Source organism: Taudactylus pleione, unplaced genomic scaffold (genome assembly GCF_031769625.1).
Source record: "Taudactylus pleione unplaced genomic scaffold, aTauple2 ptg000329l, whole genome shotgun sequence".
Classification (NCBI taxonomy): Eukaryota; Metazoa; Chordata; class Amphibia; order Anura; family Myobatrachidae; genus Taudactylus; species Taudactylus pleione.
The window spans coordinates 4,543,554-4,615,642 of record NW_028284730.1 but is presented as its reverse complement, the minus strand read 5'-3'; the positions used below and the strand labels follow the sequence as shown (position 1 = coordinate 4,615,642).

Here is a 72,089-nt window from a genome sequence, read left to right as displayed (position 1 = left end):
GAGGGACGCTCCTGTTGATAGCTCCCGCGTGGCCCAGACGGCACTGGTTCTCAGACCTTCAGGGTCTGTCCGTGGACAGTCCTCTGCGGTTGCCGCTACGACCGGACCTTCTGTCTCAGGGTCCTTGTCTTCACCCGGACCTGACTCGGCTGTCTTTGGCGGCGTGGCTGTTGAGACGGCCATGCTGAGGTCCTGGGGGTTTGCCAGCTCTATGCTGTGTACCATGTTACGAGCTCGGAAACCGTCTTCCGCGAGGATATACCATCGCGTGTGGCATACGTTCTTCCAGTGGTGTCGACCGAGAGGTTATGCACCGCGGGAGTTTCGTCTGTCTCGGATTCTCGCCTTCCTGCAAGCGGGACTAGATCATGGGCTTCGCCTTGCTTCTTTGAAGGTACAGGTTTCGGCCCTATCTGTCTGGTTTCACCGTAGGATTGCTACAATCCCGGATGTGCGCACCTTTATGCAAGGTGTTCTCCGTATTCAGCCGCCCTTTGTTCCACCTGTGGCGCCTTGGGATTTGGCTGTGGTCCTGAGGACTCTCCAAGGACCGCCGTTTGAACCACTGGGCTCAGTGGATATTAAATGGCTAACAGCTAAGACTGTTTTCCTTCTGGCCGTTGCTTCAGCCAGACGTGTTTCTGAGTTAGGGGCTCTTTCTTGTAGACCCCCTTTCTTGGTTTTTTCATGGGAACAGGGCAGTGCTCCGCACTCGGCCCGAGTTTCTCCCCAAAGTTGTTTCCCAGTTTCAGGTTAACGAGGAAATAGTTGTTCCGGCCTTTAACTCACCGGGTCTTTCCGTGGGTGAGGCCTCTTTGGATGTTGTGCGGGCCTTAAGGACTTATGTGGACCGCACTTCTTTGTTTAGGAAGTCGGACGCTTTGTTGTCCTCTATGGCTTCTGTAAAAAGGGTTGGCCTGCTTCAAAGCAAACTTTGGCAGCCTGGATCCGTATGGCTATTTCTGAAGCTTATCTTCATGAAGGCCTACCGGTCCCTCCTTCTCTGAAGGCTCATTCCACTAGGTCTGTGGGTCCTTCGTGGGCAGCTTGACGTGGTGCCTCGGCAGTTCAGATCTGCAAGGCTGCTACGTGGTCTTCTGTCCATACCTTCGTGAGGTATTACAGGTTTGACACCTTCGCCTCTCAGGATGCTTCCTTCGGGCGGCGGATTCTCCTTTCTGCACAGGAGCGTCCCCACCCTTAAAGGATACTGCTTTGGGACATCCCCAAGGTATCCTGTGGATACCCTATGGACCCTGAAGTAGAAAATATGAGATATGGTAAGAACTTACCCTTGTTATCTCTATTTCTACGAAGTCCATAGGGTTCCACAGGACTCCCGCCCTGTCGCACCTGTGCTGCAGATGGGCTTTGCTCTGGTCACCGGTTTTCCGTCTCCCTCTGGTGAGAATGTGATTCTTGTATGTGTCCAGATCTTTGTTCTCTCTCTTCCTTCTCCTCCTCCGGCCTATGGCTTGGTAACTAACTGAGGTGCCTTGGCCTGGGGGCGGGGTATAGGAGGGGGACCTAGTGCATCCTGGGAGGCTGAAAGCTTAACTCTTTGGTGCCCTGCGACTGACGTCACACCTATACCCAAGGTATCCTGTGGAACCCTATGGACTTCGTAGAAATAGAGATAACAAGGGTAAGTTCTTACCATATCTCATATTTTCGCAGCCTAATTGAATATGGCCCTATATGTGGTCACTGGAGCTGACGAGGGCTATTTTGTTGTAGAAAGAGGCAGCCTGATCAGACAGTGGTGTTGTCAAAGGGAATGTTGAAAACACCTAATCTGATAGAAGACAGGTCCAATAATAGAAAATAAGCGAGTCAAGCAGCAAAGGACTTGGAAACCAGACCTGTATAGACAGATCGTGTGGACCTCAAAAGGTTAAACGGAGGTCGTTGGGGGAATGACTCAATAGGTGCAGTATGGAGAAAGTAGGATTTCCTTTTTTCGGGTCTGGAGAGTAAGTGAGGGATAGTCCCCTGTAGGAGAGAGATGTAGTGTAATCCAGATTTATGTAATGGCGAGTTTGTTACAAACAGATCCAGAATGCACATGAAAGGGGGTAAGGCAGTGTATAAGGTTGGAGGCATTGGAAGTTTTGGGGTGGTACGATGAGCGTCAGGGGTACAACAGCCATGTGAAAGAGGACATGCAAGGGTGATTTTGGGATGTGAGATGTGCTTCTGCTCACATAGGCTGGTGATTGTAGTGGGGGCAAGAACCCTAACAGGCAGCACAGACGGTGTAATGGTTAGCATTACTGCCTCACAGCACTGAGGTCGTTGGTTCGATACCCACTACGTCCGTAAATGTGTGGAGTTTGTATATTCTCCCTGTGCTTGCGTGGGTTTCCTCCGGGTTTCTCCCACACTCCAAAAATATACTGGTAGGTTACTTGGCTCCTAACAAAAGTGTGTATGTGTGAGAGCATGTGATAGGGAATATAGAGTGTAAGCTCCACTGCGGCAGGGACTGATGTGAATGACCGAATATTGTCTGTAAAGCGCTGCAGAATATGTGTGCATTATATAAATAACTGGTAATAATAATAAGGTTATGGGTGCAGATTAGCAATGATGAAAGTAGTGGGGGGGGGTAATAAACTGGAGAGAGCAGTAGGGTTTGGAGAGAAGCCCGATGAAAACGAATAAGAGAAAGAGAGAAGGTACATTCATTATGTGCACTGTGGAGGGCTGTGTATGAATGTAGAGTAGCCAGGGTAGGTAATGAGAGAGTGGGGAGGAACAATTGATCCAAGTTGTGCAGTGCAAATGAGGAGGTGGAGGCTACTTGAGCTATAGAGTCTCTGCAGTTTGGACACATGGGTGGAAATATAATAATCTGGCAGTCATCGGCCTGATTCCGGCAAGTCTGTCTGATGTTTTAAAGCGGCAATAGATTAAAAGGCCAAACCAGGTTGGTTGTGCCGATGTCTGCATATTGCAGGCTATTAAATTTTCCCCATAGTCCAGGATGCTGATTTAGGTTTTAGTAGGGATGGCCATTGAATGGTTCACCATCAATGGTCTCCCTTGGAAACCATTGATGGGAAACCATTAATGGCCATCACTGTAGTGGATCTCAATGAGTAGGAGGTGGAACACGGTGGGCAAATCAGGAGCTGGGGGGGCATTGCTGTGCCTTCTGCCATCAATGGTGGAGTATCATTAGACCTGGACCATCAGTGGTAAACCATTGGTGGTTGCTAACCATCAATGAAAATCCCAAGCTTTTCAGTTGATGGGAATCCTCAGTGCCCCTGTGTCGTTTACCAACAGTATCCACAAATGTCCAATACTCTGAGGGTTGGCATAGAGCTGAGCTAATGTGCAGCTTACATATACCTACCAGTATTTGGGCTGAGACTACATTTTATCAACAACCGTATTGACAGCAAATTTTCCATTCGCCTATGAAAATAACTGTGAAGTTAGAAGCAGACACGGATACTGCATTTATATGTTTGTGATACTTTGTATGTGTGCCACTCCAAACCCTAGCAACTTTATTTACAAATGAAAGGCAAGCGCCCATGCTGAAAGGCAGCAGACGGCTGGAGGGAACAGCATGGTAGTTAGTTATAGCAGTCTGTGCTAGATATGCTCGAAAGTCATAATGATGGAGGGAAGCGCTATGGGGCTGGTGGGTGATGAGGTTGCAATAGTTACATTTGTTTTAAAGTTCACAAAATTCGCACTTGTTTGCCAAACTAATTAATTTGCAATTTTTGTCAATATATTATTATTTTTTTATTCTCCTTCCACAGTCATTTGCATGATGTACAATAATTAAATGAAGAAATACTCTTCTGGTGTGTCCCTGTCAAAACAATATACATATACACATATATAATCATCACATTGATTTATTAAAATTATTTTATAATACAGTACTATCAGATATGTTTTAAAATCCTATATAATCACCAGTATTCTGAGTACTACCAATACACCTGTTATTGCAACATATTAAATAAATGTTCAGTGGTAACTCAAATTGCAGCAATGTCCCATACAAATATAAAAGTAGCTATTCACAGATTAGTGGGGTGTGTATGCCGTGAATATGTTAATAGAATCCAGCACTTGATTTAAATCCAGAGAACAAGTTAGGCTAGGCTTATAAACTGGGTCATACCTCTCAAATATGATTTTAGTAGGTATATAATATTTAATCACAACCAGTCAATGGGATTGGGCCAATTTGCAGATGACCGATTAGTCCCCCGCAATGGTATCGTACCACAGTCTCCAGCCCAGATCTCAGTATGCGGCAACGCAGCCAAGCAGACCGTGGCTCAGTTTGGTGGCTATCTGTATCAGTCCCGCTCTCCCACTCCGCCAGCGGGGAAGGAGCAGACAGAGTCACCACAGCCGGCATTATGTATCAGCCAAATACCTCCGTAGTGTGAACCACAGCATCAGCCACACTAGCAATCAGCGTGTCCAGGTATGGAAAGCAGCCTCCAATCTCCGTGATAGAAGGAATGCGTTGGAACCGGAGGATGTCCGGATAACTTTGTATATCAAGGTGCTGGTTAGTAGATGCAAAGGAGAGTACCAGCAACGCGTTTCGGCAATGGCCTTTATCAAGCTGGATAACTCCTGGTGTCCTGGATCCGGTTTAAATAGGAAGGTACCTTCTTTCATTGGTTAATTGAAAATAACTCCTTCACGGGGGGCGTGGCCTAGCAGCAAACGGAGCTGGACGCGGGGTTTTAGAGCTCCGGAGGAAACCACCACAAATCTCTGCCATCTACCCACAAAAAGAGGGCTGAACACCTGAATCCCCCCCCTGTCACTAGCCCTAACTGGCGGCGAGGTTCACGGAGCCGGGCGACGTGAAATCACGCCGTTGCAGGCGGTGGCCTGTCACCAGGGACCAAGCCGGGGCCTCAATTTTGCCCCCCATAGCGCCTGACTGCCGCGGACGGGAGCGCAACGACAAGGGACCCGCAGCGGAGAACACCGGGTCCACTCCTCAGCAATCGCACCCCTTCACCTACCCGCTCTGACCCTTGGAGGAGCTCCGTCTGTCTCTGCAGCGTGACCTCCCTCTTACCAGTCGGCCGGGAACCGCTGATCTCTGGGGACTGAAGCGGGTGACGTCACAGCAGGAGATCAGTCCCGATCTGCGTTTTTGCTCAAACTCCCTGGAGACATAAGTGTGAGTACCGCAGGGGCAGCTGTGGTATCTCTGGATATCTCTCCATACAATACTACAGGGGGAAGAAAAGTCTTAAGGGGGGCATCCACTAGACGATTTTATCCCTGTCCAACCTCTTAACGATTTTCCCTTGAAGTTTCCCTTGAAATATGATCTTCCACTCTGAACAATTTGCAAAAGATTTGCAAAGGATTTGCAAAAGATCTAACAATAAACTATGTTGTTTTAATCTGTGATTGAGAGCTTTCAGCTATAGTGGGCAGACAGTGGTTCATCGTTTGATCGTTCAGCGTGAACGATGTGTAAACGGGGTGTAAACGATTTGTAAGCAATCAAGTGAAATTGACCTGCATGTTCAGTCGATTGAGGAGGAGACGATCAAACGACCAGCGGGAGCGCGCATCGTACATCGTTAGAAACAATTACTGCACGATTTGCAAACGGTGTTCAAATGATTATCGAACGATTTTATCATTATCGTTCAACTTTATCGTCTAGTGGATACCCCCCTTTACTTCTTCACTACTACTAGTGCTTTGGCTCCACCTTGTGGCAACTCAATCTCATTACACTTAATATCTTTGCTGCATTTCCTAGAAGTTTATATCTGGTGTTGAGAATTTCATTGAATATTATATAAAGCTCACTACTACGCTAAGTGGCGGGTAATAATCTCTCAACAAAAGCTCAGGTGTAGTGTGGATTAAAGCAAAGACACCCCCACCGCTCCTTGATGTTTTAATTTCATTAAATTATCGCTCTATGATCATTACCTATAACTGATACCAACTCTCCAGTGTTTAAAGAAAAAAGGGAGAATTGAAGTGGTAACGATGGCTCCCAAACGTCAGAAAGATCCTGCAAAGGTTCCGCCAGTGAGTTTCTTTAAATTGCCGTCTCCCGCACAAGGACCTAAACAGCACCCCATTGACAAGGACGTTAAACCGGCGTGTTCCACTGATCAGGTTACAAAACCCTCTGTATTGCCCTCCGGTTCTGGGGACTCATTGAGTGATGACGCCCCTCCAACAGTGGGATCCATGAAACTTCTCTTGGCGTCCTTTAAATCGGACATTTCCCTGGAATTTAAGTCTGCACTCCAGTCCTGCCAACAATCGGTGGATAGTCTAGGAGAACGAACAGATGATCTAGAGAATAAATTAGAAGAAGTTGTTAGGTCCCACAACGACCTGATAACTCTACATGAACAACTTCAATCTGAAGTGACTTCTCTGAGAGATAAAGTGGGCGACCTAGAGGACAGATCTCGACGTAACAATGTCAAAATCAGAGGTATCCCAGAGTCTGTTATAAATTCAGATCTCAAGCAATACGCCACCGATTTGTTTTCAAGGTTGCTCCCTACTACTACCATTACTGACTTTTTGATAGATCGGATCCACCGATTACCTAAATCCAGAAATGCCCCAGAGGGATCATCCAGAGATACACTCATGCGAATGCACTATTTTCATATAAAAGAAGCTGTACTACGCGCAGCTAGGTCCTCTAACACTGCAGGTCCTATTCTGGGCGACCTTCAAATTTATGGAGATTTATCAGCATCCACACTAGCTAAACGTAGATCCTTTTATCCGGTTACAAGAACTCTTCGACAAGCTAACATCTCTTATCGGTGGGGCTTTCCGACCAAATTGCTGATTGCTCGAAATGGATCAACCACAGCTGTATTCAGAGCCGGATTTAGACCTCATGGGGCCCTAGGCAAGATACCGGTTTAGAGGCCCCGTCTCTCAAACAATCCATAGCACTATTCTTTCATTCCTAATTCATGCTGCTGTGCAGCACCCTGGTGCGCCACGGCCTTGAAACGTTGGCTAGATGAATGAATAATATAAGTATTGTTTTTCATAAGACTCAGAGAATCGCCGTTATTTTCACCTGTGTGTGTGTGTATATATATATATATATATATAATATTTACACACACACACATACGTTCATATCATATATATATATATATATATATATATATAACACACACACACACACATATAGATATATATATATATATATATATCAATATTTATAGGAGACACATACTTACACATGTGTGTGTATATATATATATATATATATATATATTATATATACATACACACATATATATGTGTGTGTGTATATGTGTATATATATATATATATATATATATATGTAGACACACAAATATATATTATACATATATATATATATATATATATATATATATATATACATATATACACACACATACACAGTACATATACACATATAGCTTTAGGACCCCAGTGCCTTTAATTAATTACATCTTAATTGGTGAAAAAAAAAAATCTGTTTAACACTGCCTCTTACTTTTGTGATGCTGGCACACTGGCTCAGCCACAGCCGCCCTCAGCTGCATCACGGCCGGCATGTTACAGCTTCCACCCGCCTCTCTTCCTTGCAGCTGTGCGGTTGGGGCCCGCTCATTCTTCCCAAGTCACGCCCTCTTCTTCCATGCAGCCTGCGCGTCACCCAGTCACTGGGAGTCGCAGGCTGCAACTTGGTATTTGATTGGTCCACCGTCGGCCCGGCAACCCAGCACTGCTCTGCGGCGCCGACGGGGACTGGGGACTGTGCGGCTGCTACTACTGGGAGGGTTGGTTGCGGATCACGGGATTTAATATGCGGCGGGGGGACCGGGAAGACTTGCCCCCAACTCAAAACTATCGGCCAATAGCATTACTTAACTCAGATATCAAAATATACGCGAAACTTATTGCAAATAGGCTGTGTGTGTTTCTACCATCCTTGGTTCACCAAGATCAAGTGGGGTTTGTCCGGGGCCGCCAAGCCCCGGACAACACCAGACGAGTAATCAACTTGATTGATTTTCTGGTTCAGATGAGCCACTGGTGGTGCTCTCCCTGGACGCAGAGAAGGCTTTCGATAGACTTCATTGGGGATTTCTAGCAGCGGTGCTGCAACGTTTCGGAATAGGTGATAGAGCCCTTACCTCCATATTTGCTCTGTATTCCAACCCCTCAGCCAGAGTGTTCTCCAATGGTATGCTATCCAATGGATTAAATATTTCAAACGGCACCCGCCAGGGCTGCCCATTATCCCCACTAATATTTGCGCTGGCTATTGAGCCCTTAGCAGAATCTATCCGGTCCACATCGGACATTCACGGACCTATTATCGCAGGAGTACATAATAAAATCAGCTTATTTGCAGATGATGTGGTATTAACCCTTACTCATCCTATTCTTAGTTTCTCAAAACTACAAGCAGTGTTGGAGAGTTATTCGTATGTTTCATACTATAAATTGAACACATCCAAAACCGAAGCCCTCCCGATCAATGTCCATCCAACCATGCTTGCCTCTCTCAAAGCATCTTATTCATATGCGTGGAAAACAGCCTCAAATACCTCGGAATCCAAATTACCTCACAAATTTCTAATTTAATTTCAAGTAATTACATCCCTCTATTGAGCTCGATGTCTGTATTAGTGAAAGATTGGATGATGCAGGAGGTATCGTGGCTGGGACGTATTGCAGCACTGAAAATGATGCTTCTTCCTAAACTTTTGTACCTCTTTAGAACAATTCCGATACTGGTTCCCAAATATATATTAGATAAATTTCATACACTGTTTATAACATATGTTTGGAAGGGAAAGAGACCTAGAGTAGCTAGGAACATTTTATCTTTGTCAAAACGGGGAGGGGGATTGGCGTTTCCAAACCTACAAACATATCAATTGGCATGTTTGCTGAGTCAAGTGGGAGACTGGTTCGTATTGGATAAACCAAAAACATGGGTTATTCTGGAGAGAGATGTGGCCACTCCGCTACCTTTGGTAGATTTTCTATGGTTGCCTCAAATCAGTAACCTTAAAAGTATTAGAAGCCTGACAGCTACCTCATCTTCTAGAAAAGCATGGCTAGAAGTGGTTTCTAGATTAGATGTCTTTACCCTACCCACTACTAACCTATCTCTGGAAGGAATCGCATCCTTGATCCCAAACCTACGTTTTGATAACTGGATAGCTAATGAGGTGATTTCATTGGACGATGTAACGTCAGACGGCGTTCTGAGCTCTTTTGCTCAGATATGTGAGAAGTTCTTTATTCCAGGAAGGGATTTCTTTAAATTTCTTCAATTGCGTCATTGGTTGTTTAATGCAACACAGTCTCCTCATAAGGTCAGTAAGATTCCAAAATATTTGCAAGATAGAGTGGTGACAGCTACCTTCAAAGGTAACATAACCTGGTGGTATTCCCTTTTAATGGACTCTAAAAAAAACCCTAAATTCGCCTCGTTTTAAAATGGGAGTCAGATCTGTCCTGCTCGTTGACTGAAGAAGACTGGCAGGCAGTCTTCCACAATTGCTTTACACTTTCGAAATGTGTATCCCATGTAGAACAATTCTATAAACTTCTGCATAGATGGTACTTAACCCCAGAGAAACTGCACAAGATCTGGCCCTCAGTCTCTAATCAGTGTTGGCGACACTGTGGCCAGGTAGGCACCCTTCCACATATATTCTGGTCGTGCCCCTTGATACGTCCATTATGGTCACAAGTGTTTAATCTCATAGAACAGGTTTTGAAGATCTCTATAAACCCTGACCCTTTATTAGCAATTTTCCACATTTATCAAGGACCTATTTCCAAAAATGACTGCTATATAATGGGACATATACTTATTACCACTAAATTATTAATCGCCCAACAATGGAAATCCAAAATTATTCCAAATATACAAGCTATCAAAAATAAAATTCAGGCTCATTATGAATTCGAAACAGCAGATGTCCAATACTCGTCATCAGTTTCTAATCCTATGATCCGTTGGCTTGCTTGGTCCGATTATCGGACCCACAAAAATGTCCTTGGTAACTAAATTGGATGAATAAAACAATTACAATGCAATTCTTTTTTCAAAGCTGGATATGTTGTAATTTCTTTATAAGATCTTACAGTAATGTTGCCCATTGCATCGGACACTATAAGGAAACTATACAAGTAGGAAAATATAAATAAATTAATATACGATTTCAGTATTTATGCTATACTTCTTATTTTTGAATAATGTGTTTATTGTGATTTAACGATACTATAATACTGTATGTACCTTTTTATGTTTTTTTTTTTTGTTTTGTTTTCTGTTTTATTTTGTTTGTTTCCTTGTGGTAATTTTATTTTATTTTCTTTCCCATATTTGTGCACGCTTTTATTGTATGTTTATATTATGTATACTTTTTTGTGCCGGAAATTAATAAAAATTTAATATTGAAAAAAAAAGAAAATAACTCCTTCACAATATCTGGATCCTAATACATCAATGTGATGATTATAAATGTGTACAGGTTGAGTCTCCCATATCCAAATATTAGGAAATACAGAATTTTTTTGGCATGACTGAGATAATGAAACCTTTGATTTTTGATGGTTCAATGTACACAAACTTTGTCTAAGGCACAAATTATTAAAAATATTGTATAAAATTACCTTTAGGCTGTGTGTATAAGGTGTATATGAAAGATAAATGAATTTAATTTCTGTACAGAAACTTTGTTTGATCCACAAAATTATTGAAAATATTGTATAAAATGAGCTGCAGGCTGTGTGTATAAGGTGTAAATAACACATAAATGCTTTCTGTGTGTATATTTGGGTCCTATTCCCAAGATATTTCATTATGATATGCAAATATTCCAAAATACGGAATATTCCGTTATCCAAAATACCCCTGGTCCCAAGCATTTTGGATATGGGAGACTCAACCTGTATATGTATGTTGTTTTGACAGGGACACACCAGCGCAGTATTTCTTTATTTAATTTGTGTCATTTTGAGGTTGGCATACCTCTTTTTATACTGCTACAGGGTGCTCTAACCAAACAGATTCACATAGGTCCAGTATACACTTATGATCTACTGTAAATCAGTTTGCTGCTGTTTTTGTGCATTTCCATCATATTAATATTATTAATATAACACCTGCATATTGCATTGCACTTAAATGGTCAATATGTAATTATAGACATGTAAGACAGTAAATAATAGCGCATGTGAACACTTAGCTTGAGGCTCTACTACCCTTATCTGTTATTTCAGTGCATTTAATGAATGCATTTAATTTATTTGGCATGAAACCTGGTGCCAAATAAATAGGTCGTTGCCCATGACAACCAGTCACATTTTAATTAGGGATGTGCAGGCTCGGATAGGTTCGAGTTTGCACGTGGAGTTCGGATTTTTCCCTCCAAAAAAACGGAACTCAGAACGAGGCAAAACGTCATCTTACATGGACGAACATCATCATTCCTGGTCTTTTGTCCAGGAATGATGATGTTCGTCCATGTAAGATGACGTTTTGCCTCGTTCTGAGTTCCGTTTTTTTGGAGGGAAAAATCCGAACTCCACGTGCAAACTCGAACCTATCCGAGCCTGCACATCCCTAATTTTAATCATTTTATTTTAAATGCAGTTTAGAAAATGCTGTGGATAACACCACCTATTTACTTTTCCCCAGTTTTCATATGTCTGGCATTGTCTGCAGATGGTGGCTACAAGTGCTCCCATACCATGCGACTAGCTGCTCCAATACCATGCTCTATGTAGAAATACAGAAATAAATTTATACTCTCACTGTTACAATTTAGTATTTTAAATTTAGTGACCCAATAAATAATTATGGTAGCCCATCTTTAGTGATTCTGCCAATGAACAGTATATTTCTGTAGAAAAGAAACTACAGTGGTTTGGAAATTAACTGGGACAAAGCTTGTTTCTTTTGTGGTGTTATATATGTAATGAAAATGACCACTCTCATTTCTTCTTCTGTTTTGGTGACATATCTGATTGCACTGTTAGTTTAAGATGCCTTGTAACACCAGTAATATCACGAACAGTCCTTGATGAGTGATTTTTAGCAGATGCAGGGCCTGATTCAGAGCCAGACGCTCTTTAAGAGCACTCGCTCTGAATCAGGGCGTGGTTTTTTTGGGGGGGGTTGCGGCCTCCTAGCTGCTCGCTAAGCTGTGGGTGACCACCCACAGCTTTTGCGAGCGGTCAGATGATGGTTGAGACCATCGGGGCTTGCGACAAGACCCTTGTGGTAGGGTCTCGTCTGTCGCAAGCCCAGAGAGCTTCCTGCCTTAACAGAGCAGGAAGGTCTCCACTGACATTACTGGTGATGTCAGTGGTGCCTCCCACAAATGGCAGGCGTTCCTCCGTTTGTGTAGCCACCCCCCCTCCCCGCCTACAAAACGGGGTGAGCTGTCGATCAACATCGACAGCCGCCCCTTTTGTAGTGAGTCCCGGAGCGAGAGAATTTCTGTCTCGCTCCGGGGCATGCACATGCGTGCACCGCGCGTGTGCAGTACCCCACCATCGACCCGCTTGCGAGCGCTATGCACTCATGAGCGGGTCTGAATCAGACCCTCAGGCCCCCATTTACTAACGAGTTTCATCACCAAAATGAGTGATAAATTTCACTGTGTATGATAAATGGTGCTCCAGCCGATGAGCTGTATTTTTCTAACAGTTGACAGTTGGGAGCTGATTGGCTGGAGCACCATTTATCATACACAGTGACATTTATCACTCGGTTTGGTGATAAAACTCGTTAAAAAATGAGGCCCACAATTGAGCTTTTTCACTGGTGTAGGGGACTGGAGTGCAGAGCACGAGGATTAGACTCATCACTGATGTAGGGGACTGGAGTGCAGAGCACGAGGATAGGGCACATCACTGATGTAGAGGACTGGAGTGCAGAGCACGAGGATAGGGCACATCACTGATGTAGAGGACTGGAGTTCAGAGCACGAGGATAGGGCACATCACTGGTGTAGGGGACTGGAGTGCAGAGCACGAGGATTAGACTCATCACTGATGTAGGGGACTGGAGTGCAGAGCACGAGGATAGTGCACATCACTGATGTAGAGGACTGGAGTGCAGAGCACGAGGATAGGGCACATCACTGATGTAGAGGACTGGAGTGCAGAGCACGAGGATAGGGCACATCACTGATGTAGAGGACTGGAGTTCAGAGCACGAGGATAGGGCACATCACTGGTGTAGGGGACTGGAGTGCAGAGCACGAGGATTAGACTCATCACTGATGTAGGGGACTGGAGTGCAGAGCACGAGGATAGTGCACATCACTGATGTAGAGGACTGGAGTGCAGAGCACGAGGATAGGGCACATCACTGATGTAGAGGACTGGAGTTCAGAGCACGAGGATAGGGCACATCACTGATGTAGAGGACTGGAGTGCAGAGCACGAGGATAGGACACATCACTGATGTAGAGGACTGGAGTGCAGAGCACGAGGATAGGACACATCACTGGTGTAGGGGACTGGAGTGCAGAGCACGAGGATTAGACTCATCACTGATGTAGAGGACTGGAGTGCAGAGCACGAGGATAGGACATCACTGATGTAGAGGACTGGAGTGCAGAGCACGAGGATAGGACACATCACTGATGTAGAGGACTGGAGTGCAGAGCACGAGGATAGGGCACATCACTGATGTAGAGGACTGGAGTTCAGAGCACGAGGACAGGGCACATCACTGGTGTAGGGGACTGGAGTGCAGAGCACGAGGATAGGGCACATCACTGATGTAGAGGACTGGAGTTCAGAGCACGAGGATAGGGCACATCACTGGTGTAGGGGACTGGAGTGCAGAGCACGTGGATAGGACACATCACTGGTGTAGGGGACTGGAGTGCAGATCACGAGGATAAGACACATCACTGGTGTAGGGGACTGGAGTGCATCACTCTCAGACAAGGGCTCATACATACGGGAGCTTTCCCTCTGCTTGTGATGGCATTCATTCTGCATTCAAGTAAACATGGAACAGACATATGTACAAGACAATATGACCCATCCTGTTTACACTCTTATACCCCTTTTACACCAACCAAATAACCCGGGTTATTGCCGGGTCGATCCGGATCAGGCCTCAGTGTGAACGGCTCACAAAAAAATAAGCTGGGACGATTTTCACGGCAATCTTACTCGGGAAGAGAGCAGGGTTGAAAACTGGTTGGTCCCGGTCATGTGGAAGGGTAAACGGGTGCTAGCCGGATTATTTGACCTGGTTAGCACCGAAAAACACTGATTGGAGCTTCTGGGGCACTGGCAAATGATGTCATTTGTTAGTGCCCTGCAGAGAGAGACAGCACATGCAGCCATCGCTTGCCTGCCTAACCTCCTGCACCACAGCAGCCTGGCCAGCAGCCACAAAAGCAGGCAGGCACACAGCCTGCCACAGCCAGAACTGCAGCCTGACCAGCAGCTACAAACACAGGCTGATACACAGCCAGAACTGCAGCCTGACCATCAGCCACAAACGCAGGCTGATACACAGCCTGCCATAGCCAGAACTGCAGCCTGCACCACAGCCTGACCAGCAGCTACAAACGCAGCCGATACACAGCCTGCCACAGCCAGAACTGCAGTCTGCCATCATTGCTGCAATGCTGTGGGCAGTCCCCACCCCTCCCTTTTGTGACCTCATCTTTGTCAGCCCTTTAAAAGTAAATTTTTAATGACATCTATAGGGAAAAGCAGGGATTACCCGGGTTCAGTGTAAACGGGAACAACCCGGGGTGAGTTGCAGTGTAAACGGGGTCTGAAGCTGGGTTCAACCCGGGATTGACCAGTGTTCAAATTCCTGGGTCGGACCCGGGATTTTGGTGTAAAAGGGGTATTAAAGACTACATGTCCTGCAGCTGTATTCTTCATATAATCTAATGAGCCCCATCTCAGCTGAGTGAATGCAGCTTAAACAGAATTTAAACAGGGACAGTGCCAATATGTACAGCGCCCATATATATGTATACCATACTTGCCTACTTTTGAAAATGCATTTCAGGGAGATTGTGAAAGCAGCACCTATGAGCACGGAGGTAAAGTGGGCGTGTACTGTACATCTGAGGGGCGTGTCCTAATACTGACTTACATCCAAATGTAAATGAGCACAAAAGCAGTCAGTAAGATCTATTTGTTGATGAAAACACACTGATACTTTTCAGAATATGCCTGTAGCCATAGGGATCATTGTGCCTTATACCCAATGCAGGGAAATTATACTAATGATCCCATTTGAATGTAAATATCTGTTTATTTTTATATATAACATATTCATGATAGCAGTAAGTTAGAATCAGGGAGATTGCTAGGCTCTTCAGGGAGACAGGGAGATTGCTACTATTTCAGGGAGTCTCCCTGACAATGAGGGAGAGTTGGCAAGTATGATGTATACTTGTCCTGGTAACTAACTCCATGGAGATGTGTGATGGACTATACAGCTGGAGCAGTCGATGACAAGATACACCTATATGCTCTCTGTGTAATGTGCCGTTGTGTATAGGTGACAGCTATTCTTACTTTGACAATAGAAATAGAGAACAAGATATGTTTCTAAAATGAAATATCATCATTTTTGTGCCCAGTGCTTACACTTGTTGTCTCATGTCCCTCTTATATTATAGGTTAGTCCAGAGAAACTATTTTAGACACAAGTCCCATCACAATGTACATTAGTAAAGCAGCTTTCTGACCACCAAACCTTCAAAACGCAATAGTGGGGTGTTGTACAAAATATAGTGTTTAATTCAGACAGTAACTACAGACGTTCACGACTCTTCCTTCTCATCTCCATGTGTGATGATGTAACACAGGGACTTGTAGTCAATATTCCCAGCCACGTCAATCGGTGTCACAGCAAACATTTGTTCCACCTGGAAAATAGTCGGGATGATTATTAGAAGGTGACATGCGGGTGTCATCAGTGGTGATGTAATAGGGGTCATTGCTGACCTCATCTGCCGTGAATCTGTCCGCTTGTGTCATCAGGAGATTCTTTAACCTGAAGGAAAGGAAATAATTTAAAAACAAACTGCTTAGAAGCCATCCACAGAATGATGGGTGTGCCACGTACAACCATTGGAGAAAACCAAATAGGTGTCTTGTGGGCTCTAGTTTCTTTGTTAATTCTATTTGTAACAGTGACGTAACGCTATGATGCTTCCCCTTTAATTAAAATAAGACATTTAATGGCTTTCTAGGTGTATTGAAAGAGCACTTGGTGGCGGACATTTTATGTCATGGCCGAGCATTCAGAAAATGCAGCCAGTTTATTTGAAAGTAACATCACAGAGACATGAGGCACTTAGGGAGAGATTTATCAAAACTCGGAGAGCTAAAGAGGAGAGAGCGCTAAATGTACCAACCAATCAGCTACTAACTGTCATTTTACAGTTAGAAAAATGATAGTTAAAAGCTTATTGGTTGGTTCTTTATCTCACTCCTCTTTATCTCTCTCCAAGACTTTAGAAATCTCCCCCATATTTCCTAGTGAATAAATAGGTTTCATCATTCTCATGACCATTAGTTGAGCCCCCAAAATGGCTGCTACCACATAGCATGGATGACAGGTACACTTTAAGCTTAAGCTGTGTCATGCATCACTTTTAGAGGAGCCCTAAAGCTAAAACATAGTTTGTGAATTGTATTAGTAGCTATGTAATATAGTGCAGTTTGCAGTCTAATTAGCTATTATTAATCTGTATTCACAACGCTGGATTCACGCACTCATCTTTGTGGACGTTGCCAGTTCCATTGGGATCCAGAAGTTTGAAAGCGCTAACTATAGAATCTTCCGGGTCCGTTCCTGGGAAGGAAATTGGAGAAAGCGATTGGCTCTCTGATATACAGACGCACATATGGATAAATAATAGAGACATATGGTGGGTAGTGTTCTCTGTATTATTTAATCCCCCATAGTATGATATAATGTCTTAATAGCATCTGGCCTGTATTCATTTATTTAGATTTTATGTGTGTCTGAAATGAGATAATAATGATGGACATAGGGCCTGATTCTGCAAGCAACACAACTGTGAATGCAATAGCGATTACGCACGCAGTTCACCTGCGATAGTATGCTAATCCATTGCGATCGCTATGCCGCCGCTGCACTACATAAGGACGCCCATTTTACCTTACACACATCCGTAATGTTTAGCAGATTAGTGAAACCATCGGTACAATCGAGTACCATCACAGCCCTGCACAAGCCCTGACCTTACTCAGGAATTGCTAACTTCCACACTCGCTATTAGGCTATCAGGCCTAAGGCTGCGTAGGGCATCGCAGAGGATAACTTATGCACGCCCCTGCAACGCCGTTGAAACGCACTGGCACGCCTGCGTTCATCCGACTACCTTCCCGTTACCACCGACAAACGGCACTTCCTGTCAATCACTTTGCGATGGGTCTGCGTAGTCACTGCGATCGCAGTCCCGAACGTAATGGCTAGTTTGCGCACTGCGATGCATGTGCAGGACGCAACAATCGGCCGATTGCGTGCGTATTAGATGCTTGCTGAGTCAGGCCCATAAAGCGTTGCTGCAGGAGAACCCCAGAAATTGGGTTCTGGACGCCATGAACCTCATTAGTACTGAGTGACGTACCGTTCAGCTTTTCTCCAAAGAGTGACAAGAATACAGTGAAGTTGATGGGTCCTTTTCCTTCCTTCAGCATTTCATCCAGCTCATCTTCATTCACATTCATTTTACCTGAGAGAAAAGGAGAGAAGAAAGACGTCATAATGAATGGAAAACCCGTATTTTTATTTTCTACTGTCTTTTTTTTTCTACAGGCTTCATCTAAAATATTTCACCGTATAGGTATAAAATGCATTATTCAGAATGCATAGAACTTAATAGGGGCAGGGCAGAGGCTGGAGTGCATGGCCCTCCCTCCTTTAATGGTTCTTTACTCTGAAACACCTGCTCTCTTTGCTGTTGCTGTGGGAGCAGCAAATATCAAGAATGGAAGACCCTGATCTGCAATAGGTAGTGTTTATTTGCTGGGGTGTTGGTAGTTAATTGGAGGAGGAATGTGCAGAATCAGGCCCTATGTCCATCATTATTATTTAATTTCAGACACACCTAAAGGAGTGCTGCTGCTGGAGTATTGGCAGTGAATGCAGGAGAGGGGAGAGAGTATATCTGGTTGCTGCTAAGGTGTTCGTAGTTAATGCAAGGGGTGGGGAGAGTGTCTCTGCTGCTGTAGTGTTGGCATTTAATGCAGGGGGTGCGAGTTCATGTTTGGTGCTTCTATGGTGTTAGTAGTGAATGCAGGATAGAGGTTGTGTGTCTTGGCGCTGTTGGGGTGTTGGCAGTATATACTGGGGGGATAGTGCGTGGATTCTACTGGGGTGTTGGCAGTGAATGCTGGGGATTGAGTGTGTGTCTTGGTGCTGCTAGGATGTTAGTAGTGAATGCAGGGGGGAGGGTGTATGTCTAGATGCTTCTAGGGTGTTAGTGAATGCACGGTTTGAGGGTGACTGAGTTCTGCTGGGGTGTTGGCAGTGAATGCAGGGGGGGAGAGTGTGTCTGGGTGATGCTGGAATGCTGGTAGTGAATGTGGGTTAGGGGGATTGTATGTCTGAATTCTGCTGGGACTGTGGTGTTGGTTTAGAATGTGAGCAGTGGGAGGCAGCAACATCTATCTCCTGATATGGACTTAGGCTGTGGATCAAATTATGTACTAGTGACAGAGAGTGAATTGATAGGCTGAATATTGGTTTAGCCCCCAATATAGTTGCATAAACTGTGGGGACATTTCAGTGTTTTCCAACTAGAGTACATGCAATCTTATGTCTAATTAATTTTTAATGAGAGTGCACAAGACTCAAAACTTGTCATGTTTACCATCATAACTAAAGCAGTTGAAATGTAGAAATGTTAGTTCTGAATAACTGGGAACAGAGGCCTGAGAATTGTACTGAATTAAAAGGTTTGCTGACAACTAAGGGCCTGATTCAGCAAGGAGCGCTATTCTGCTTATACGCACGCAACGCAGTTGCTAATATCAGTGGTGATATGTAAATGATTGCATTCGCATTGCGGTCGCAGCCTAACAAAGACGTCCACTTCCCCTTACTCACATCCGTATACTTTGACAACATAGTGAAACAATAAGTAGCATCGGACCTGTATGCACAGATAAGGCAGGTCAGACCTCACTCAGGAATTGCTTACTACAGCGCACGCTATGAGTCCTCAGGCTGCATCTGGTATCGCAGTGGATAATTTATGCACGCCCATGTAACGGCACTGAAACGCACTGGCACGCCTGCGTTCGTCCTACCCCCTCCCGTCACCACCCACAAACAGCACTTCCTGTCAATCACTCTGCCATGAATCTGCGTAGCCTCTGCGATCGCAGTCCCGATCGCAGCGGCTGGTTCGCGCACGTGCACTGCGATGCATGCTAATTAATCAGCCGATTGCGTGCATATAAGCAACTGCGTTCCTTGCTGAAACGGGCCCTAAGTTACTATCCATCCATCATCACCCTGATTCAGGTCCGAATGGTGTAACTCACCCAGCTGCATGTAGGTCTCTTTGAGGTCAGGTTTGGTTATAATCCCATCACGGTTCTGGTCTATACAGCTGAAGGCCTAGAATTAGGAGATAAAACAAAATTGTTTTCCACTGATATCACAGATGTGAGATAATTAATGCCTTGTATCGTAGTTATACTTTTTAGCACATGACACTACATGAATATATATGATTTGCATTTTTTACAGCTGCTCTGGGGGCATATCAAGTATGTGATAGTGATAAATATAGTTTTGGTCACACCTGAAAAATGTATGTCACATAATAGAATCTGTTCTGATTGCCAGTGAGAGGTCACCTTCGGCCACTTATTAGGGAATCCTAATATACAGTTTTTTAAGGGATGCCAAACTAAGCATTCATTAGTTGGGTACACGCAATATATAGACAAATGATCTGCATGTGTTTAGTTAGATGCAAGCTGATAGCTTAAGAATTTAGGAGACTTTACAACTGGAAAGAAAATTCCTATATTTTGCTGTTTTTTATTTATTTATCAGAGATCTTAAGGGGTATATTTATTAAGAAATGGGATTTCAAAACTCACCAGTTTGGCCTGCCATATTTAAAAGTACAATAATATTAAATGCAAAATCAGACCTGTTTTGCATTAAATATTATTGCCCTTTTAAATCTGGCAGGCAAATTCTGCAAAAATCGAGGGTTTTGAAAATCCACTGCTTAGTAAATATACACCTAAAACCTTTAAATTAGTCACAGTGGTAGAGAAACACTATGAAGTGCTGGGACTACTCTCGGGATTTTATTCACCTCCTTAAATTCTTGGATTTGCGACTGCTCGAACATAGAGAAGACGTTGGAGGAGCCTCGCTGGGCGCGTTTAGCGGCCGCCTTGCCTCGTGTCACTGCTTTTCTGCTGGCCTGTGAAATAACACATTCAGGAGGGGTGAGATGTTATTGCAGCTTTGTACTGGGAGAGCACAGGGAGAAACTGGATGCGGTCAATATCCCGGCACATGGGATACCGGCGGTTAGAATATCCCAAAGGTAAGTAACGGGGTTAGGGTTAGACACTAAAGGGGGACGGTTAGGTTTAGTGTGCTGGGAGGTTAGGTTTAGGCACCGGGGTGGGAGGGGTGGGGAGCGGGGGAGGGTTAGGATACCTAAAGACAGGTGTGGGTATCCTAACCCTGTCGGGATGCCGGTGTTGGGATTTTGACCGCCGGGATTCCGTACCCAACCCATATATATTTATTAATGTGACAATTCTTTAGTTACCCAACACTGCAAAGAAGTGCTGTTGTCTGCTGAGTTACCATGGTGACAGAGGACAGGCTTTCCAGCATTTTGTGTACAAAAAAAAGTTATTAATGGTTCAACATCATATTAGTTGACAAAGGAGCAATGCGGGCTAATATAGCAATGAGAGGGTACGGCAGAAGCAGAGCAGTACAATATAAAATCACAAACATATATAACATCTGCATGTTCAGCAAAATCCTCTTTTATCAGTGGGAGTGAAAGTGGAATTTCATTTTCATCAGACTAAGGTTTCATTAACTAATTGTCTTTGTGAAAATATTATTGTTGAAAGAAGTAAATGTCAGACTTGACTTAAGGTGCGTACACACTGGGCGATATTACTGAGCGATTGCACGATTACGACATCGTAATCGTGCAATCGCTCAGTAATCGTGCACTTTTATGTCAGAAACGACCAACGATGCGCACTCCCGCTGGTCGTTTCCGACATTGTCCATCGCCTGAACATGCAGCCCAATCTGCCGATAACGAGAGATTGCCCATGTTCAGTAATGATGGAGTGTGCCTGCACTGAATGACTGATCGTTCAGTGCAGACACTACAGGTGATCAGGAACGACGGTACGATTACGATGTCGTAATCGTACCGTCATTCCTGATCAACTGTAGTGATCAGGAACATGCCAATCTTTAGTTATCGGCAGATTGGGCTGCATGTTCAGGCGATGGACAATGTCGGAAACGACCAGCGGGAATGCACATCGCTGGTCGTTTCTGACATAAAAGTGCACGATTACTGAGCGATTGCACGATTACGATGTCGTAATCGTGCAACCGCTCAGTAATATCGCCCAGTGTGTACGCACCTTTACTGTATAAGGATACAAGGATTTAAAGACAGTTACTGTATTTACGGACAACTACTGAATATACAGTAAGCAGCTGACTGATCTATCAATGTGAACGACACAATAAACCTAATATGGACAAATACTGAATATGCAGTAAGCAGCTGACTGTGATCTATCAGTGTGGATGGCAATAAACCCAATATGGACAAATTGATTGATAATCCGATTATCTCCAGTAGTACATTTTCAACATCAGGTGATGGGATTGAAGTATGTGTGATACAATTGATCTGCAAATGTCTTTCTGCTCTGTCAGATGACCTGTTCCTTTATGAACAATCAGATTACACAATAACATTTTACAGCAATATATTTTATAATGTGTGATAGTTATTTTTAGATCCTGTACAGAAAATTCATGATTTATTCAGAAAGTCCCCACAAATGTGTGCATCTCTATACTTTGTCAGAGAGAGAGCACGTGTCTGATGGTGACTGGGTGGTTCTACTAATGTGTGATTACTACTTATTCTAATTCTTCCATGTGAGACTGGAAGGGAAGGTCACAACTATAGTCTTTCAGGGTTCTGTAATGGCAGAAATTAAGTATTTTTTGAGTATATTGTTTGTTGTAAAATAAATTATTCATTTTTCAAGCTATATTATAGAATGTACTAAATTCTGTAAAAAGAAACAGTTCATTGGAAAGTCAGGGTCAGCAAATTAACAACAATCTATTATGATTGCTGAGTTATTACACTATAACAAATACACTGCGATATGATTGCTGAGCTATTACACTATAACAAATACACTGCGATATGATTGCTGAGCTATTACACTATAACAAATACACTGCGATATGATTGCTGAGCTATTACACTATAACAAATACGCTGCGATATGATTGCTGAGCTATTACACTATAACAAATACACTGCGATATGATTGCTGAGTTATTACACTATAACATATACACTGCGATATGATTGCTGAGCTATTACACTATAACAAATACACTGCGATATGATTGCTGAGCTATTACACTATAACAAATACACTGCGATATGATTGCTGAGCTATTACACTATAACCAATACACTGCGATATGATTGCTGAGCTATTACACTATAACCAATACACTGCGATATGATTGCTGAGCTATTGCACTATAACAAATACACTGCGATATGATTGCTGAGCTATTACACTATAACAAATACACTGCGATATGATTGCTGAGCTATTACACTATAACCAATACACTGCGATATGATTGCTGAGTTATTACACTATAACCAATACACTGCGATATGATTGCTGAGCTATTACACTATAACAAATACACTGCGATATGATTGCTGAGCTATTACACTATAACCAATACACTGCGATATGATTGCTGAGCTATTACACTATAACCAATACACTGCGATATGATTGCTGAGCTATTACACTATAACAAATACGCTGCGATATGATTGCTGAGCTATTACACTATAACAAATACACTGCGATATGATTGCTGAGTTATTACACTATAACAAATACGCTGCGATATGATTGCTGAGCTATTACACTATAACCAATACACTGCGATATGATTGCTGAGCTATTACACTATAACAAATACACTGCGATATGATTGCTGAGCTATTACACTATAACCAATACACTGCGATATGATTGCTGAGCTATTACACTATAACAAATACACTGCGATATGATTGCTGAGCTATTACACTATAACCAATACACTGCGATATGATTGCTGAGTTATTGCACTATAACAAATACACTGCGATATGATTGCTGAGTTATTACACTATAACCAATACACTGCGATATGATTGCTGAGCTATTACACTATAACAAATACACTGCGATATGATTGCTGAGCTATTACACTATAACAAATACACTGCGATATGATTGCTGAGCTATTACACTATAACATATACACTGCGATATGATTGCTGAGCTATTACACTATAACAAATACACTGCGATATGATTGCTGAGCTATTACACTATAACAAATACACTGCGATATGATTGCTGAGCTATTACACTATAACATATACACTGCGATATGATTGCTGAGCTATTACACTATAACAAATACACTGCGATATGATTGCTGAGCTATTACACTATAACAAATACACTGCGATATGATTGCTGAGCTATTACACTATAACAAATACACTGCGATATGATTGCTGAGCTATTACACTATAACCAATACACTGCGATATGATTGCTGAGCTATTACACTATAACAAATACACTGCGATATGATTGCTGAGTTATTGCACTATAACACATACACTGCGATATGATTGCTGAGCTATTACACTATAACCAATACACTGCGATATGATTGCTGAGCTATTACACTATAACAAATACACTGCGATATGATTGCTGAGCTATTACACTATAACAAATACACTGCGATATGATTGCTGAGTTATTGCACTATAACATATACACTGCGATATGATTGCTGAGCTATTACACTATAACCAATACACTGCGATATGATTGCTGAGTTATTGCACTATAACACATACACTGCGATATGATTGCTGAGCTATTACACTATAACCAATACACTGCGATATGATTGCTGAGCTATTACACTATAACAAATACACTGCGATATGATTGCTGAGCTATTACACTATAACAAATACACTGCGATATGATTGCTGAGCTATTACACTATAACAAATACACTGCGATATGATTGCTGAGCTATTACACTATAACAAATACACTGCGATATGATTGCATTGCTCACAGGGTTAGTTTAGTAGTAGTGTTAAGGCTCAATACAGTAATAAGGCTGCAGTGACAGTAACTGCAAGATTACTGGTAGACGTGTACAGTACGTGTACCATGCTAGTACAAGGCAAGACCATTGGGTGGATATCGGTTAGAGCCAGTATATATTTCATTATGTATTGTGCATATACAGCCACACACATTTTACTTACCATTTCTTTCCTCTTCTTTTGTCTCCTGCCCCTCTCCTCCCAGACCCCCACTGTTTTATACTGCTCTTTATCTGAACTACAGTTAAAATAGCACTATGTCCAATGCAAAGAACCAAAGATGGCCCTGTGGAGCTGGAACTGATAAGGGCTTAAGTGTCCAAATTCCAATCCACCCTGCTAATAGATGTCCTACACAGAATCTCCCTGAACACTCTATACCGGTATCTTATACCGAATCGTGTACCACTGTCCGACTCAGACTATCCCTAAGCACGTTTTATCAATATTTAATCATCTTGTATTACTTTCCCACCCAGATGTTACAATAACTACATCAAACCAAATGATTTCTAGTTACTGAGGATGATGGGTAACTATGTAATACAAAAAAATATAAAGGAGTACATAGATCAGTGCTGCTCCATATTATGTACTATACAGTATATAGTCTTCTTGTACCATATGTTGTGTTATAATATTATCTGCCATATATTGCTTTGGAATCTCCTGTGCCTATTTATATGGAATGGGTATTAAATACCGGCGGCTGAAGACAGTTCAGGATCCCAACGCGGACAGGTAAGTCCCCTATCCCCCCCTAACGCTCCCTTTGTGGTGCCTAACCCTAACCCTAACCTCCTCCTGGTGGGGAGTTCATTTTAATTGAGATAATGTATTTTCATGTAATTTAACACAAAGGTGATATATATTACACACTGGAACCCAGGCTGGTTAATAACTACATTGTTTTAATACTTATACAACAGCTCAGTGACATCTTAATGGTGAAACACAATGACATATATAATGATACAGGCTTACCACTGCAAGTGTCACATTTCTAGACAATAAATTAAAATATGGAATTAAATACAAGCTTAAACATACACTACTTGATTTGTTTATCATTAGAAAACACAAGACTATACAGTATATATGAGGTCTGTGTAACAGTAGATTAACTATCACAGAAAAATGATGTGAGAGAAAATAGATGAATATAATACACCTTGTTGAAGGGGTCTATGACCATAATATAACTGTCTTTGAAATATGTGATATCTCTTCTCCTCTCTAGTTGCTTTGTAAGAGTTACCAGTACCATTCACAAACATATCTATAATGCTGGCCATTCACCTGCTGTTATCACCGCAAACATCCGTACTTGGCCCAATATATCTCTGTATATAAATGATCCACCTTAAATAGGACCATCATAGTAAATGAGGTCTACAGATGGCCACTGTGACCTTAGGGGCTGATTCTGAGCTGAGGTGAGAGCAAAGCAAAAAAATAAATAACTTTGTATTTGGAACAAAACATGTTGCAATACAAGGGGTGCAAATACATTTATTATTTTGGCATGCAGTATAAATACTGTGTGCTTTGCATGTAGCCCACAAATACCACACAGCTTTATTATTACACTACAATGTAGGTCTGAGTTTGGACACACCCCTCCCAAATCTAAATCTCTCTGCACATGTTACATCTGCCCCTCCTGCAGTGCAGCATGCTCTTACCAAGATGCAAAGTTACTGGCTCTTTTGTGTTTCCCCCCTTAGTGTGCAATCGCCTTTACGCCAGGTACACACTGGTGCGACCAGCAATCGTGACGATGACCAGGGAGTACACACTGCAGCGTCTTTCATTAATGTAAATGGGGCCGCATGCGAGCGCAGGAATGCGCATATAGTGCATACATACTGCATGATATGCACGATATGTTGTTACGATTTGGCCAAATCATCACGAAATCGCTCCGGTGTGTACCCACGTTTAGAATGGCCAGATCCTCCAGTTTGGGTTCCAGGTAGTGTAGCCATTTTGCCTATGTGTGACCGCCTATGAATGGTTCCTGCAAAGAGAGTTTGGTAAATGCAGAAGCTACTTACTTTCACAGTGTACCATCCCACTATTCACCCCAAGTGCTGCACAACTTTGTCCAGTGTAGCCTCATATTTGTGGCCAAATTAGACCGATTTGGACATTGTGAACTCCAGCTGGAGAACTGGATCCTATGGGGCCCAATTATTACTGACCACTGGCAGATGACTGCATACATTAGCAAACATTTGGGTCTAAAACAACCAAAGTGACTTTCCAAATTGCTGCCAATATGGACACTTCATGAGTATTACACATGCAGTCAGTCACCCTGTTGAAAACCAAATGTAATTAATCTTATAGAACCAAAAATGACAAAGTACAATAATTTGCAATTAGTTCTAAAATATCACTTATTACATAAGTCATAATATGAGTGTGTGTGTGTATATAACACTCTCTCTCTCTCTTAAGCTGGCCACACACTAGACCAACTTTCATCCAACCATCCAACTAGTTGATTGGTTGGAATGAAAATCTGGTAAGGTATGGGAGTAACTGATGATCAGCAATTTGCTCCTAAATGCCAGAAAACAGATGAAAATGGTCGTTCAGACAAGTTTGTTAAACGTTTGATCTAAACAATTTGTTCAAACAACAGTTTTTGTCCATTTTCCGACGTTTGGGAGCAAATTGCTGAATGTCATTTGCTCCCATACCTTATCAGATTTTCATTCCAACCAATCAACTAGTTGGCTGGTTGGATGTAAGTTGGTCTAGTGTGTGGCCAGCTTTACTCTCTATAGGTGAGATTTACCAAACCTTCCAAAGAGTACAAGTGGATGTGTTGCCTGTGCCAAGCTGATTCTAGCAATCATTAAGTTACTTTAAATTCTATTGGGAGAAAAGTAACATTATTATTATTGTTATTATTTATCTAGTACATACAATAAAACAATATATATATATAATGTGATTGGTTGCAATAGCCAACACCTCCACCTGTCCCCTTTAGAAGGATCGATAAATCTCTCCATGTGTGTATATATATATACACATATACATACATACATACACACACAGTGCCTTGCAAAAGTATTCCCCCCTTGGCTTTTTCCCTTTTTTGTTACATTTCAGGTTGTAATGTACGGCAACAGGGATACTGGTGAGACTGGGCTGTAACAGCAGAAGCAGCTTTCTAATTTCTGGTGCCAGTTCCTGGGACTCTCATTCCCTGTCCTCTAATATCTAAGACCGGCAACAGCAGATCCTGGGCATATAAGCACACCTCTCTATACCTGTATCTATATCAGGAAAATATTTAGTACCATATGTACTCTCCCAGATCGGAATAGAGGGACGTCTCTAATAACCTCCATATTATATATATAGGTGGTATCCGTGGTGTTCAGCATTTTAATATTGTGGTATCATTATACCTTTTGCATGTTGTATGTATTTGTTTATTATTTCGCCTTTAGTTTTGTATTTGTATGTCAATTGTGATACATGTTTTTTATATTTATATGTTATTTGTATATCTAAGTATACAGGTGGATCCACTCAACCTTAGAATATCTTACCCTAGATAACAGTACATTACACCTTTATTAACTAATATCACATTAGAAGGCTGTGGTGGGCTCATCCTATGTATTATTTTTTCACTGGTTCTGGTGGATTACTGCGGGACTACTTTCACTAGACATACCATATGTATGTTTCCTGTGATCATTGAAATATTGCATCTTAATATGTGTACTAGGTAGGGTGGTACTTTGATGAATTATCTATTCCAATTGTGCATATATTTATAACTATACCCCCAGCACCATATGCATGGTTTCTGTGATTAGTGAAGTATCGTATGTGTACTATTTAGGGTGGCATTTCGATGAATTGTCGATTTTAATTGTGTATATCATTAGCAAATATTTATAACTATACTTCCAGTACTGTCAAATAGACCTGGATATAGTGGATCACTGTTAATAGATATAGTGTATCATACACTATTAATGTTCTTATTTGTCTATGCTGTCTTTGTATAATAAGTTGATTTCGAGTGTCTATGTTTCATTTTAAGAATTTAATAAACTTTAGTTTTAATATCAACATCAATACATCTATTTCAAATATATTAAATGGGTAAATATATGGTGGTCTGTCTGCTAATTGAGACATTAATGTAAATTTCACATATGATCATGATCTCACAGATGTAATCAGTTTGTCCTATTTCTCCAATACTAATTTTGTAGCCATCAATACAGCACAGGAGTGTGCCCTGATAGGAGTCTTTTCTTTTTTTTTTCTCTCCTCTTCTAAACTTTGAAATCCAAGTGTCACATGATCTGTCAGTATAAACACACCTTTTCTGAAAGGCCCCAGAAGCTGCAACACCACTAAGCAAGAGGCATCACACCATGAAGACCAAGGAGCTTTGTCAAGGACAAAGTTGTTGAGAAGTACAATTCGGGGTTGGGTTATAAAAAAAAAAAATATCCAAATCTTTGATGATCCCCCGGAGCACCATCAAATCCATCATCATCAAATGGAAAGAACATGGTACCACAACAAACCTGCCAAGAGAGGGCCGCCCACTAAAACTCACAGACCAGGCAAGGAGGGCATTAATCAGAGAGGCAGCACAGAGACCAAAGGTAACCCTGAAGGAGCTGCAGAGTTCCACAGCAGAGACTGGTGTATCTGAGCATGTGATCACAATAAGCCGTACACTCCATAGAGCTGGGCTTTATGGAAGAGTGGTCAGAAAAAAGCCATTACTTAGTGATAAAAATAAGACGAAACTATTTGAGTTTGCCAAAAGGCATGTGGGCGACTCCCCAAATGTATGGAGGAAGGTGCTCTGGTCAGATGAGACTAAAATTGAACTTTTCAGCCACCAAGGAAAAAGCTATGTCTGGCGCAAACCCAACACATCCCATCACCCCAAGAACACCATCCCCACAGTGAAACATGGTGGTGGCAGAATCATGCTGTGGGGATGTTTTTTTAGCAGCAGGGACTAGGAAACTGATTCGAGTCGAAGGAAAGATGGATGGTGCTAAATACAGGGATATTCTTGAGCAAAACCTGTTTCAGTCTGCCTGTGATTTGAGACTGGGACGGAGGTTTTCCTTCCAGCAGGACAATGACCCGAAGCATACTGCTAAAGAAACACTCCAGTGGTTTAAGGGGAAACATATAAATGTGTTGGAATGGCCTAGTCAAAGCCCAGATCTCAATCCAATTGAGAATCTGTGGTCAGACTTGAAGATTGCTGTTCACAAGCAGAAACCATCCAACATGAAGGAGCTGGAGCAGTTTTGCCTTTAGGAATGGGTAAAAATCCCAGGGGCAAGATGTGGGAAGCTCATAGACTTATCCAAAGCGACTTACAGCTGGAATTGCCGCAAAAGGTGGCTCAACAAAGTACTGACTTTAGGGGGGGAATAGTTATGCACGCTGACGTTTTCTGTTATGTTGTCCTAAATGTTGTTTGATTGACAATAAAAAAAAAAAACTCAACTTCACAGCTGTAGGCATGTTCTGTGAATGAAATGATGCATATATATATATATATATATATATATATATATATATATATGGTGGTGAGCAGCCGAATAGTATATCCTGGTTACGCTACATAACCAGGGGGCCGCAAAGATACGGAGGTACCATATATATATATATATATATAATATATAGGAGAGGACTGTTGATATAAAGGTACACATGTAGTACTTGTCAAAAATATACTGAGAGCATGAATTATACCCTTCGGAAACCATGGTGATTCCAGAAAAACAAAATGGCTGTTCAGTAATATTAAACTTCATGGTAAGGAGAAAGTGCATTTTAAACACTTATTTTCAAGGCTGTAGCTCTCCCTCCACAGTTGATGGATAATAACTATGACAGTTCCCAGAGGAACATTGTGAAATGTTATGTGATATGTTGCAGCACTGTGCGTAATACGCATACATGTCACTGCACTGTGCGTAATACACATACATGTCACTGCACTGTGCGTAATACACATACATGTCACTGCACTGTGCGTAATACACATACATGTCACTGCACTGTGCGTAATACACATACATGTCACAGCACTGCGTAATACACATACATGTCACAGCACTGTGCGTAATACACATACATGTCACAGCACTGTGCATAATACACATACATGTCACAGCACTGTGCGTAATACACATACATGTCACAGCACTGTGCGTAATACACATACATGTCACAGCACTGTGCGTAATACACATACATGTCACAGCACTGTGCGTAATACACATACATGTCACAGCACTGTGCGTAATACACATACATGTCACAGCACTGTGCGTAATACACATACATGTCACTGCACTGTGCGTAATACACATACATGTCACTGCACTGTGCGTAATACACATACATGTCACTGCACTGTGCGTAATACACATACATGTCACAGCACTGCGTAATACACATACATGTCACAGCACTGTGCGTAATACACATACATGTCACAGCACTGTGCGTAATACACATACATGTCACAGCACTGTGCGTAATACACATACATGTCACAGCACTGTGCGTAATACACATACATGTCACAGCACTGTGCGTAATACACATACATGTCACAGCACTGTGCGTAATACACATACATGTCACAGCACTGTGCGTAATACACATACATGTCACAGCACTGTGCGTAATACACATACATGTCACAGCACTGTGCGTAATACACATACATGTCACAGCACTGTGCGTAATACACATACATGTCACAGCATTATGTGTAATACACATACATGTCACTGCACTATGCGTAATACACATACATGTCACAGCACTGCGTAAAATACACATACATGTCACAGCATTATGCGTAATACACATACATGTCACTGCACTATGCGTAATACACATACATGTCACAGTATTGCGTAAAATACACATACATGTCACAGCACTGTGCGTAATACACATACATGTCACAGCACTATGCGTAATACACATACATGTCACAGCACTGTGCGTAATACACTTACATGTCACAGCACTGTGCGTAATACAAATATATGTCACAGCACTGTACGTAATAGCACTGTGTGTTTTATACACTTAACATGTATGTTTGTATGTGCGTATTAATATAGATTATGCTGCTTAATGTAAGATAAGAGGTGTAGTCTGCAGTCCGTCCCTAGTGGATGCACCTGGCCTATCCTTCAGGGTACAGAGACTACAGTTGCAATAATAACATCATCATCTGTGTGCAGGTGGGAAATGCCTTGTGAGAAATCCAGCATACATTGGTTTCCTTACAATAAAAAAATTGGTATATGACTAACTGGTCAAACCAACAAAAATGTCCACAAAGCTATGGCCTGTCTGGAAACTACATAGCATATAACAGGATATTTATTTATCTGGAATATTCTTATTATATGTCAACCCCATAAAAAAACATAGGGGAACACAGAGACTGAAGAGATACTCAACATCCATGTATTGACCTATAGACAGCCGTCACTCTGGACCTGATTCAGACCTGCTCGCTAGCAAGCAATCGCTCATTGCTGGCGATGTTTGAAAATGTGCGCATGCGTATAGTTCATAGTGCGCGGGCGCAAACTAGTACGAGCGATCGGGATGCGCTCGCTCGCCCTGCAAAGACAGCCCAGTGGAATGAGTGACAGGAGAGGCTGTTTGTGGGTGGTAACAGGGGCAGGGCAGTAGTAACGGGAATGGAGTTGCGGACGCAGGCGTGCCAGAGTGTTTAAACGCTGTTTCAGTGGCGTGCATAATTAACAGCCAGCGTCATAGTACACGTCACCCGGTTGAATAATACACTGAAGGGATCGCAGTGCTTGCGGGCAGGTATATTCAACCTCAAGCGCTGCAAGCACATCCGATGGTGCTCGATGTACCAATGTTTTCATGCACTTCCTGGAGATGACGTGAGCCAGTGGTCGTCTTATGAATGGCTGGTGGGCGTCTACATACGCAAAGTGGTCGCTCGCCAAGACATAGTGGGCGTGCTAATGCCTTGCCGAGCGATCGTTTGCCTTGCTGGGCATGCGCTGGATTTGCATACGCTGGGAGCGAGTGGCCCTGAATTAGGCCCTCTGTCTGCAATGAAGTCCTCTGTTGTATGACAATCCCTTTAACATACTAGAGGACCTCTGTGAAACATTAAATTTGCACAATAGGTGCTATAACATCTGTCATCATTACAAAATTTTAAACAGTAGGGACAAAATAAGACCTGCAACAAACCATAGAGCCATACGCACAATACATAGACTTTAGCAACGGTCTTGCATACAGTAGTTACCTGTGCAGTGTGCACCTGTTTTCAGAGATGTCCTCCATTTCTTATTACAAACTGTCATAAAACTTTGCATTTTTTTTACCTTATCAAACTTTTGCTACTGCATATTTTTTGGGTGTGGATTGGGAGATCTACACTATTTACATAGACAGTCAAAAGATAGACATCAAATGGTAAACAGGAAATAGGTAGACAGGGTCAAAAAGTCAACTGTTAAATGGTCGACATGGACTAAGGTCAACATGGTCGACACAGAACAGGTTGCCACTTTTTTTGTTATTTTAACCCTAATTCTCCCCCTAGTGCCTAATCTTCCCTTTGGTGCAAAACCTTCCCCCTAGTGCTTAACCCTAACACTCATCCTAACCCTAAAAATCATGAAAAACCATGTGTCGACCATGTGTGTTGACCTTTTGACCCTGTCGACCTTTTTAAATGGTGACTGTTTGCATGTCAACCATCTGGTGTCGATCTTTTGACTGTCTATCTAGACAGTGTAGAACTCCATCCCGGTACTATATTTTTTATCTCATATATTCAAATACATTTCCAAAGTGCTCTGCTACAATTAGTGCTTCCTGTGTTACTGCACATTTATAGTCACAGGTGGCCCTGATACTGCTAACACAAAGTTCAGCATCCAAGACAGAACTTATGTTATTTTGGTCCTCAGAAGAAAGGTAACTTGTTACAATGTGGGAATGCTCAGGTTGGATCAGGATTTTTGCCTGCAAGTTTGTCATTCATGCTCCATACATACTATTGTCACACCTTGAATTGTGTAAATGAAAGTATTTTTTTCTAATAATGAATAAACATGGCTGTACTTTGTCAAATAACAATAAAATGGATACACTCAGCGCTTCAATATATATTGATGCAGCAGAGGGAAACTGGAGTGATCTCAAACACTCCCAAAGAAACTTGATATCTAAAAACAAAAAGATGTAACCCCTTTGTGCACCACAAATGAGATAATAATAAACGTATATTGCAATAAAGAAATGTTTTTCACATAGTCCAAACTTTAAAATGTTCTTTCACAGATTTCTCAACAGATTTTCTTCTTATTCTCTCTTTTTCTCTCACCTTCCCCTTATAGAGAGTATGAGCTCAAAGTAACATAAAAGGGGAGAGACAAAAAAAGCCTCAAATGGTGAAAAGTACCATTTAATTCCAATAAAAACACATATACATAGCATTAAAAATCTCTTCCACCATCAAAATATAAATGAGAAGGCGTACCAGATGCCAAGGGTGCAGTTGCCCGTCACCCCTAAGTGTGTATGTTCTATATCCAAAATGGCCTCCCGGAAATGATCAGACCAAGGGACTCACGGTAGAAAATCTCACTGCTTCATTACCTATTCTAATAATGAATAAACATGGCTGTACTTTGTCCAGTCTCCGGGCTGGATGCTCCAGGGTTTGTCAGACTGTCAGTGTCTGCCATAAGGTTATTCCACTCTGCATTGTAGTGCATCACAGAGCAGAGACAATAATTACCTGAGAAATGGTTATTAGGAGATGTCTTTATGGGACTGGCAGTTTAGAATTCCCTGGGATTGAGAAACAATAATTTGCTCCTTGCCTTCTGCACAATTTGCCATACACTTACATTGAATTAACACTGAAATGACAACTATACGAAGGGATGAGTTATTGGGTTAGCACTATCTCCGCTATATTGCATTTAGTGACAAATATGTGTCACTGCAAAGGTGCAATGTAAAAATATTTATGAATTCGATGCTCTGCAAAAAATCTTTGTGAAGGACAATGCTCTGCAGATGTATGTAGATGATGAAGCTGTGGAGAGAGACGTTCCATGCCTTCTGCATAATATGATGGTTTAATAGCTGTGCTCCAGGTTTAAGGGACAGTGTGGGGTTGTGTGGCCTCAGCAGGTATTTGTCCTTAGCTGCAAAAGCTGAATAGATCTCAGAAGGGGAGGAACTAGAGTGAAACGATTGCTAATGACCAATAAGAGAAGCCATCTTGTGTGCTACTGCCGATATCAGAGCAGCGCCCCGACCACTGCCTTCCTCTGATTGGATGAAGATGATGTCACACTTTGGTGTCAGTTTGTGTACGGCAGAATGTAACTTGTCCTTGAAACTAAAAGGAGAAACAAATGTCATTAAACAAGCTGATTTGGCTGGGCAGAAAACAGTATAAATGTAGAATGTGTTAATGATATAATAAACCAACAGTTAGCTAACCTAGGGTGCAGTTTGTAAACAGATCCATCCACTCCTACTGTGATCTCCAGGAAGTCCTCTCCTCTGTGTTTATGCATGCGGTTGAGTACAGCAGCAAGGCCGGCAGCGCACATGACCGCTGCTCGTGTGGACACGCTTTCACAAGCCATGCGCACGGCCTGGCAATCCCCCGGTGTGTACCGCACCCCAAGCGTTCGCAAGATGTTGCAGGTTTGTTTGAAATCTGAAGAGTCTCTGTGAGTGAGAAGAAGCGTAAAAGGTAAGTAACAAAATGGAGGGAAGAGCGCTTCATAAAAAGTACCCCTGGAGGGTAAATAAGAAATGTGTGAGGGTACTACGTACAATATGGGGAACCATGGGAGTAACTACTATAGGTGCAAGGGGTGCAGCTGCTATGGAGCCCAGAGCTATGGGTGGGGGGGGGGGGCATCTTCCATGTGAAAGTAACATGTTATATACTTATATTTTTCACCATTGGGTGGTACATAGGAGATCCTACAAACTTTTGCTATGGGGCCTTCAAATACCTAGTTACGCTCCTGTGGGGAACAGATGCTGATGAAGAGCTATTAAAACTTTTGTGGCTTAATTATCTTTCTTGGCATGATGAAGAAGGTGTCTATAGGGTTGGGAATGTGAGAAGCTGTGTCAGTACAAGCAGCGGGAATATTTTGGCCTTGTTACCCTTCTATCTGTGACACAAATTGCGTTTCGACGCTTCCTCTTGTTTTCAGTTTCTCAGAAGCTTCTCCTCCAAATAACAGATTCTCATTCACCATCTTCATCAGGACCAGCCTGACCAGCTCTCCCATGTACTTTCCACTAATCATCTTCTCATAGCTGTGCCAGGGAAAGTATAACCATGAGAATGGGCAGCAGGTTAAAACTTTATCACATGGGACCAAACAAAGTGCCTCCTACAACAATACATGGCAACATCCTAACATCGTGAAGCAACATGGAAGAGAAAGCATTTTTGGGAATCCTGGTTCCAGTCTCTGTGTTGGGTACATGTGAATGTGGTTGCCATCATTGTAACATTTCAACACTATAATATTTGAAGAAATCCCATAAGGAAATATTTATAGTGCCGTCACACAATCTGGGGGGACGGGGAATATTATTTAGCTCTATGTGACACAGGTAGGATCAACGATTTGTGTACTTACAGTTGCTGACCAGGATTTAGTGATCCTTCATCCACAACTCGGTCATACTCCAGTCGGAAGTCTTCCAGTTCACCCGTGTCCCCAAACGCGCCCCACTCTGTGTTAACGCACATGCGACCCTCTTCTCCCTCCACCAGCTCTACATTACACATCTCTTCCATGTAACACGCGTTGCAGCCAGTGCCTGGATGTACACATAAGGTGATTCATATGTTGATTAGTTGTCCCTGTATAAGGACAGTCCTAGTCTTGTTAGTGGAAATGTGTATGTCAGAATGCCTGTATTGCTAGAATTCACAATCTTTAGACAGCACCTTTTGTCATGTTGCAGCCTCAGGATGCTTCACTGAAAGGTAAATGTACGGAATGGGATTGTGCCGGCGATTCAAATCCCGACAGTGGATGTCCGACAGGATCAAGATCCCAACAAAGGCAGGTAAGTACCCTAACCTCCCCAGCCCCCCCCCCCCTTACCCTCCCTTAGTGGTGCCTAACCTTAACCTCCCCCCCGTGGGTGTCTAACCCAACCTTACGGCTCCCTAAACCTAATCCTTCCAGGGGGTGCCTAACCCTGACCTCTCCCTGGGGGTGCCTAACCCTAATCCCCCCCCCCCCAAAACCTACCTCTTCTAGACTCCCTAATCCTAACCCGCGGCTAACGCTAACGGCGCCCCGGACTTACCTTCTCTCGGGATGTCGTCCTCGGCGATCCGGTGTCGGGATTTATGATAGGTGTAGGTATTTTGACACCTATCATAAATGCCTAGCCGGCATTCCACTGTCAGGCTTGTGGCTAGCGGCCTTGAGGCTGCCGGTCACGTTACATCCCAAATGTAACTTCACCTGCTGTAATCACAGGATTTATTGATATCTACAACAAACACAGTGTCATCATATTCTAGATGTCTTGTCCATGGTGTGATCACTGCTTGCAAAAATGTCAGTGTATACTCACCGGTGGTAGAAGTCCCACTTTTCTAGCAGATCAGGTTAAGCTGCTTTCAGCACAGTGTGAATGTAACTTGTTTTTACTGCATGACATAAGCCACAGGTTCTCAAACTCGGTCCTCAGGACTCCAAACAGTGCATGTTTTCCAGGTATCCTCACAGAATCACAAGTGAAATATGTAGCTTCAGTGAAACTTTTAAAATGTGTCAATGAGTGATGAATACACCTGTGCACCTGCTGGGTGACCTGGAAAACATGACCTGTGTGGGGTCCTGAGGACCGTGTTTGAGAACCACTGACATAAGCTATAACACTTGTCATTATAGAGTTTCAGGCTGTTACCATAATGCAGCCTGAAGCAGCCACATGACAAAGGTGCAGACAGTACGCAGTTTAAAGAGTCTGAATTTTAGGAATACAGGCATTCTATACTGACTGGTGATCTAACTGCACTGGGGGTCAAATGCCATTGTCTTACCTATAGTGTACATATCAGTTGGCATTGTCCATATAGAGCCGTAATTCCTTTAATTAGTAGTCATTTACATTCATAAAATAGCCTCTAAACCTCTAGAAAACGCCTACATAAAGGAGTCTTTATGAATCTAGACTACCAAGATCAAAAGATTTTAGTGAATTTTATTTTTACTGAATTGTGGATAGCAGTCATGAGTATCGTGTTATATTTTTGTCTTGTTTTTTTTTTGTTAATATTTTTTTATTATTTTAATTAAAAAAAAAAAAAAAAAAAGAACTCCATCAATGCATGTAGGGGCTGTTTCAGGTCCGATGGTACTGCACAGCTGCTAGGAAGTGTACAATACTGTCCAGCAAATATTAAAATACTGTAGGAGATGTCTATAGGAAGCAGACGTGTCTTGACAGCAGAGCGTTCCGAGTGCAGCGTCTGAAGATGTTGCTTTGGATCACCAGACTGAATAAGTTTCACCTTACTCAGGCTGCGAGGCCAGGAAATCTGCATCCGTTTCCAGGTATGCTGGCCAGGCACTCCCCGGCTCCACCGCACCAAACGCCACAGCATGTCAATCATGCTGCAGTTTGGGGGATCTTTAAGCGAGATCTCAGAGCCCGTTCTGCACATACGCAGTTTTCCGATAATTGAAAAAAACTGGTAATACTACACTCACTAGTGGTCAGACCTGAGGCATATGTATCAAAGTTTGATGTGAGATATATATCACCAACCAATAAGCTTCTAACTTACATTTTGCAGACTGTGTTTAAAAAATGATAGTTTGGAGCTGATTGGTTTGTGATATATATGTCACAATTTTATCTCACATCAAGCTTTGTACATATGCCACTAAGTTAGCCAAAGGTCTATACTGTTAATTCCCTGCTCCGCTCTCCTCATTGGTTCTGGGATCCCGGGTCTAACTTTCTCATTCCACACTCGGTTGTCAGCAATCCAATCAGTGGTTAATACCCCTCCCCATGAGCTCCCATAATGCAAGAAGAATGCAGTGTAGAACAGGGATGTGCAGTCAGGGTAGACAGAGCCTCCCCTGCCATACACCTGAGATTTGATATAAAAATGATTAGAATAATACAAAGAAGATATTTATAACGTATAAACATCTTCTTTGTTTATTGTAATCATTTTTATAGATAACACTCACCAGCTTTGTGGAGCTCCCTGGGACTGCAGGGAGACGAGAGATGAGGCAGCAACAGCTCAGCCTTGCTTCTGTATAGTCAGGCACTGCTTGCAGAGCTGGGGCCGGGGCCACACCGCTGCACAGAAAAATCGCTAATAAAGGCATGCGTCTGAGTATGGAGGGCGTGCCTTGAGCACTGATGGACTCCTTGAATGTGTCATGTGACTAGGAAGTGCACTGCAGATCGGAGCTCAGTCAGCAGCAGCAAGAGAAGACACATTGACACAGGTAGGAGAATCAATAGACACTGAACCTTAGTGTAGTGAGAGTTACAGTGAGGAGGGGGTGAGACAGGCTCCCAGCACTCAGGCCCATCTCCACGTGTGCTTCCCCAGCCATTGACCTCACCGCAAGTCACTGGTGTAGAGTGGTTTGGGACCATTAGACTAATTGGGGACCACATCAATTCCAATTTACAGGTGTAGCATGTAAGTATTTAAAGTCCCTGTAGGGTACCCAAAGCACCATCAATTTGTGTTTTGGGTGTAATTATCCTTTATAATTGCACATGATCAGCTATACAGATAGAGGTATTATAGCAAACTATTACATAGGTGTAATACTTGCCTACTATCATACCAACTTCACATCGATGATCTTCATAGTAACAAGAGATCATCGTCGCAACAGTATCATTCACCATGGCAACAACGTCCATCTCGAAATCCTAGAGAATGCAGAGATGAGATAGCCGTAAATTCACGAGGGACAGGATCATAATGACCAGTATATATAATTCATAGTAATTGTAATATAGCTCAGCAAGCTTACCTGGGATATAATTGTGTCACAGAAATAATTCTATCTGCACAGTTACATCATTAATAAGGTTGAATTATGACATAGGTTGCGCGATAGTTGTGGACATTAGTTTCAGGTGAACCTAATCCGATTACCAAGGGTCAGGTGCCTGATGTGTAGCTCTGTATCCACAATTAATAAGTATTTTTATTAACCATATGTTAGTGGACATAGCTTATTGACTGAATCATTATATAGCTCAGATGACGTATGTCTTGTATGCTACAGATGTTGCACGCATAAAATGATCTTACAACATTAGAGGTGATTCAACCTATTTCCAGTGTGCTGCCACTTTAAGGGAGCAAAGTGAGAGGAGTGTGCTCCACAGAGGGTAACATGGAAAGGATCTGCCTTACCTGAAATGTGCATGATTCAAACTATCCCAGGCACACTACAAAGTACTGTATATTAATGTGCACAGGGCAGGTCCTGACCAATTTGCTATCCTAGGTCACCCAAAGAAATCAAGGATTTGGGGGTCTATTTACTAAGCAGTGTTAGGAGACAGTGAAAAGTGATCAGAAATTGATAAGGTGCCAGCCAATCAGCTCCCAACTGTCATCACTTTCTTATCACTTTTCACTCTGTCTCCTAACACTGCTTAGTAAATAAACCCCTTGGTGTTTAAAGTTCTGCTGCTGTCTGGAGAAATTGTACTGTAATGCTATGTAGCAAGATCCCAGAGCACAGAGCGCTCAATGACTATGTGATGTGCTGGGTATTACTCAGGCCTACATCCATCTCAGCAATCGCACCCCAATACTGGGAACCCATGTCTTTACTGAGAGACTCTGCCAGTAGGTGCCAGACCTGTTCACCCCCTGAAACGGTTCTGCCTGTTCCTCATACTGCACCATCGTCTGTTACTTTGAATCACATTGTGCATATTCTATCTCACCCCTCTTCTCTTGATGGCATCTCTCAGCAGTCCAACCACATTGTTCCCCTCTGCTCCTGATGCTTTGAAGCCTTTGGTCCAGTTTAGAAGGATCCCCTGTGTAGGAAAGATGATTAGATACATGTTCAGTGGGTGTAACCCTGGAGAGTGGAAGGCCGGTGGTTATGCTATTAAGGTAAAACAGTGAAGTGCTGACAATATCCTGCTGCTATGATTGCAGTACTCTGCACTCAGTAATACTGCAGGGGTGCATCTACCTCTTGGCCAGGATGGCTCTGGCCAGGGGGGTGGGCGGGGGGCAGGGGGTAGATACGCCCCTGCCCATGTACTCATACACCGGGAGAATGGGTAAGTTCCCGCGGGGCGGATGTCGGACTCAGAGGTGGCCTGGTCCCCGTTCTCTCACAGGGCATGGGACTGGGAGGGCTCCTGTACTGCTGAGCTGACCAGATCACCGCAGGCCGTCTTGCTACTACAGTGGTCTGGTAACCAGGAAGTATGACGGACCTCTGGCATCTCCGAACAGCAGGAAATAAATGTAGCCCACCCTGCCGGGCATGTGTGGACCAGAAGAAAAGCAGTCACCGCTCCACAGCAGAGCGTACCTTGCATGACGTAGGACAGCACAGATCAGGGCCGTAGCTAGGGTAGTGCAGCCAGTGCCATCGCACAGGGCACCACAGGGCAGGGGCGCTGTTTGGGCCTTTCAAATTTCTGTTTATTATCATTTTCACTTGTAGCTTCCTCTTATTTCATCCCCAGCATCAGGGCCGGATTAAGGGCAGGGCGACAGGGGCGGTCGTCCCGGGGCCCCCCACACACTGTCCCCATGCCCGGCAAAAAGGTTGATCGCGATCTACTGGAAGCTCACGGAGCTCCCGCCTGTAGATTGCAATCAACTTACGGTAAGTGGGAACATTGGCCTCTGACTACCGATCGCTTCAGGGGCCAGCGTTCCCAGTGATGCTGTGATGGCGTGGAGCAAAGACAGGTAAGTTATTTTAACGGGTGTGGGCGGGTAGGGAGAGCTACTGGGGACACTACTTTACGGGGCACATCTACAGGGGGCATTTAAGAAGAGGCACAACTACCGGAAGCATTGCAGGGGGCACAAATACTGGGGGCATTGCAGAGGGCACAAATACTGGGGGCATTGGATGAAAGGCACAACAACTGGGGGCATTGCAGAAGGGGCACAACAACTGGGGGCATTCCAGAAGTGGCACAACTACAGGGGACATTCCAGAAGGGGCACAACTACAGGGGGCATTGGACATCAGGCAGATAGACCGGTATGTGTGTATGTATATATATATATATTTATTTTTTAATATATATAACATTGATAGGGGCCCCCCCACACGTTTGTTGCCCAGGGGCCCCCACAGACCTTAATCCGGCCCTGCCCAGCATCTCCTGGCTTCTCCTATCTCTTCCCTGGCCCTTCCCCATGAGGCCATTCCTCTTTTTTGGGTGCATTATGTCCCTTTGAAAAATGAGGGGGGCGCCAATGCTCTTTCTGGCACAGGGCACAAAAAAGTCTAGTTACGGCTCTGGCACAGATACCTTCCTTCATTGAACTGATAGGTAGGCGGTGCATGCGTCTGCACCTCCATCCCTCACTGACTGTTATTTAACCATTAGCTGCAAAGACAACACTTTAACCATTTAGTCCTATTGCCACTAAAAAAACAAGGGGAAAGGCCGGAGGTCATGAATTACAGTCAGGTCCATAAATATTGGGACATTGACAGAATTTTCATATTTTGTCCTCTATTCACCACCACAATGGCTTTGAAATGAAACAAACAAGATGTGATTTAACTGCAGACTTTCAGATTTAATTTGAGGGTAATTACATCCAAATCAGGTGAACGGTGTAAGAATGACAATGGTTTCTATATGTGCCTCCCACTTTTTAAGGGGCCAAAAGTAATGGGACAAACTAAACAATCCTAAATCTAACTTTCACTTTTTAATACTTTCTTGCAAATCCTTTGCAGGCAATTACAGCCTGAAGTCTGGAACGCATAGACATCACCAGACGCTGGATTTCATCCCTGGTGATGCTCTGCCAGGCCTCTACTGCAAATGTCTTCAGTTCCTGCTTGTTCTTGGGGCATTTTCCCTTCAGTTTTGTCTTCATTAAGTGAAATGCATGCTCAAATCGGATTCAGGTCAGGGAACTGACTTGGCCATTGCATAACATTCCACTTTTTAGCCTTAAAAAACTCTTTGGTTGCTTTTGCAGTATGCTTTGGGTCATTGTCCATCTGCACTGTGAAGCGCCGTCCAATGAGTTCTGAAGCATTTGACTGAATATGAGCATATAATATTGCCCGAAACACTTCAGAATTCATTCTGCTGCTTTTGTCAGCAGTCACATCATCAATAAATACAAGGGAACCAGTTCCATTGGCAGCCATACATGCCCACGCCATGACACTACCACCACCATGCTTCACTGATGAGGTGGTATGTTTTGGATCATGAGCAGTTCCTTTCCTTCTCTTCTCTTCCCATCACTCTGGTACAAGTTGATCTTTGTCTCATCTGTCCATAGGATGTTGTTCCAGAACTGTAATGGCTTTTTTAGATGTTGTTTGGCAAACTCTAATCTGGTCTTCCTGTTTTTGTGGCTCACCAATGGTTTGCATCTTGTGGTGAACCCTCTATATTCACTCTTGTGAACTCTTCTCTTCATTGTTGACTTTGACACATATACATCTACCTCCTGGAGAGTGTTCTTGATTTGGCCAACTGTCGTGAAGGGGTTTTTCTTCACCAGAGAAATAATTCTTTTGTCATCCACCACAGTTGTTTTCCATGGTCTTTCGGGTCTTTTGGTGTTCCTGAGCTCTCCGGTGCGTTCTTTCTTTTTAAGAATGTTCCAAACAGTTGATTTGGCCACACCTAATGTTTTTGCAATCTCTCTGATGGGTTTGTTTTGATTTTTCAGCCTAATGATGGCTTGCTTCACTGATAGTGACAGCTCTTTGGATCTCATATTGAGAGTCGACAGCAACTGATTCCAAATGCAAATGTCACACCTAGAATCAACTCCAGACCTTTTACCTGCTTAATTGATAATGAAATAACGAGGGAATAGCCCACACCTGCCCATGAAATAGCTTTTGAGTTGATAGTCCCATTACTTTTGGCCCCTTAAAAAGTGGGAGGCACATATTGAAACTGTTGTAATTCCTACACCGTTCACCCGATTTGGATGTAAGTACCCTCAAATTAAATCTGAAAGTCTGCAGTTAAAGCACATCTTGTTTGTTTCATTTCAAAACCATTGTGGTGGTGAATAGAGGCCAAAATCTGACAATTCTGTCAATGTCCCAATATTTATGGACCTGACTGTATGTCATCATGGACCTGCCATGCAATGCTGAGAGTTACCACACAGCAAGGGTTGGGGTCAGGATGTAGCAATTCTCAACGGGTACTTGCCCACTTCACAAGACAACTCAACCAGGATCCTGTGGGGTCCTCAGTCCCATGCAGTGGGATGCGGCAGGGGCCAACATATCAGGCGGTCAGGCATCGGCTTGTCTAATGTGTACGGACTACCCGATATGTCGGCTCATCGCTGGGGGGGTCGCATCGCTGGGTACACACAGCGTTAAGTGTGTGCCCAGCTTTAGTGAGAACTAGTCCCAGGCTAGCAAGCGTGGGGCTAGCTGACCTATGAAGGGGGCACAAAACAGCACATGCCCCCCACACACACTTAGAGGCTAATACAGACAATCCCAAAGTCCCCTCACTCTCATAAATTGGGAAATATTTTAGAAGAAAAAAGTTTTTACATCAGGGTCCATAGGGTATCCACAGGATACCTTGGGGTATAGATGATGACGTCAGGCATCGGGCACCATAGAGTTAAGTTTTCAGCCTCCCAGGATGCATCAGGGTCCCCTCCTATACCCCGCCCCCGACCCAAGGCATCTCAGTTTCGTTTCGTGCCCGGACGGAGTCGGATGCACCTGTTAGAGGGGGGCTAAGAAGAGCCCCTGAAGTTTTCTTCTATGCAGCTGTGGCTGCACATCTGGAAGTACAGCATGGACAGTCAGTACTGACGTCCATGCTGTCTTCCCTTCACCCCCGCCGGTACCAGAACGCCGGTACCGATCCGGGGATGCTGGTAAGCATCTGGGGTCACAGCTAGCGGTGACCCCAGATGTTTGGGACCATGGCCGGATCTAAGGGGGACAACAAGGTAAGCAGCGGTGTCCCGCAGTGGGACCCTGCTGAACATGGTCCAGAGTCCCCAGGCAGGGGGCTCCCTGGGGACTGGCTGCAGCGTGGAGCCAGATACTAACCTGCGCTTCCACTACCCCCCTAGGACAGCGGACCGCGGCTGAGCGGTAGTGCTGTGGCATCCCAGGGGTTAAATCCATGCCAGGGGAGCACGCCTTCCCTGTCTCACAGCCGGCGCCTCCCCCGCTGCACACAGCCCTCTCTGCACACGCTGACTGGCCCTGTGGCAGCGCTCCTCCCCCAGGCCGGCCTTCTCTATGCTCCTCGGTGGCCATCTTTAAGAACGCTTGGTGAACGCTGCTGGCAGCTTGGAACGGAGGCATCGCGGTCTGGGTCCCCCGGCATACCTCTCCTCCGCTTGGTCAGGTCTGTGTATGCAGCGCTGTGTCCTACCAGGCTCCGTGTCTGAGTAGTTGAGTATCAGCACTGATAGTGCAGGAATTGATTTTCTTTGCATTGTATGTGACTTCTGCTAGCGCTGCTGCCTGTACTTTCATTTTCTTCTGTCAGCCATTTTCAACTGTCCCTGATCTTTTCTGCTAAAGCCCTTGCGGTGCGGTGATTGCAGGGTGGTCTCACACTATACTAACGAGTATCAGTGAGAGGGGTCAAATACTTACCATCATGTCTGAGAGTGACTTTCCTCTCCAGCTTCTGTGTACTACGTGTAAGGTACCAATAGCGGAGGGGGAGGGTAGCGCGGAGGGGCTATGTCGGCAGTGTTATTTATTGGCGCGGCCAATTACTGTCACGGCACCGGTACAGGAGCCGCCCTGGGCTTGTTTCGCCAAAGCGCTTACAACCCTCGTGGGCCAGTTAGTTCCGCAGCCTGCGTTCTCACAGATGGGATTGTCCCAGCAGTCAGTGGTGTCGTCACCCATGCAGGGTTTCCCGAGACAATTGATGGTACCCCACAGTCTCCCTATTTCTCCTCCCCAGGTCTCTCAGGAGCCTGCGTGGGTTAATTCGCTGACAAGTTCTGTACAGCACTTGTCGGACGTGTTACAAGGGGAGTCTGTGTTGCAGCCACATAAGCGGCCGGTGGTGTCTCTGTCTGCTCCTTATGAGGATAACGACGTGACCTCTGATGATGGGGAGATTCTGGATCTTTCGGACCAGGAACCTCTCCGTACTAAAGAGTCGGACGCTAGATCCAAGGTATATATTCCTGGACTTATTCGGGCAGTCCGCACAGCTTTAGTGATTGAGGACGAAGATCCTCCGGTGTCCAAATCTAAATATGCCTTTTTTAAGGATATTAAGGGTGACGCCACAGTGTTTCCTCTTTTGGGTCAGTTAGTGGACCATTTAGAGGAGGCGTGGAAACAGCCTGGCAAACAATATCAGCCGCAGAGACGCTTGGCGGTGGCTTATCCGTTTGCGGATAATTATTTTTCTAAGTGGGAATCCCCTCCACAGGTGGATTCTCATGTGACACGCCTAGTCCGTAGTGCCACATTGCCCATGCCCTCCATGTCTTCCCTGAAGGATGCTACGGACCGTAAGGTGGAGATCTGCCTAAAGTCTGTTTATTCCCTTGCGGGGGGGGGGGCAGCTAGGTCGGCTATGGCCATTTGTTGGGTAGACAGAGCTATGGCGCGCTGTGCCGCTACTTTGGAGGAGTCTTTCGATTCCGACTGTTCGGCTGAGCAGACCGAGTTGATAGGCAATCTCCGGGACTTGGCCACTTATATCAATGAAGCGGCCTTGGATATCAGTACCCTGGCGTCTCGGATTTCTTCGGCAGCTGTAGCTGCTCGTCGCACCTTATGGTTGCGATCTTGGAAGGCGGACGCCGATTCCAAAAAGGGCTTGGAAGCTTTGCCTTTTAATGGAGAAGTCCTATTTGGTCCGGACCTGGACAAAATTGTAGCCACGCTGGCGGCAGCCAAATCTGCATGTCTCCCGCCTGCTGCAGTTCCTTCCAGTTCAGGTACGTCGTCCTTTCGGCCTTATAGGACCCAAGGTAGGCCTAAAGCACAGTCCTTTCCCCGACAGGCTGGCCCCCAAAAATCGGCCAAGCCCCGGAAACAGGCCTGGAGTACCAGACGTCCGGCCCCTAAACCAGATGACAAGCCTGCGGCCTGACGGTCCGGGCCTCCCTTTGGGGGATCCCAGAGTGGGAGGCCGCCTGCTGCAGTTCACCCAGTGTTGGTCGGTTATCACGACAGACATGTGGGTTCTCGGGGTGGTTTCTCACGGGTACGCCCTCTCCTTTCGGCACAGGCACCAGTCTCGATTCTTCACCACGGGTCTTCCATCAGACCGGAACAAAGCCTTGGAACTGCGGAAGGTTTTGCACACTATGCTCCAGGCTGGAGTTATAGTGCCTGTTCCATTCTCCCAGAAGGGCCAGGGTTTCTATTCCAATCTGTTTTTGGTGCAGAAACCCAATGGGTCGTTTCGTCCGATCCTCAACCTCAAAGCACTCAACAAGTCTTTGTGGGTGCCAAGGTTTCGGATGGAGATCCTGCGGTCCATCATTCTGGCGCTGGAACCTGGGGATTACATGGTGTCGTTGGACATACAGGACGCTTACCTGCATGTCCCTATTCTTTTACGCCGTCAACAGTTCCTCAGGTTTGCAATCCGCAACGACCACTTTCAGTTCCGGGTGTTACCATTTGGGCTGGCGACAGCTCCACGTGTTTTCACCAAGGTGATGGCGGTCATGGCGGCTGCCCTGTGGCTGCAGGGAGTCCGCATGTTACCGTACTTGGACGACCTTTTGTTGGTGGCAGGATCTCCAGAGCTCCTTCTACGCCACTTGGACCTGACCATTGCGGTACTGCAACGGCACGGCTGGTTGATAAACTGGCAGAAGTCCACCCTGATCCCGTCTCAGCGGATTCTGCACCTCGGAGCCTTATTGGACTCCGGACAGCAAAGGATCTTTGTGACGGGGGAAAAGATCTCTGCCTTGCAGTTGAGGGTGCGCAGTTGTCTGCAGAATCGCCGGGTGTCTCTGCACTCGGCGATGAGGTTACTGGGCTCCATGGTGTCGGTATTCGACATGGTGGAATATGCCCAGTTTCACTCCAGACATCTGCAGCAATTGATCCTGTCTAAGTGGAATGGACTGCCTCAGAGAGTAAAAAATCCAAGACGATAGTACTCACTCCGAAGGTTCGCCTGTCCCTAGCCTGGTGGTTGCAGACGACCCATCTCAACAAGGGTCGTCCGTTCTGGGTGGCGAATTGGGTCCTGTTGACAATGGACGCCAGTCTTCGGGGCTGGGGAGCAGTCACGGGTCCACACTTGTTCCAGGGCAGGTGGACTCAGGCGGAAGTGGAGCTTCCAATAAACATCTTGGAGCTCCGCACGGTTTTCAATGCTCTCCAGCAGGCACATCGGGTTCTCCAAGGTCACCCGGTGCAGGTCCAGTCAGACAATGCTACCACCGTGGCCTACATAAATCAGCAAGGAGGAACCCAAAGTCGGGCGGCTCTCGTAGAGGTGTCCCGAATCCTGGTTTGGGCGGAGCGCAATCTCCCGGCCATATCAGTATCCCGGGAGTCCTAAACTGGGAGGCGGACTTTCTCAGTCGCCAGGACATTCATCCGGGGGAATGGTCTCTGCACCAGGACGTCTTTCAACTTCTGGTGGACAGGTGGGGTCTTCCAGAGATCGACCTCATGGTGTCACGGCACAACAACAAGTTGCCGGTGTACGGGTCTCGCACAAGAGACGAAAAGGCGTCTCTGGTGGATGCTCTGTCCGTCCAGTGGATGTTCCGGTTTGCTTATCCGTTTCCTCCGTTTTCCCTTCTTCCACGGGTAATCCGGAAATTCAAACAGGAAGGAGGGATGCTCCTGTTGATAGCTCCTGCGTGGCCCCGGAGGCACTGGTTCTCAGACCTCCAGGGACTGTCCGTGGACATTCCTCTGCGGTTGCCGTTACGACCGGACCTCCTGTCACAGGGTCCTTGTCTTCACCCAGATCTGACTCGGCTGTCTTTGACGGCGTGGCTGTTGAGACGGCCATGTTAAGGTCCAAGGGGTTTTCCAGCTCTGTAGTACAAACAATGCTAAGGGCTCGGAAACCATCCTCTGCAAGGATATACCATCGAGTGTGGCATACGTTCTTCCAGTGGTGTCGATCGAGGGGTTATGCCCCTCGGGAGTTCCGTCTGTCTAGAGTGTTAGCTTTCCTACAGGCGGGACTGGACCATGGGCTTCGCCTTGCGTCTCTGAAGGTGCAGGTGTCTGCCCTGTCCGTCTGGTTCCATCGTAGGATTGCTGCAATCCCTGATGTGCGCACCTTTATGCAAGGTGTCTCAGAATTCAGCCACCTTTTGTTCCACCGGTGGCGCCTTGGGATTTAGCTGTGGTCCTGAGGGCTCTCCAGGGACCGCCGTTTGAACCACTGGGCTCAGTGGACCTCAAATGGCTGACAGCTAAAACAATTTTCCTTCTGGCCATTGCTTTGGCCAGACGTGTTTCTGACTTAGGGGCTCTCTCCTGTAGACCCCCTTGTCTGATTTTTCATAGGAACAGGGCGGTGCTGCGTACTCGTCCTGGATTCCTTCCCAAAGTTGTTTCGAATTTCCACATCAACGAGGAAATCGTTGTGCCGGCTTTCAACTCACCTGGCCTTTCAGTGGGTGAGGCCACTTTGGAAGTTGTGCGGGCCTTAAGGATTTATGTTGACCGCACTTCTTCGTTTAGGAAGTCGGACGCCTTGTTTGTCCTTTATGGCTTCCGTAAAAAGGGTTGGCCTGCTTCAAAGCAGACTTTGGCAGGCTGGATTCGTATGGCCATTTCAGAAGCGTATCTTCATGAAGGCCTTCCGGTTCCTTCCTCTGTGAGGGCTCATTCCACTAGGTCTGTAGGTCCTTCGTGGGCTGCTCGACGTGGTGCCTCTGCAGTCCAGATCTGCAAGGCTGCCACGTGGTCCTCGGTCCATACCTTTGTGAGGTATTACGCGTTTGACACCTTTGCCTCTCAGGATGCTTCCTTTGGGCGGCGGATTCTCCTTTCAGCACAGGAGCGTCCCCACCCTTAAAGGATACTGCTTTGGGACATCCCCAAGGTATCCTGTGGATACCCTATGGACCCTGACGTAGAAAATATGAGATATGGTAAGAACTTACCTTTGTTATCTCTATTTCTACGAAGTCCATAGGGTTCCACAGGACTCCTGCCCTGTTGCACCTGTGCTGCAGATGGGCTTTACTCTGGTCACCGGTTTTTCTGTCTCCCTCTGGTAAGAATGTGATTCTTGTCTGTGTCCAGATCTTTCTTCTCTCTCTTCCTTCTCCTCCTCCGACCTATGGCTTGGTACGTAACTGAGATGCCTTGGCTCGGGGGCGGGGTATAGGAGGGGACCCTGATGCATCCTGGGAGGCTGAAAACTTAACTCTATGGTGCCCGATGCCTGACGTCATCACCTATACCCCAAGGTATCCTGTGGAATCCTATGGACTTCGTAGAAATAGAGATAACAAAGGTAAGTTCTTACCATATCTCATATTTTCTTCTATTAAAAGAGGTGGTTCTATAGCGGAAGGAAATTGCACTTTAAAAAAATAATTACAGTTTTGCGCAGTGCATCTCCGCAGACTTGTGCTTGTCGGGACATCGGTGTACAATGACAGTGGGCCTGATTCAGCATGCACTGCTGAACGCCGATTCCCGATCATCAGCAATCAGCGCAAGTGCAGAACGGGTCCTGTGTGATCGCACGCAGTCCTCGTATGCCTCCACATGATTGACAGGCAGAGATGTTTATGGGGTGGTGCGGGAACGGCCTGCATTCCCGGAAACGAGGGTGGTTTGATCTGTGTCCACGGACGCCGATTCCTGGCCTTGCATGCCGGACAGCCCACATATCCTGAAACATATCGCGACCATAGGATTCCAGGCTGTAACCTCGGTCCCAGTGCTGGGATTGCAGATGCAGCAGGGGGTGTTGTCAGACACCTCCTCCTGCATGTGCATTTTGGCAAGGACGGAATTGCAAAGCTGCTTGTGTCCTGCTTTGTAATTTCGTCCTGTGCTGAATAACCCCCAGCGTTTGTAGTGCGCTCTGTAAATTAGTTCCACAGTGTTTTGTGAGCTGAAGAATTTCTCTGAGCATGTATAACATAGACATGGCAGGGGTGGTGTTAGCCCTCTAAGGTCGTCACCTTATCAATATCTTCATGTCTGACTGGGAAGGAAAAGGTAAATCCCAGGGGCAGCTTCTTGTGTTTCATGTTTTGCTGGTCCAGGTAATCAGATATACATTCAGCAATGTAATCAAACAGCTGCAGAGAGAAAGAAGAGTCAGTTTAACATTTATTTGGGGCACAGTCATAAAAAACGTGATTGAGCTGTTACACTGTTACATTTTTATATCCATTGTATTTCATAAATTTTTCTGGGCAGAATTATTTATAGGTGCCCCCCAGTGTTTTATAGTCACCATATATCGATTGTGTAACTGCAATATCATCCTGTTTTCTCACCATTTCCGCAGTCCCGGTCATGGCATCCTCAGGGATGGAATACATTTTGTGCTTTGTATCCACTCTCCACTCTCCATCCAGATCCTCCCCAACTTTCACCAGCATTACACGGAAGTTAGTACCGCCGAGATCCAAAGCCAGGAAATCGCCAACCTCTACAGGAGTCAGACAGGAAAAGAAGCACTATCAGATATAGGGGTTCATTTAATAATGTGATGCAAACAGCAATGATGCAATTGATTAAATATTAGCTGTAACCCATAGCAACTAATCAGATGTCAGCTGTAACCCATAACAACTAATCAGAAATCATCTGTAACCCATATCAACAAATCAGATGTCAGCTGTATCCCATAGCAATTAATTAGATATCAGCTGTAACCCATAGCAACAAATCAGATGTCAGCTGTAACCCATTGCAACTAATCAGATGTCAGCTGTAAAGGCCCCCATACATCAGGGATTGATTGTAGCAATCGTGCAATTTGTAATCGATTGTGTATAAAAATCTTTCCCTTTTTCAATCGATTATGGCAATTCTGCAATCTGCAATCGATTGAAAAAGGGAAAGATTTTTATACACAATCAATTGCAAATTGCACGATTGCTGCAATCAATCTCTGATGTACGGGGGCCTTAACCCATAGCACCTAATCAGATATCAGCTGTAACCCATAGCAACTAATCAGATATCAGCTGTAAGTTAACCCATAGCAACTAATCAGATATCAGCTTTAATCCATTGTAATGAATCAGATATCAGCTTTTAGCATTCTAGTGTAGCTGAACTATTGAATGCTGATCTCTGATTGGTTGCTATGGGCAGAGACACCAAGAGTCTTCTAATTGCACCAGGCCAATCACTCTGCAGGGGTGCCATGGGTATTACAGCACATGTATGCCTAATGCAGTGTTAGGGAATAGTGGATTTATTGGCATCTAATACAATTTGTCTCAGGCTGTACTTGGAAAGCAGCTAAAATGGTGATGAACTACATATTTCTAATGTATTAACTCATTACTGAGATTAAGGGTAATATGTGGCCCTTTTGAATGATAGGGGGCTGATCTGGCCCCTGAAGTACAACAGGTTGTCTATCACTGAAGCTGCATACACACGTAAAGATTTTCTGTCCAACCATCCAACTAGTTGATTGGTTGGAATTAAAATCTGTTAACGCATGGGAGTAAATGAGTGAATGAAAATGATCAGCAATTTGCTCCTAAATGCCGGAATACAGATGAAAATGGTCGTCAGACAAGTTTGTTAAATGTTTGATCTAAACAATTTGTTCAAACAACAATTTTTTTCCATTTTCTGGCATTCGGGAGCAAATTGCAGATTGTCATTTGCTTTCATCCCTTACCAGATTTTTATTCCAACCAATCAACTAGTTGGATGCTTGGACAGAAAATCTTTACGTGTGTATGCAGCTTGACACATTATGGAAAGTGGGCTTTGTGTTACGGTGCAGGTGTGAGATGGACAGACAACAGACTTGGGGTAACAGGTTTCAAACATCCCCTCCTGTAATAAAGCAGACAGTGCAGGTAGGGCTGCTATCAGGGGGGGACTGCCGGGACTATAGTCCCAGGCCCGGACACTTGGCAGAAAAGAAGGGTCCCTTCCGCTCCTACTGCCGGCTACTAACCCCTTAAGTGAAAGTGGGATCCGCTCCAACCGGCGTTTACAAACTACACTCTTATGTTTGTACTGCAGAGTGGGGAGCTCACATGTGACATTGTATAACCCTTTTTACTGGCTGCCTGCCCATTGCAGGACTGGGCACTTTTTAGGTAAGTAAATAAAAGTTTTGTTAAGAAAATAGAGGGAAGGGGAATCATTATTACGCTGTGTTGGGGTGAAGGACACGGGCAGAGGTGCAGCAGAGAGCCACTGTTTGAACAAGGCCAATGCCCTGCACCCAGTGACTGTCTAATGAGCACATCGGACTGTCTGTTCTAAGCACATAAAATGATATAGGGCCTGATTCAGGGTTGTACGCTACGCCGATACGATTATTAGTAAAGCTGCCAGTGCTTCTAAGTCACAAAGCCGCAGGTGGCCGGCACAATAAATTCCTTTGCATCTGCGACATTTGTATATTTTCACACAGCAGCTGCGTACAGAGACGCAGCAAAATTAGCATTAACTTACATCTGTGAGATTCAGCAGCGGACACAATGCCGATATTTGCACAGATCGAGTGATTGCTTGCTATTGCGCATATGCGAACGCCACATTGCGAAAGCGCAGCGATTCCATTGCGATTACGTACGCACAGAGGACCCATTCGCAGATTGAGTGACAGGTAGTCAGCGTTTGGGGGAGGTAACGGAGGGGGGGTGTTAGAAAAAACGCAGACGTGTTATGATGGTTTAAATGCTGTTTCATGGACGTGTAGAAATTAGCCATTGTTATCTCCTGCGCAGAATGAGCGCTCACAGCGTGACAGGAGTCTGCGGCTGGTCAGACCTGTCTTACATGCTGCGTGGCTGGCCCGATCTGTTATCCATGTTTATGTTGTTGAATGTATATGAAAAGGCTGCAGTGGGCGTCCCTATGCTCGGGGCATTAGCATTTTTTACAGCTGCTTTCCATGTGGAATCGTGGCTGCGAATGCATTAGTGTCCACTGCTGAACCAGGCCCTATGTATGCTAATGCCACCGCAACTGCAAATTTGCATGCAGCTGCTCTGTGAAAATATGCAAATGCCGCAGACGCCAAGGAATTTACTGAGATGCCCAACTGTAGCTTGTCGACTTAGATGTACGCACAGCATAGTGATAATCGCTCAACTGGATCGCAGATGCAGGATGTGATACGCCCCCGAAACGGTCGCAACATGCCTGCGTTCTTAGCTCCCACTCCCGGTTACTAACCCAAACGCTCCCTGACTTTCATTCATACTGCACCCCTCCTCCCTGGCTGTGCAGGCTAAGTGGCGGTTTGGTGGCGGTTTCACGGTGGGTTCTAAACCCCGGGGGTTTGGTGGCAGTTTGGCAGCAGTTTCTAAATGACAGCCCTGTTTTATTCTATTCTAAAATATGTTTTGATGGCGGTATTGCAGCGGTTTTGGCCTTAGTAAATCTGCAGATAGCAAAACCGCCACCAAGCCGCTGAGGTTTAGAACCCGCCACTTAGTAAATTTACCCCCAAGTCTTAGGGCAAAATTTACTAAGAATCGAGTCTGATCAAGTTTGTTTTTTTGCATCGCCGAAACTCAGGTGAATTTCCCGTCTCACAAATTTATAAGAAGTGAGTTTAGCTGAAAGTGATTTGGCCGCTAGTGAAGCAGATGGAGATTTCTCCCCCGAGTAGCAAGTTTAGATGAGATTACTCACCCGAGATTGCAGTGTTTTTTCTCTGCAAAACTTTTCCGAGCTAGCAGCCTGCACATATCAGTGAGATATGTGAAGGCTGCTTGTGTGTTGTAGAAAGAAAAAATAAGGCTGCGCTATGCCTATATATCCTACATGAGATGCAGGCCTGGGGGTGAATAGGGATTCACCTTCCCTACTAAATTATGGAGAATATGGAACACAAAAAAGTACCCCTGGCGCTTCACATAAGGACCAAACTATATATATAAATATTTATATATCAATGTAAATATAAACCACAATATTGAAATGGGTAATAAATAATTTATTATAAAAAGGTATATCAAATATATGTTAGAAAATACAGATGTATATCTATTCAAACACATACATGTAAACATACACACATATAACAAATAACATAAAACTGACAGTGCAGGTATGGTGTAGGGTGAGATACACCATTGGGCGTTTTACTCTCCCCTCTTTCTGGATAAGAATTCTCTGCGGTATAATAGTCTCCACACTAGATGGTACGTATTCAGAGAGGTGTATAGTATTTTTGAAAAATAAAGGATACCCAACGAAATACTGGGACAGTAACATCATAAGTACACAGGGATTTTCACCCTAAGTGTTGTTTCACAGCATAACTTCCCTTGTAATGCAAATATTTGACCTCTGTTTATTGTGTTGAATTCAGCATTAAGGGCCTGATTCAGAGCCGCTCGTAAGCGGCAGTACGCTCGTTCCGAGCGATGTTCGCACAACCGTACGCATGCGCGAACCAGTCAGTGCGGCCAAAAATCGTTTGTTCGCTATATAGCGAGTGCCTGCTATTTTGAGTGACAGGAGGAGGCGTATGTGGGTGGTAACAGGGGAAGGTGCTTGAAAACAGGGAGTGGAGATCAGAACGCAGGCGTGCTTAAAGGTCAAAATGGGCGTTTTATGGGTGTGCATAATTAATACAGCAACGTCATTGACCACATCACTTGGTTTTTTTTTTTACTCAGAACTGCTCGCAAAATAGCGGTTGAAAAAACCAACCACAAGAATAGCGAGCAGTTCATACGCTGTTCGATGTACTCGATTAATCTAATAAATAGCGGACATGACGTATGGTGCGAGCGGCAAGGGGGCGTATTTTTCAAAATTACAACCGCAAGTTTTGCTCGCTCGTTCAGACTTAGAGGCGTGAACAGACCGCAATGAGCAAATGGTACATTTGAATAGCCACCCCTTGTTTTAGAACGAACGACCGCAAATAGCGAGCGGCTCTGAATGAGGGCCTACATTTCCTTTCATTTGATATATGAATCATTGCACTGCGTGAAGTGAAACAGTTTTTCTAAGCATTCAAAGTTGATAAACATTCAAATATCTAAATATATCCGCAATTTGGCCACCAGTCTATGTGAGATAAGGACAGGCAGGCCCACTGGAATCTAGCAAATTGCTGAAAGCATCTTTATTCACCCACGATATTACCCCATTTGTGTCACGGGCGTGGTCCGCAATCACATCTTTAATCTGGATGAAGAATGATCATCACGCATCTGGCGATGCTGTCTGCTCTTTTACTTGGACAGGGTTTGGAAGCATAAAATGTATCAGGTTAAACTCACGTCTTTTGTTTCTCTCTATGATTTTATCCATATGACATTGTACATTGTGTTGATTCTTTGTTCAAAGTGCTTATGAGTCAATAAAACATGTTTAAAACAATGTATCAGGTTTGTACCATCTTAAGATATTCTTGCTGTGCCTCTATGTCCCTCAGTAAGCACAAGAGCAATCCAGACCATACTATACCTGGTGCATCCAGACTAGACTATGGAAAGTGCTGTCAGCAATGGGAGATTTCTCTTGGTGGTGCCTACATGATCTTCATGCCCTCTCAGGAGGTGTGTATATTGCGTGTGGCAGTGTCTAAGGTCTCTTACCTGAGCCATCAGGGGTGGATCGCACATAGGTGGGCAGCATTTTAACACTAGCCTCCTCATTGGTCTCCAGGTGAAGACCTCGCTCCATCTCTGCCTGCAGTCTGCCCATCAGGACCTGCAACTCTTCTTCATGAAGCTTGAACTCGGACAGCATCTGCTCCACCTGCAGGTGTAGATGAAGCCATGGGAGTTACTTACTTTCTGAGACACAAAGCCTATGTCGTGTCTGAGTGACTGAAAGCGTTAATGTCCCTGTGAGACAGATCACGTGCTCAAACATAGGAATCACTGCTAAAAAAAAGCTGGCAGTATTCTATAAAGATAATAGTACTGTATATAGATAGAATTGTTTAACCCTTTCCCTCCTGCTATTGGCACTCATGTCCATGTGAGTGGGCCTTGTGCTGATTGGATGTAGATTTACATCTGCTCAAAAAGTTGCGCGGTCTCCTATCCAGAACTTAGATGCTTATACCAATGCTGGGTTACAGTGATGTGGCCAGGAATGGTCAGTCGCAGTACCTGGCCGTCAGATTACTGGGCCTGATTCAGAGATTACGCAAATGCTGCCGCAGCGGCTGTGTGAAAATAACAAAATGTCGCAACCGCTGGGATTTGTATTGAGATGCCCAATAGCGGCTTTGCAAATCCAAGCGACTGTGTACAGAGGGCCTGATTCAGCAAGGATCGCAGTTGCTAATACGCACGCAATCGCCCGATTGTTGCATTCTGCGTATGCATCGCACACTGCGTGTGCTCGAGTTCTCTACTGCAATCGCGGTGACTACGCAGACCCATCGCAGAGTGATTGACAGGAAGTGCTGTTTGTGGGTGGTGACAGGGGGGGTTGGATGGCGAAACACAGGCGTGCCAGTGCGTTTCAGCGTTATTTCGTGGTGGTTCATAAATTAGCCACTGTGATGTCCTACGCAGCCTGAGTACTCATAGTGTGCGCTGAAGTTAGCAATTCCTGAGTCTGACCTTGTGCAAGTGCGTGTGAAGCTGCGATGGTACTCAATTGTTCCGATGGTTTCGCAGTCTGGCTAAGTATTACGGATGTGAGTACAGGGAAGTGGGCGTCCTTATGTTTTGCTAAGACTGCATTGCGATCGCAGAGATTATCATACTACCGCAGTTGAACTGCGTGCGTAATCGCAGTGCGATCGCAATAGTGAACCTTGCTGAATTAGGCCAAAAACAGTCTCGGCCGCAGATCAGTCAGCTCATTGAACCCTATGGTCACGCAGAATGGCTGTGGGAGCTGAGACGCTGGAGCCATATTTACTGTGCATGGGATTGCAGTCGCAGGGAAAATGGCCACGATACGCCTGCGCCACCTCCCCGTTGCCACTCACAAATGGTCTCTGTCTGTCAATCACTTTGTGGATAAATCTTCACTTCGAGCAACATCAGTAATGATACTTGACGCATGTGCAGTGCGACTCAGATGCATGTGAGGATTACCGATAATCACGCAAACTGCGTAAACATGGGCATTACTTACATCTCTGAATCAGGCCCTCTGAGCGTAGCGCTGCTTAATATGGAAGCCTGACCTTCTGCAGTGATCACAGGAATCCTGCAGCTTCATCTGGGATTTCCCTCTGTGGATTTGCCCTGTCTGCCAGCACTGATGGACGTAATGTAATCTACATCTAGGAGTGTACGTCATTAGCTCTAGGTTACACTGAAATTAGCAATGCTGACACTTGGGGAAGAATCCATTTGACTGCGGGGTTTACCGGCAATTCAATTAGCGGTGTTAACCCCGCGCACCATTTCCCCTAGGTGGACCTTTCTTTGCAGCTTCATGAGCACCATCAGGGGTTTAATGCATGGGGAAGCCCACCGATTCCACAGTGGATCTGTGCGCATTAATCCCTGATTTACCGTGTGGGGGAAAATGCTATTTCATTGAAAAGCATTTCCCAGCGCGGCGCAGATAATTAGTCGCAGGGTTAATTGGATTCCCCCGAATGGTACACTGGTTCAGAATTTAGATTAATAAAAATTAATACATTTTAAAATCAATATTTTTTTTTTACATTTTCGTTTGTAGGTTATTTGTCTCCATAATACATTATATAACATACCTATAATTGAAATGGAATGTACTCAGCATCCCGACAGTCAGGATGCTGACGATCACAACACCGACAGTGACATCCCAACTGTCAGGATACCGACAGTTTGCTTAGGTAAGGTTAAGGTTAGGCAGTGGCGTCCCTCCCCGCGGTGTCACCTGGTGCGGGGAGGGAAGCTGTGCGCGTGGCAGAGCTGTCGAAAAGGGGTGTAACCTTGCGGGACGGGGGCATGGCCTCATGGAACGGGGCGTGGCCTTGCGGCCCGAACCCCTGTGGTCCCGTTCTTGCTACTGGAGTTGGGGTGCAGGAGGTGCCTTGTTGCAGTCCCGGCTCCCTTACAATGTCAGGAGCTGAGTGCTGCACTTTAATGCTACAGTGCAGCACTCGGCCCCGTCACTGAAGGGGAGTCTGCACCTTGGTGTCACCCCTCGTCGGGTGACACCCGGGTGCAGGCCGCACAGCCCATTTGTGACCCCACTGAGGGTAGGGGAGGGGTTAGGGTTAGGCTGTGGGAAAGGAGGGTTAGGGTAAGGGTTATAATACTTACAGAAATCTGTCACCATCCTGAAAATTGGGATCCCGTACCCAACCCATTTGCAATCCCTATACTCCGGACACCTAGAAACTGAATTTTCCCATGGAAAATGGTATGTTTCTCCATATAAGGCATTTAGAATAAAATGATATTTATTTCATTATGTCTCCAAATGTAAAATATACAAGAGTAAACAGAGCAGGTAAAAATTAGTCTCTCTTTAACCAATGCACACTAATATTGTGTAATGTTGCCTGGTCAACAAGGTAAGGAATAACTCAGGTCATGAAGGGGTTAATATCATGGAGGGGTTAATAATTAATCAAGATGGAACAGGGCCGGCTTGATCTTGAAGCTAACCAGCAGAACCAATAGTGGCCAGTAAGGTCTGGAATACAGCACAGGTGGCAGCAAGCTGTCCCTCATTGTGACATTTGTGACTCTGCCCAGTGGATATACAGTAACTCCCTGTCTGATTCTTAGTCATTGCGACCCTGAGAGCCTCAGTGCACTGCATATGGACAGTCTGACATTGACACTATCTCGGTGACCTGAATGAACAGACAACCATACTAGCATATTGCTGCCCTGATTGATATTATATGGTCATAATATATAGAATTCTATATATATTAGGGACAGTGGGCCTGATTCAGACCCGCTCGCAAGCGGGTCGATGGTGGCCCAGTGCGCATGCGCACGACGGAGCCGGCTCCGTCGTGTGCAAATGTGAGACCCGGATAGCGACGGCCAAACCGTCGCTCCGGGTCTCGTACCAAAGAGGACGTGCTGTCGATGTTGAGTGACAGCACGCCCCCTTTGGTGGGCGGGTCAGGGGCGTGGCTGCCCAGACGGAGGCGTTCCCATGGGAACGCCTACCGTCTGGAGCCGGCCCCACTGACATCACAAGTGATGTCAGTGGGAGTGCTTCCGGCTCTGTTAGAGCCGAAAGCATTCTGGGGCTTGCAGCAGTGAGACCCTACCGCAAGGGTCTCGTCGCAAGCCCGATGGTCGCGATGGTCTTGACCATCGCGACCATCATCATGGCCGCTCGCATAAGCTGTGGGTGGTAACCCACAGCTATGCGAGCGGCCAAGAGGCCGCAACAAAAAAATAAAAAACGCCCTGATTCAGAGCGGGCGCTCGTTCAGAGCGTCCGGCTCTGAATCAGGCCCAGTGTGTGAGGTAACATGGGGCCCTATTGTAAATCCAGGGGCCACACAAGTCCCCCAAAAATGTACTATAATGCCTGACAAAGCATCACAGTTATTTAACTCGTTCTTCATATGCACTATTTATTATTATGTTGGTTTTCTGGATTTCTGTATTAAAATATACTTTAGCAACACGCCCATAAGAGGAACAATCTACAAGCATCCATTTAGTAACGCCCAGCACTTTTCCAAGATAATTCTGATACCGTGCGTCTCAATTGCAACAGTGTGTAACGCATGCGCCATACGGGTTTCTAGGGTTTATCTCATAGTATCAAAAAATCGCTCAATTACATGAGCATCAGCATTGTGTAAGACACTGATTCAGGCCCTTTATAGTATATGATGACTTTAATAAGTTATCTCTATGTTTATTACACTTTATTTTCTATCAGGGGAGATGACGGTCATACGCAAACGCTCGGGGGGTTTCCATCTGCCTGGAAACCCCCCTCCCCAGCCAACACCATGACCACAATAGAAATAGTAATATAATAGAATGTTACTAGTGCTGCATGTTGTTCTCAGTATCACAAATGAAATAATTAGCACCACCTGTGGCTCTTTTAAAATGTCTCAGCCAGTAACAAATACACCTGTGCACGAACTAGAAGATGTGGAAAACATGCACTGTTAGGGGTGCACTGCTATAACCATCAATAGGGGTAATTACTAATTATTAATACTGTATAATAATACACTATCCAGTAGATAAGGAGACTGATATGTACATGTATATCCAGAGCAGTGTTAGGTTCTTCTGCCGCTCCCCCAGACTCCCAAACTTGCTCCAATGCTCAGGAATTGTGCCCACATCTGACATATAAACATACAGCTCAGGCAGGATGGCCCTACTGCTGCATATAATGGGTTACTGTGATTGCTGGTCCTGTATATGCTGGATTATCACACACACTACACTTTGTATGACGCATATTATAGCTGGATAAGTACTAATTCTGCCCTCTTCGTGGACAGGCCACACTCACTCTAAAATCAAGCATTTGGAAACCCCCTCTAGAAATTCTGCGTTTGCCACTGACGGTAGATACCAAAACAGCTGTTGGGACTGGATTATGAGCTGGGTGTGATGTTGGATCCCAGTTAAATAAATCACGCTTTGACATGTAATGTATGTATGAAAAACTGAAGATGTCTGAATATGCTGCTAACTACTGTGCAGCTATGAGGTGATTTTCTTGTAGATAAAATTGATGGCTATTGGAGAAAGTGTGCTGGTCCTATCTATACCTGAGCCCCTGGTGGAGACGATTACTATGGATGGATTTGTGTGAGTATATACTATATATATATATATATATATATATATGAGTGGCAAGGGCCTGGCACTCACAATCCCAATATGAAGTTGGTGCCTTCTGCATAAAGTATAAGCAAACAGTCACGAAAAAGGAGCAGTGGCACTTGTTGAAAAAAGACAATTGTCTTTTTTCAACGAGTGCCGATGCTCCTTTTTCGTGACTGTTTATATATATATATATATATATATATATATATATATATATATAAAACGCAATATAACTGCAGAGACTATTCAGAAATGTGACTGCCATGTATTATGGATTGTGAATGCCCACTTGGTATATCATAATTGTATCATTATATGTGTGGGTAGACTGGATAATCATAACTAAGTAAATAGTTTTATATGCACATTCACAATCTCGAGGATGTCATGTAGAATGGTCCGTGTGTATATAAATCATACAGTTTTCAGATTAAGACAGTTTCATTCAAGTGCATAGAACCACTGCATGAGATGCAGGAACAAAATGCGGGTGACATTTCCTGTGAAACAAGTTTTGCTGCGGAACGTGCTAGAGATAGGAGTTCTGGTGATACAATCTTAAAGTGACGCTTTAGCTCTGGCATTCCGCAGTACTGAGGAGTCACTTCATTCTGCTGTATGGTTAGACTCAGGGCTCTGTTTATTAAGATGAGAAAAAGCATTTTCTCCACAGAAAGGGTTTTTTCTCAATTTATTAACAGTTTAACAGTTGATATTATATGGTCATAATAGGGCTCACTTAGTTTGCGTTACCATACTTGTTGATATTATATGGTAATAATAGGGCTCACTTAGTTTGCATGCATTACCATACTTGTTGATATTATATGGTCATAATAGGGCTCACTTAGTTTGCATTACCATACTTGTTGATATTATATGGTAATAATAGGGCTCACTTAGTTTGCATTACCATACTTGTTGATATTATATGGTCATAATAGAGCTCACTTAGTTTGCATTACCATACTTGTTGATATTATATGGTAATAATAGGGCTCACTTAGTTTGCATTACCATACTTGTTGATATTATATGGTAATAATAGGGCTCACTTAGTTTGCATTACCATACTTGTTGATATTATATGGGCATAATAGGGCTCACTTAGTTTGCATTACCATACTTGTTGATATTATATGGTCATAATAGGGCTCACTTAGTTTGCATTACCATACTTGCCTACACTCCCGGAAGTCGCGCTCATGATTTTTTCCCGGAAGAGTTGGCAGATCACCTGCATCCCGCCCACTTCCCAGTGAAGTGGGCAGGATGGGGAGATTTTCCTAGGAATTCACAGGTCCATTTGGAGGGGGCGTGGCTACAATTATGCAAATTGCTACATTTAGCCCCACCCCCTTCTCGCGGACACATGAATCGCGCTCATTTCCGGTGGTGAGGCGGGGCCTAATGACAGCCCAGCCTCGCCCCCCGAAGAGTTTTGCAAAATCTCCACTCCGGGCTGCTGCCGGGAAGCAGTTCTGCAAAGTCGGCAAGTATGATCTGCACCCACCATAGACCTCTATGGATACGGAGACTTAGGGGTCTATGCACTAATAATCATGGAACTGCTGCAGTTACTATCTATCTATGTTGCAGGGGATATTTTAATTTTCAATAAAAATATTCCTGCTATGTACAACGGGGAACCTGCAGGGACAGAGGTTGTGGTAACCGCTGTCCCTGTAAGTTATATCCCCGGCAAATTGTAGAGGTCTTTCCCAAAAGTTAAAGACTTCTCCTGGGGAAGCTGATACTGCGCATGTGCAATTGATCGGCCAATGTATCTGTCAGTGTGTACCCAGCTTTACAGTAGTTTACACCATCTGAAGATAATGTAAACTACCGAGGCCAAACTCCAAATAGCTTCAGATCGTTAGATAATAACGGGGACTGCGATCTAATTAGCACTTTGCCTGAGATTTCTGTGAAATCTCCTGCATTGTGCCATTAGTACATAGCAACAATATAGTAAATTTTGCAACTTTGCTTTTTGTCACTGGGTAACAACAGTTTAAGACAGCATTACCCTGTACCCGGCAATGGGGACTAACGAGGCAAGTAAGGCTTAGATTCATCCCCACTGGGTCAAGCTCATGCAGAACCGCTGGTAGAGCATGGGCATTGTACTGTGACCCTTCGCTGGCATTACTAGGTTACCGGTGGAGGAGGGAAAGCCCTGGCAGAGGTGCTAGATATTCGTCTATACTCCCAGTATTGGGAAATGACTGCACAACTAAAATCTGTATTGCCGGCAAAAGCTATCTATGGGCATTTTACTCATGTCTAGAGGTCATAGCACACGATGCAGAAACTGTACAGTGCCAACTCTCATACAATATACTATTACATGTACATATGATACAGTGCAGCCAGTGACATGCTGCTATCCTTACATATTGTACTGCACATGTCATGTACCTGTCTGATCTACATCTACACTATAAGTTAAGCCACACAGTCATAACTTCCTCTCCAGGACAATCACAATGTCTACAATCCATGTCAGCTAAGTCACTAATGTAGAAGAAAGCCACACAGGTTCAGGATCATTTGCTAACAATATCCAACCCCCAATTCCCAGCAATGTGTTCCCGTTAACTTACATCTTCAGGCACAAACTGCTCCATGGCTCCAGCCTTATCCTCCAGACAGCGATCCAGCAGTACACACAATGTATGTGAGTCTGTCACACTGAAATCCTCTCTCTCTGGCTGCTCAAATACCTGGATGTTTCTGTTACTGATTATTATAGATGTATTCTAGGTGGAATGTGTGTAAGTGCTGTCAGTTGGTCCTACATGTCCATTTGTCAATCCACTATATATTCTCCAGAACCTGTCCATTTACCATCCATAGTGTGCCTGTAGGTCGGCGTTGTGTAGCTCTAGTAGGACTGGTGTCACTGTCGTCTCTATCACCAGCTACTACCTGCCACAGCAGGTACTGTTTGCTGCCAGCTGTGATCAGCTTACAGTTCACCTTGATAAGGGTGCATGCATGATGTAACTTACAGGAGTAAAAGAGAGAGAAGGGAGGAGAAAGAGACAGAAAGGTGTGTCTGATACAGAGAGATATAGACGATGGAGGAGGACAGAGCAAATATGTTGGTGTTTGGCAATGGAGGAAGACTGGAAGTGCTGGATGGATGGGAACACACAAGGGTGGGAGAATGTTTGGGGGTGAAGGAGTTCTTGGAGGACAGCAATGTACACTGAATGAAATTAGAAATATAGAATACAGGAAATTACTGCTAGATCTTGGTTCCCCTTACCAGGGGCATAACTAGAACTTTGTGGGCCCCATAGCAAAATTTCTAATGGGCCCCCCCAAGTCAGGTATCCACCACAGTGGTAATGCCTAGTGCCGCACTAGAGGCGAGTTTACCGTTGACTATCATTTTTATGCAATGTACAAACCTTCTCTTGCACAAAGCCTATTAAGGCAACCAATGTCGCTGGTATGCCTGTACACTGTGTACTGCTTTACATATGGTAACAGCTATTACCGCTGCTGACCGCGGGCCTAGACACCATCATCTGCAGTGAAGACTCATTTCTTGCTGCAGATGGTAGTGTCCCGGCCCGGGGGCAGCAGCGGTAATAGCCGGGTGTTGTGGGGAGCAGTTTCCGGACCCAGCCGCGTCCACCTTGACTCAATAAAGGACTAGTGCAGCTGCGGCCTGCGGGTCAGCAGCGGTAATAGCCGGAGGGCCTGGGCCCAGGTGGTGTGGTGAGAGTGGTTGCCGTGCTCTTACCTGCCTACGCGCACCGTCTCCTCTCCTTCCTGGACCGTCACTCGCAAGATGATGACGTCATTATCTCGCGAGTCTTCTAGCGGGCGGCTCACCTCTCACTGCTGGACTCCTTCTCCTGGCCGGGCCCGCCTCCAGTGCGGTTTAAACCTCCAGTGGCTGCCGCATAACTACAGAGGGTACAGGGGGCCCACACCAGATTAAATAAACTTTAAATTTAAAAAAAAAAAAGATTGCTTGCACTCGGGCCCCCCCAGGCTGCGGGCCCCATAGCAACTGCACCCCCTGCACCCTCTGTAGTTACACCAATGCCCCTTACAACTATCCCCCCTATAAAGTTGCTTCATTGAAAGTCTGGCAGTGCAGGGGTTAATCAGTAACTCTCATTGTTAATATGAGATGTGACCTTCTGTTTGAGAACTGCTGAGCACACAGCCCAGGCCACTCACACATACACATTTATGTAACATCCATAAGGCACACGTGTACAATTTGCTGTAACACCACAAAAGCTGTGGTAGATAACTGTGATGTGGATACTTTTGCTTAGAACCTGCCCTGGGTCTGAAGTGTTTAATCAGAAGCTTAGAGGCAGATTCAATTAGTCGTGGGTTCCGTGACCTGTGCTCGCGGGTTAACATTAATGTGAATGACAACATCATGAACAGGGACATACTGACTGCATACACTCGTCATTGGGTCTCGCTCCCTATGCCGCGAATCATGGGTTCATGGAAAAGGGGCATGGTCATGATATTGCAGTTCTCGAATAGTCACGACTATTTCAAAGGGAGGGGGCAGGATACGTGTGGGTGACTTTGGGGCCCATTGATCATTGTATATTTGTGGTTTAATCCCCGAAAACACCTGTAACCGCAAATATTAAATTTCCCCCAGATGTATAAAGGAGGGACCGCAGCCGATATCTCCGATACCCTCTGCGATCCCTCCATACCCACCGGCAGCTGCTTCCCCTTAGGTTTCTACGAGGATGCGATGCTGCCAAATTTACTAACTTGGCTACACATTGCAAAAGGGTTCCCTCCTCCAGCAATGGCGGCTGTACATGTGCAGTCAGCGAGACTGCGTAGTAGCCCCGATAGCACTACGGGTACGTCGCAGAGATGGGCTCCTGTCCCTGTGTTTTCCGGATGATACATCACGGTGCTATGATCACATTTTGCAATACGATCATGAGCGGTAATGTCCTGGCCAGATTGCATGGCAGATGCAATCATTCATAAATGGGCCCCTTACTCTTTTGGAAAGATGTCAGGGTCCCCCCAAAAATTGGGAGTCCCCTGGACATTCCAGGAGGCAAGTATGGCCTGCTTTTCACAGTTTCCTCTGGAAGATTTGGAAGGAATCTATGAAAAGGAGTGGACACCTCAACTCCATGATGCCATTCATATTAATTTGTCAGGGTGAGGGCTTATCATGGCTCTAATGGTGTCATTATGCACCAGCCACTCATTGGTGATGAAGCTTAGAGACTCAGGGGCCTATTCATTATAACTAAAAATTCTCTGGAGGTAATTAGGTTTAGAACTCGCATGGATAGCAGATACAGTGTAGCCGCGCTAAATGAAAAGCAGCTCTACCGCTATTTTTAGTCCCTTCCGGATTTGAACTTCCGTTTTTTAAGTGTAAACAATAAAGTTTTTCTCCTATAAAAGGAGCACTTTTTAGGACATCAAGCCATCCTTGATAAAGTGCGTTTATCGCATGAAACGCATTGGAGGCTATCAGTGGAGACCACCAGGACATTCTGCACACCTAGCAGAACTTCCCGCATTCACACCGTCACCCGCGGCACCCACCAAGTACATCATCACCCTCCGCAAGGCTGGGCCGGTCACGCCAGGATAGAATGCTGTAAACAACTCACAGCTGCAAGCCGTGAGAGACGCTTTACCACCAGGAGGCAGCAGCGGGAAGGAGCGCGGAGATTAACATCTCAGTACCATCGGCAGGGATCGCATCATCACCGGGACAAGATCAACGGGACTTTACTGCCACTTCCATTCCAGGATAGAGGTAGGGAAAGTCAGTATGTGATCCCTTGTACACCTTTTGGAACTTATCCTAGTAGGTCTCCATTGAATTATCTCAAAAGAGCTATAAATCATCTATGGTGTTTGTCAAACTTTTTTCTTTTCTCCTCTCTCTTTTTTTCCTTGCTTGGTTTATTTTATTGGTTTTATTACATCAGTAGCGCTCTTATCATTTTTTATCAAGAACTCGCATGGAGTTCTATCTAATTACCGGAGGAATTCATCATTCCTCCTCTCCATAACTATCTATTCCGAAAAGCTGTAATTTTTGCGATGACAGCTTTTCAGGAAATAGATACTTTTCCCTGTCTGCTGTAATTTACCGCAGCTGTAATCAGTGCTGCGCATGCGCCGTTACATCCTTAAAAGCAGCGCATGCGTAGCACTGCTTACAGCTGCGATAATTGTGTCCCCCCCTTCCCCCAACCTACCTCGCCAAGCGACCTCCTCTGGCTCTGGCTCCTGCAGTGCTCTGACACTGTGTTCTCCCGGCAGAACACAGTGAAGTTTAGAAAAAAAAAAAGTTTTTTTCTTCTTTCCTAAACTTTACTGTGTTCTGCCGGGAGAACACAGGACCTGATTCAGAGCCGGACGCTATTTGCGGACGCTCGTTCATAAAAAGGGGCCGGCTATTTAAATTAAGCGCTCGCTCTTTGCGGTCTGTTGACGCCTCTATGTCTGAACGAGCGAACAAAACATGCGCTCACTATTTAGGAAAAAACGCCCCCTGGCCGCTCGCATCCTACGTCATCTCCGCTATTTATTTGATTAATCGAGTACATCGAAAGGTGTCTGAACTGCTCACAGTGCTTGTGATTGGATTTTCCTACCGCAATCATGCGAACAGTTCAGGCTAAAAGACAACCAAGTGACGTGGTCATTGACGCTGCTTTGTTAATTATGCACTCCCATTAAACGACCATTTTGACCGTTTGGCACGCCTGCGTTCGGATCTCCACTCCCCGTTTTTAAGCACCTTCCCCTGTTACCACCCACAAACGCCTCATTCTGTCACTCAAATTAGTGGGCATTCGCTATTTTGCGAGCACACGATTTTTGACCGCACTGACGGGTTCGCGCATGCGTACTAAAACCTATACGCATGCGCAGATGTGCGAACATCGCTCGGAGCGAACGAGTGGCCGCTTATGAGCGGCTCTGAATGAGACCCCCAGTGTCAGAGCAGCCAGAGGAGGAAACAGGGAGCGCCGGAGGGAGCGGAGGAGGACCCGCCCAGCTGAAAGCAGGTAAGTGAAACCTGCTATACGCCTCCTGAGAGTGGCGAATAGTAACTCCATTAAATTCCGAAAATACATAATTTTCGGAATTTGATGAATAGCCTAATTTCCAGGTGGATTTAACCAGGAGATATCAGTGATATCTCCTGTGTTAAGTGTCTTCATGAATACTAAAATAACGGTAATTAAGGAAAATGTCCTTAAAACCATTATTTTAGTGTTGTTGAATAGGCCCCTCAATTTGCATCATCATGGTTTTTACTCAACTTCCTATCTTTTTATTTCAAGCAGAAGAGAGTGGGGCTAACATTAAGCATAAAGCACTCTGGGCTTCACACATAATGTTAGTGCTGCTTTAATCTCATTTTGAATGTACAGCGCATGCGAGAATAGGCAGGGAAGAGCGTCTGGGGAGGCATCAGTAATGTAAGTAACACTGGCCCTGATTCAGAGCCGGACGCTCTGACCAGAGCGCTCGCTCTGAATCAGGGCCCACCTCCATAATTATGGAGCGTCCTCCTGGACGCTCGTATAGCTGTGGGTCACCACCCACAGCATATATGAGCGTGCAGGATGATGGTCGCGATGGTCAAGACCATCGCCACTGCGAGCCGAAGCCTGCGGTTGAGTTTCTCAACCGCAAGGCCCGGAGTGATTTTGGCTCTATCAGAGCCAAAATCACTACCACTGACATCACTAGTGGTAGTGACGGCTTCTGACGGTAGGCGTTCCCTTGGGAACGCTCCCGTCTGGGAGGCACGCCCCCGGCACGCCCACCAAAGGGGGCGTGCTGTCAATCAACATCGACAGCACGCCCCCTTTGATCAGACACAACGAGCGAAGGAAAGTCCTTCGCTCGTCGCGTCTCGCGCATGCGCACGACGGGGCTCCCTCCGTCGTGCGCACGCGCAGTGCAGACCATCGACCCACTTGCGAGCGGACAGCCGCTCGCGAGTGGGTCTGAATCAGGCCCACTGTTCTCAGATGGGGTTATGTGTTTTTTTTACAAGGGACTAAAAAAAAATCAGTTTTCCATTACTTAGTAAGTTACCAGAACTTACTACCATAGCCAGCTAACGAAAACACTGGTGATCTAGTGCAATCCCATTTACAGTTGAGAAGCTACTTGCTTGGTGTTTGTTCTCATGTTTGCAGGTGATCTGGATGCTTCCAGCTAACTGCTCTACCTGAAAGCAGCCCTATGTTTCAGCCGGGCACACCCACTTTGGAGGCTTTGGGGTATATTTACTAAAGGTTGATTTTAATCGATTTAAAATCGATTAACATTGATGTTGTGTTTCTGGGACTAAATTGCACATTTACTAATACTTAAAAACCAATTTAAAATGGTCTGTTAGCAAATGTGTAATTTAGCCCCAGAAACATAGCATCGATGTTGATCAACTCTATTAAAATCGACCTTTAGTAAATATACCCCCTGGAATCACTTATGCAAACAGCTGGATGCGAACACAAACAAGCTTTATTGCATAAAGCACTAAAGTCGCATGATACTGTCTAATCTACAATTCCCAGAGGACCAATAGTCACCAATCCTTAATAATATTAGAGAAAAAACGATCCCCAGTGCTCAACCTGTCTGTGTCAGTCAATATGTTTGTTATGTTGTATCGAGCTATCAGTCAAAATGAACACAGTAGGTGTATCAATCAAACAAATAACGTTTATTATAGATTAAATTAAACTGCAAAAAAGCTATTTGGTTCTTTACATACCATCTCACGTTTCACAATGTTAAGGGTTGTCAATAGTCAGAATCGTGGGGTAAAATTACTAAGATTCGTTTTGGTCCCAATTTGTCCCATTTTTCAAAACGGATAGGATCAAGTAAATACGGCCGTTACACGTGGGTCCCAGCCAATGAACGGCCACTATATGTAAAGCAGCCTCTGACTGGCTGGCGGCTCATGGGATTTCCCAAAGCGGCCCGTCAGCTGTCATTCGTGAAGTATTGCTATGTGTGACAACATATATAGCAATACTTGTCCGTTTGGGTTTGGTTTTTCGGTTTATTATGCTGCCAAGTACGGGGTTGCTACAGAGAGGTGAGATGGCGGTATCACATCTTTATTCCAGGTAGACCCATTGGATTCTACATGAGACAAGGGGACAGACCAGCTGGTAGTAGGTACTGTACGTATGTGTGAATGGGATAGGTAGGTATGTAATAAAGCTGTACTATTTACTGTGTGTGTGTTCCGTATTTTTTAACTTTATTTTACAGTGGGGGTACGTGTGCCGACCGCCTGCTGGCACTACTAGTTACACAAGTGACAAAGGGCAGGCATGCTGGCACCTGTAATTCCACTGTAAAATATAATAGTTGGAAATATTTAACACATTATTACCCCCGTACCCACCGCTCCAGGGGTGCGGGAAAGAGCCCCGGGCTTCAGCCCAAGCCTAGGGTTTTGGGTGAGGGAGGACCCCTTTGGGGGCTCCCCACCTTCCCTGAGATTCCCGGCTTGGGCTGACCGGCTTAGGGTGCGAATGCTTTGGCCATAGGGACCCGGTAATAGAATTCTATTGGTTCAGCTGTCTTGGTTGGGTTTGGTCAGGGTTGATTGACAGCACCAGACGGAACATGCACAGTCTGTGACCACTACATTCACAATTCCATGTCTAACTCTGGTTATAAGGATCAAGAGCAGGATGTGCATGCAGGCTTTCTCTGATTGGTGCAATGGTGTATGAGCATAATAAACATTATTTGTTTGATTGATACACCTACTGTGTTCATTTTGATTGATAGCTCGAAACAACATAACAAACATATTTCCTGAAAAACACAGATTGAGCGCTGGGGACAGTTTTTTCTTTAATATTATATTCTGTAAATGAGGGTGGTTACCTCATCATCCCTGAGGTACCCCCACCTCAAGAGAGTATATCTGGAGCGTGCTCACAGACCTAATTGCCAATATAGACCAATCCTTAATAACCCTGTCCTGGCTATTGAGCCGCAATCATCTGCTACTCTAACAAGGAGGAGATAGGGACCTTGTCCAATGTGTCCTGCTTTGAGCAGGTTTGCATTTAACAGGGGCTACGGACACTTCCATGATCAGAATTGCTGTTCGCCCACAGCAGGCGCCGTCTTGTCTAGACTAGAAGCAGTGACAGTAAGGATGGCCATCGGTGTGCTCTCCTTCGATGGTTGCAATTGATGGAAAATACGGACACCATCGATTGCATAATTTTATACCATGGCGTACCATTGATTGACGCAGGGCTACTGACTGACAGCCTAGTAGTTCTATTTTAGAAGAGATAGGAAGGAAGAGGTTTCCTTATTCAGTGCACTTATCCCTAATTTACATACAA

The 72,089-nt window shown here is 44.7% G+C and overlaps 2 protein-coding genes across 2 annotated transcripts; both read right to left on the bottom strand.

Annotated features, from left to right (window-relative positions):
• Window positions 1-15,778: 15,778 nt before the first annotated feature.
• Window positions 15,779-24,720, bottom strand: MYL7 (myosin light chain 7). The gene is made up of 7 exons (XM_088443209.1): window positions 24,681-24,720; window positions 20,376-20,486; window positions 19,585-19,660; window positions 17,664-17,768; window positions 16,783-16,861; window positions 16,009-16,057; window positions 15,779-15,929 (listed from the first exon to the last, which is right to left on the bottom strand). Exons 1-7 carry the CDS (start codon window positions 24,681-24,683, stop codon window positions 15,825-15,827), a joined length of 528 nt encoding a protein of 175 aa, XP_088299335.1. The 5' UTR covers window positions 24,684-24,720; the 3' UTR covers window positions 15,779-15,824.
• A 9,339-nt stretch (window positions 24,721-34,059) lies between these two features.
• GCK (glucokinase) lies at window positions 34,060-56,716 on the bottom strand. The gene is made up of 9 exons (XM_088443208.1): window positions 56,557-56,716; window positions 51,289-51,443; window positions 50,968-51,087; window positions 40,578-40,673; window positions 39,443-39,542; window positions 36,248-36,431; window positions 35,763-35,918; window positions 35,079-35,312; window positions 34,060-34,974 (listed from the first exon to the last, which is right to left on the bottom strand). The coding sequence occupies exons 1-9, from the start codon at window positions 56,708-56,710 to the stop codon at window positions 34,830-34,832; spliced, it is 1,344 nt and encodes a 447-aa protein (XP_088299334.1). The 5' UTR covers window positions 56,711-56,716; the 3' UTR covers window positions 34,060-34,829.
• Between the last annotated feature and the right edge of the window lie 15,373 nt (window positions 56,717-72,089).

Excerpts from the sequence above, each read along its gene's own strand:
- MYL7 (XM_088443209.1), bottom strand. Across the intron at positions 19,661-20,375 it reads AAATCCAAGAATTTAAGGAG|GCCTTCAGCTGTATAGACCA; the intron begins GTGAATAAAATC and ends TCCTAATTCTAG. Across the intron at positions 15,930-16,008 it reads ACAGATTCACGGCAGATGAG|GTGGAACAAATGTTTGCTGT; the intron begins GTCAGCAATGAC and ends ACTATTTTCCAG.
- GCK (XM_088443208.1), bottom strand. The coding sequence starts at position 56,710 with ATGCTGTCCGAGTTCAAGCTTCATGAAGAAGAGTTGCAGGTCCTGATG. Across the intron at positions 39,543-40,577 it reads ATGCCATCAAGAGAAGAGGG|GATTTCGAGATGGACGTTGT; the intron begins GTGAGATAGAAT and ends TGCATTCTCTAG. Across the intron at positions 35,919-36,247 it reads CTAAATCCTGGTCAGCAACT|CTATGAGAAGATGATTAGTG; the intron begins GTAAGTACACAA and ends TCCCTGGCACAG.